Below are 72,089 nucleotides of genomic sequence, written 5' to 3' on the forward strand. Positions count from 1 at the left end.
AGGAGTAGTAGGAAGGTTGTGAAGGAGATAATTTCCATTTAGGACATGTTAAGTTTGAGATACAAAGATAGTGGTAGATGAGTGGGTCTGGGTTAGCCTAGCCAATATCTCTGTTTCTCCCTATCTGTCTCTCTCTTTCTCTATACCTAACCCTATTCTATATCTATACATATTTCTGGATGTTTATATATGTGGTGTGTGTATATATATATATATATATATACATACATGGAAATTATTCATATATACATAATTGGCAATTATGTGAGAGAAAATGAGATTGCCAAACTATGAGTGTAAGAATTGACAGCTAAAAACTCACAAAGAGAACTGAGTAGAAGTGACTATAGGGCTAAAAGTCCAGTTGAGAAGATACATAAATAGAAAATTCATAAAGAGTATATTGTCTCATTAGAGAGTGATTACAAGGTACCATGGAGGCAGACATACTTACAGGAATCTACTCAACATATAAATCAGCTGAGAGGGCATCACAAGAGAAGCAGAATGAGATATTTGTAGCTAGCATTTTAGGGTCTTATTCCCAGTTCTAGTGAGTTCTGTGTAATGAGGAAGTTTTCACTGTGAAGAGCCAAGGACTGAACCAACATGAGAAAGTGGTAAAAAGTGCAAAAGTTTGGGAGTCACACTGGATCCACCTCTGGTGTTGTGGCTCTAAGATTTGACTGACAGGGGACCTGAGGTTAAGTGGAGGTATTAAGTCAGGATTGGGGGTAGACTAACAGGGATTCAGCAATTGAGGGTGAGGGTGAGAAATCTGAGGCATTCTAATGCCTATCATATAGTGATATCATAGGACACTGATATATTGACAGTCATTATCATGATTCATTTGGAAATAGTGGCAAGATAAATGTTATAGATATGGCCCATCGATGAATCTCTCTCTCTTTTTCCTCTTTCTCATCTGACTACAGATCTATCATCTATCTATGTGTGTGTATTTGTGTGTGTGTTTTATATAGTTGAAGGCTATGTAACTAAAAATAATTTTGAAATTAAAATTTTATCACAGTATTCTTACATTTTCTTGTAATCACCATTTTATATTGCTGCTTAATGTTTCATCCAGTTAGCACTTCGTCTTTTCATTTTGCTATGGTATCTTTTGATATTATAAAACAAAAACAAATCAAAGTTTTTTTGTATTTAATGTAATCAGATGTATTTATATTTTCTTCATGCTTTTTTAATCTTTTTATTATGATTCACATTTCCTATACTGACACAATAAATATATTTGATATAATTGATTATTATTTTTTCTAAAAGATTTACTTTTTATATTTAAATCATTTATCTACTTTATGTATCTTTTGTGTTAAGGGATTTGACTGTATGATTTCTATAGGTATAATCAGTTGTCTTAGGATCATTTATTAAATAATCCATCATTTACCCATTGGCCTAGAATGGCATTCAGATATCAACTTCTCATCCAGATATAGCTCTATTTTCAGTGCTTTTATTCTGTTCTACTTGTATATTGACGATCTCTATAATGATATCACACTCCCTTCATAATATGGAAGTGTGCCTTTATGTCTAATTGGAGAAGTCCTTTCTGCTGTTCTTCTTCAGAATTATCTGGGATTGCATGGGCTTTTTCCTCTTCTACATCAATTATGCAATCACTTGTTCAAATACAATGAAAACACCACTGGCTATGGGTTAAAGGTGAGTTAAAGTTGTAGATTAACTTGAGCAGTGTTGATATCCAAGAACATGGTATATGTCTCCATTTATTTAAGTTGATGTTAATGAGTTCAATAAAGTTTTATAATGTTCTTCATCATTTCTAAGTACATTAGCATTTTTGTTCCTCTGGTGCATGGGAGTTTTTTTTTTTTTTCTTTAAAAAAAAAACCAGTATTTTTTATCAGTTTATTGCCAGTATAGCATATACAATTGATACTTGTATATGCAGACTGTTTGAATGATTGTATTAATAGTAATAATGTACTTGTAAATTCTTTTGCATTTTCTATTGAACAATTAACTTGATTGGAATTTTTATGGAATTTTTTCTCTATACTCCTCTTCTGGTTTAGGGCCTCTAGTACAAGATTGAATAAAAGCAATGCTAGTTGCCATCTCATCTCTTTCTTGAGTTTAAAAGCAATGATCTTAATCAGTAACTGTTAAGAATATGTTTGATGTGATTTTTTATTTTAAAAGTTCACTAGCATTTGTAGTTTGCTAAGAGTTTTTACTGTGAATGCATATTGAATATTATCAAATGACTCCACTTTACATTAGCATCTTATTAATTTTATCTTTAAGTTAAATTAGGATTACATCAATAGATTTTTAAATAGTAACCATCCAAACATTCCTACAATGTATCCAACTTGATCATATTTTATTATATTTTTATACATTGCTGGATTTAATTTGCTAATTTTTATTTAAGAATTGTATCTTCTAACCTGTCCTTGCCTGATTTCAGAATTAAGAACATATTAGTAGAGATTTTTGGTTTATGCTGTAAAATAGTGTATAAAAGATTGAGTTTGTGTGCTTTGTAAGTGTCTGATATAATTTGCTTATAAAACTTGCTGGGCCTGAAACTTTGTTATTGGTAGATTTTAATAAATCAATATAATTTTTAAGATAGTAATGACTTCATTCAGATTTTCTATTTCTTCTGATCAAATTTAGTAAGTTAAATTTGTCTAGGAAAATGCCCATATGGTCTAGATTTTGTAATCAATGCCATCAAGTTGTTCATAATGTTCACATATTATTTTAAAATATCTGATATAACTGCTTTGTTGGTTTTGTAATTCCTAATATTCTTTGTGTGTTTTCTCTTTTTTCTTCATAAGACTTGCCAGATGTTTATTTCCAACTTATTATCTACTCAAAAAACAATTGATGACAGAGAACCTCTTTGTTTAACCTTTGCTTTATTTCAATAATGGATGTTTCTTTTCACTATTTCATATTTATTTTTTTTATTTTTTTATTTTTTTTATTTTTTATTTTTTTTTATATATTTCATATATATTTTTTTCTGCTGCTTGTTTTCTGACTTTTTAAATTGGACACCAAAAGTCTAAACTTTCCTCTGACTATAGCTTAGTTTCACACAAAGTAGGTTTTCCCCCCTACTTTGCTTCATAGTATCAAATTCAAATCCTGAGTTATTTAGAATATTTTTTAAATTTCTGAAATAAAGTGTGTTTTTTATTATTTCTATGATTCTTATATCTAATTTTATTACATATTTTTCAGGGAATATGATCTATTTAATATTACTTTTTATTTTTATTTTGATACTTTTTCTGTGGTCAGATTTTATAAACATTCATGAATGATTGACAAGAACACATATTTTTAATTGTTGGATGATAACGTCTGTATATGTATGTTCATTCAATTAGTTTGTTAAATTTTTCCTGCTTCATCTATCAGTTGCAAAAAGATATGCATAAAATATTTTAATAATAGCATTGATTTGTCTTTTTATCGATTTTTGCTCCTTTTTGCCTTATATGTTCAAGTCTATGCCATTAACTCTATGTAAACTTAGAAATTTTACATATTCCTGTTGAATTGTAGCGTTTTCCTATTACATACTTTCCTCGTTCATCTTCATAATGCTTTTTTTCTTGAAGTTCCTTTTATCTAATATTAGCATAGCCCTCTCTTTTGTTTGTGTTGGCTTAGTATATTTTTTTCATTCTTTCACTTTCAAATTTTCTATGATTAGTGTTTCCTCTTTTAAATAGCCTAAAGCAAGATGTTGTTACTATTGTTTTGCTTTAGAAAATTTATCAACTTCTGGATTTTCTCTAAATGACTGTGACATTTATAATGATTACATATATCAATCAGTACATGTCATTGTATTTTGTGATTTGTTTATTCTTTCTTTCCAAATTATTTCTGCGTTCTTTTTACACTTGATCTTAGCCAAAAGGCCGAGAAGCGATATTTCTGCTTTCTTTTTGATCAGTTACTTTCTCTTCTATTTTTTTCTCCACTTTTTTAGCCTTTGCTCTCTTTAAACTAAATATTATATTTATATTATTTTACTTACTAAATTAAAATGTTAACTTGTTTACTGTACTTAAGCTTGAAATTAATATCTACATCTGTCATCTAAATAACATAAGCCTTTAAAATTCTTTAAGAATCACTTCCTCCTTAATTTAAATGTTATTGCTTATTATTACTTTAGTTATTTATCTTAGTTCATGCTTATCAATGTCTATATACTACTTTGCTTACTAGTCTTTTCAGTGTTCCAGTCCTAGTTAAGCATGTAGATTCTGGAGACATACTGCCTGAATCTATTAGCTTATTAGCTGAATGAATGACTTCATGCACATTTCTTATTTCACTGCTTTTTTTGTTTGGACTTTGGTCTTTTTTCTATGGTTTTCAGTTTCTACCTAAATGGAGACTTAGGTTACTGATTTAAAATTTTTCTTCTTTTCTAATATATGCACTTAATATTATATAATTTCCTCTAAGTTCTGCTTTAGTTTCATCCCACAGTTTTGATATGTTGTATTTTCATTTAGCTCAAAAAAATTTCTTTCATAAAGTCTTCTTCTTGGACCTATGGGTTATTTAGGGGTGTTGCTTAATTTCCAACATTAAAGGATTCTTTCTGAGTATCTTTCTATTATTGATTTCTAGTTTAATTCTGTTATGTTTCTAACGCATACTTTGTGTGATTTCTACTCTCTACATGTGTTAAAGTTTATTTTGTGATCCAGAATATTGTCCATCTTGGTGAATATTCCATGTGCACTTGAAAAGAATGTGTTTTCCACTGGGGTTGGATGGAGTATTCAATAAATTCAATTAGGTAGAGTTTGTTGATTGTGTTGTTTAAGTCATCTGTGTTTTATTAAGTTGATGCCCTTTGTTCAACCAATTACAGAGAGAGGAGTGCTGTTGTGGATTTAGCTATTGCTTTATTCAGATTTATGAATTTTACCTTATGTTTTTGGAGATTTTTAAGTGCATATATATTTAAGATTGTTATGTCTTCTTAAGAATGACCCTTTTATTGTTATATAAAGGCCTTCTTTATCCCTGATAATATTCCTTGTTCTGAAGTCTCTTTGTCTGAAATTAATACAGTTTTATTTTACTTAGTAATTGCATAATATACCATTTGTCTTTTTTTTACCCTCTAACCTATTTATGTTGTTATATTTTAAGTAGGTTTCCTGTAGACAGCATATAGTTGTATTTTACTTTCTTTTTTTTTTTTTTTTTTTTGTGGTACGTGGGCCTCTCACTGTTGTGGCCTCTCCTGTTGCGCGGAGCATAGGCTCCGGACGTGCAGGCTCAGTGGCCATGGCTCACAGGCCCAGCCGCTCCGCGGCATGTGGGATCTTCCCGCACCGGGGCGCGAACCCGTGTCCCCTGTATCGGCAGGCAGACTCTCAACCACTGCGCCACCAGGGAAGCCCCTGTATTTTACTTTCTTATTCAATCCAACAATCTCTGTATTATAGCTGGTATGTTTAAGCCATTTGTATTTAAAGTGATTATTGATACAACTGTATTAAAATCTACCATTATTCTAGTTATTTTCTATTTGTTCCATTTATGTTTTGTGTCTTTTTTTTTTCTCTTCCTGTCTTCTCTGTGCTAAATTGGCCATCTTTTATGATTTCATTTTACTTCCTCTATTGGCTTATTTTTCATTCCTCCTTAGACATCAATGTGTCTTTCCATTTTTTTGTTGTTGAATAAATGAATCAATGAGATAATTTAATGTCTCTGGTCTCCTTTTTTGTGAAACATGAAAAGTAATAGTACCTACATTTTATAGTTGTTTGGATAGTTTAAAGACTTAGTAAATAGTATAATAAAATAAATAACAAATAGTATATGTAAAGATATAGTAAGTAGTACAATAATATAATAATCTAGTAATAGTATAATAAGGATTATAATGGTAGTATGATAAATAGTATTAAATATTTGTAATTGATAGATATAAATAAATAGTATAATAGGATAGTAAATAGGGTAATAAACAGCTTAGTAGAGTGCCTGGAATATATAAAGAGCTCAATTAGTACTAGTTATATAAGAAATAGTCAAAGTCAAATTATGTAAGAAACTCCTTCTACCATTATGATTTCAGGACTATCTATTCCTCTAATGGAAGTCACACAAATATAACAGTAGAAGTTTTTAAGTCTTAGTAAATTTTTAAATGATGACTTTACTTTCACTTAGTGCTCTAAATTTGTGTTCCTTTATCCTCTTCTACTGTGTCTTTTTGCTTATTTTGTCTGCCAAATATCTTTTCTTGTTTATTTTTCTGTCTAACAATTTATTTTCCTGTCAAAGTAGCTGACTTTTACAAATAACATAAAGTGAGTCTTTTTAATAAACAGATTGTAATTTAAAAAATATTTTGATAGTATCTTAGATAAATTGTTGTATAAATAATTTGGAACCGGAGTGAAGTACTAACATATGGAATGTTAAATGTAAAGAATGCTGAGTTTGCTTCATTTACATTTACTGTTATCTAACTCTTAAAGTATTATCTCAAGCAGGATGTAATATAAATAAAATATTTTATATATGGATAATTTTCAATGGAAAATAACATAAGAAATAACAGTAAAACATACTCAAATCCAAAAGTATAAATATTTGGTAATGATCAGATCAAATTTTAAAGCTGTTGAAATAACAAATATTTCTTAAGTTGTATAGCTATTAAAATTAACTTTGGAGTTATTAAAATGAACTCTTTTAAAAAAAATGCTATATTTTATAAGCTTCATTTCCATGAAAAATAGATTGATTACCATACAGTTTTACCATATAGTTTTTTTCTACTTGGTATTCATTTTTACTCATTTCATTTTAAACCTGGGTAGAAGATTCTGCCCAGGAATTGCAATTGTTATGCTAGTATATTAGTTCATTAATTAAACAAACTTTTTTTAATGTGCATAATACTACTTGACTGTGGAGATACTGGGGTTATGATGAAGTATATAAGAGGTTGTGTCTATGTAGCTTAGATTATATCAGAATATATTTGTAAGAACATTTATTTTATAATATTTCAATAAATAAAGGTTTAAGTAAATAAATTGAGATTAATCCTTTCTTTATAATATCCAAAAGGCTGAAGCATGTTATCACAGTTGAGCCTTACAATTTTCAAAAAGCATGAACATATTTTCACAATTGATTCTCATTTAAAATATGTTGAATTTTAAATGAGGACACATGACCTAGGTCTACCATACGTAGGTCAAGTTTTCTCAACCTGAGCATTATTAACATTTGACATAGATAATTCTTTGCTGTGAGCAATCACTCTGTTGTTGTAAGATGTTTGCAGCAATCCTGGCCTGTACTCACTGTATATCAGCATCACTGCTGTCTCTAAGTTGTCACAACCGAAAAGGTCTCCAGACATTTGCAAATTTCCACCCTGAGGGGAAATTACCCTTCACTGAGAACCACTGCTATAGCTTGATGATTTTCTTAATATGCCACTTAAATTTTGGTGAAGTGATATTTCATACAAGTTAATATAAAGCTGGAATTATGTCATGCCTATATAATGGAAATACTTTCACTAGAATTTGGTTACTTGTCTTTCAGTATCTTGACAAAGTGAATTGAAGCATACCAGCAAATAGAGGGCATAAGAGAGGAAGCAAAGCCTTTGGAACCAGAAAGGCTTGTTTTGAATCTCAGCTCTCTGTAGATAACACAAAGGAATAGTCCTTGAAGCCACAGGATAATGAATTTCTTCTCCTTCATGCTTTTCCTAGATGCTAATTCGACTTCTAGAATCAAGGCATTTGTACATTATATCTCTATCATTATCACATAAGCTCTCTAAGTAGCCCCCATTGCTGCAATGAAGTCTTTATGTAGAAAAAATTTTAATCCTTTATTTCATTTTCTTCTTTCCTCATTCATACAAACACATTGACCTCCCTGCTAGATGTATGATAAACTAATCGTTCCAATATTTTGGACTATAACAATGAACAATAAATGAAAAAGTGGAGAGTATCTATGTGAGTCTTCTTAGTTTGGGTATGTTGAATGTACCAGGAAGCTGGTATACAGTAGAATGTAAGCATGCGGATGTAATTAGTGAACTATTGCAAATATTTTAGGGTAAAGAGATTCAATGAGTTTTTTTTAAATCTTTCTAAAGTCCATAATAAAAAGAGAGTGTGAAATTTAGTAAAAAAGATTACCAAGACATTTCATTAACACTTAGTTTGGTTATAACTGATCAGAAACAAATAATTCTGTATATTTTTTGTCCCTACTTACATTATTGCAGCAAAGTTTTACTGTATGTGACAAAAATGCATTCCAGAGAGAAAAGGATTAATCAAAAATTGGGGATATAAAATTATATTTTGCAATGGAGTAATCACTGCAATAAAAATTTGGATTCATATTTCTAAATAGTGATAGTAATTTTAAATGCATGAGATTCCAAAGGAAAAGAAAATAGCAGCAAGCTAAAGAATGAACATCTATGAGAAGAATGAGGAAAAATGGGGAGGGTGTCACACAGGTAAAGATGAAATCAGGATTATATAATTTTAAATAAAACCAGTTACTATATTTGGTAAGTCAGAGGTAGATTTCAAGTGAAGCTAATGAAACTTAAATTTCAAGACTCATCAGTTGTCTGAGCCTCTCCTAAGGTCCTGGTTAGGGCAATGTGTTTCTAGTAATTTGTTCCTCTTCAAGAGGCCTCAAAATTGTATAAGCTTCATTTCCATGAAAAATAGATTGGCTACCATACATTTTTACCACACTGGTTTTTTTTCTACTTGGTATTAATTTTTACTCATTTCATTTTGTAAATAGTAGTAACGCTATAAAATTATTCTGATAAGCTCTTAACACTTAAGTAAAACATATTTTTGCATTTTGATACAAATACATATTGAATTTATTTAAATTCTGCATATTCATGGCTTACCTAAACTTTTCCAGAGGTTCATGTTTCCGACCTAAGTTGTCATTCTTTTCTTTTCTTTTCTTTTCTTTTCTCTTTCTTCTGTAACTGAAAAGAGAACAGTTAGAAAAACATGATATCTGTTATAATGTATATACAGTGGATCCTCATTATTCGCAGATTCCATGTTTGTGAATTTGACTACTTGCTAAAATTTATTTCTAACCCCAATATCAATATTTGAAACACTTTTGCAGTGCCGAGTAATGAAAAGTTTGAGTTGCTAGATGATGGCATTCCCAGTTGAGGTCAAATAAGACAACACAGCCTTTTTGTTTCAGCTCTGTTCTGTAAACAAGTGTTCTTTTCACAACATATTTGGTGCCATGTTTCCCTCGTTTTTGTGCTTTTTGTTGGTGATTTTTCTGTTTAAAATGACCCCAAAGGTAGTACTGTCTAGTGTTCCTAATTGCTGAAGGCTATGATTTGCCTTACAGAGAAACTATGTGTGTTAGATAAGCGTCATTCAGGCATAAGTTATAATGTTGTTGACAATGAGTTCAATGGTAATGAATCAACAATATAGATATTAAATAAGGGGTCTTTAAACAGAAACCCACGTAAAACAAGTTTATGAATTGATCCATTGATGACAATGTTGTGACCAGAAGCTCACAGGAAGGTCACCCTGTGTTTCCCCTAGGAGCAAAAGTTCCATATTTGTTAACACAGTGTTTGCAGCAACTTCCTACTGAAATACCTAAAAATAAAGAACAATGTGAATTAAAGCAGGCATCGAGGAATCAGAGACTAAGGAGGGTTTACACCTCTTTCTATCTACCTACATACCAGTAAGTTTGCTGTTTCAAGGTCTAAATGTATAAGACAGTGAATTTCTCAATTCAGCTTTGTGAATCCAATGGAAACACAATGGTTCAATTATCCACCTCTTTATTGAGATATAAATTATTATTATTTTTTTATTGTAAGTTTCATGAGGGCAGGAAATTTCTCTATTTGTTCATGTAGAAATAGTCACTGGAAAAGTACATTACATACAAAATGTACTTCTGTGATCAATATTAATGCTATACTCTGTCAAAGTTAATTATTTGCATATATATTTTATTCACACATTCAATAAGTATCTGTGGAGTGTTTACCATGTGGAAGACACTATTCTAGGCCCTAAAGACATAATAATAAATAGAAAATAGGAAATCTTTGCCTTTCTAGAACTTAGCAGCTTAAAGCAATGGTTTCCCAAATTTTCAGCACTTTGGAATCTCCTAAAGATTTTTAAAAGCACTGATACCTGACTGCCACCACAGACATTCTAATGTAATTGGTATCTGATGCAACTTGGGCCTTGGGATCTTTAAAAGTTCTCCAGATGATTCTAATGTGCAGCAGAATTTGTGAATCACTGACCTAATGTATGTTACACATTAAGCAATTCCAAATTGCTTACTTGATAGTGGTGATAGCTTCTGATACTTTAATTTAGAAACTTAGCACATGGGCAAAAGCCATGACCTTACCTGTGACATTTGGCTCAAATTAAATTAATATTTGTTTGCTATTAATATCATTTTAATCGTCTATATTCTTAATCCAAAAGACATACTTCATTATGGTATTTTCAAAAAACCAACCAATATTGCGTTTTTCAAAAAGAAATTTACATAAATTGTGGTGAAATATTTAACATTTCAGTTGAGTTGACCAAATACCTAACTATATTAAATAGAGATGCAAATCTTAATTAGTTTCATCTAAATCAGTTATCACAGAGACTTCCCTGGTGGCACAGTGGTTAAGAATCCACCTGCCACTGCAGGGGACACGGGTTCGATCCATGGTCCGGGAAGATCCCACATGCTGCGGAGCAACTAAGCCCGTGCACAACAACTACTGAGCCTGCGCTCTAGGACCCGCGTGCCGCAACAACTGAGCCACGTGCTGCAACTACTGAAGCCCGCGCACCTAGAGCCCGTGCTCCACAAGAGAAGCCACCGCAATGAAAAGCCCGTGCACCCCAAAGAAGAGTAGCCCCCGCTTGCCGCAACTAGAGAAAGCCCACACGCAGCAATGAAGACCCAACTCAGCCAAATAAATAAAATAATAAAATAAATCAATTATCACATTATTACATACACAGGGAGAACAACAATTATTTTGTTCTCCCTGTGTATGTAAGAAAGCTTTAAGGAGGAATGTTGAGCTGTTCTTGACGATATGACTGTGTGTATAATCTACTACTACATTTTTAAAATGAAGAAACCATAACTCTTATGTGTGTATGTGTGTATGTATGTATGCATTGGTCTCCCAGATGCAAAAGTTTATGGACATTATAATACATTTATTCAAAATGTTCAAGTCAGTGCACTTAGCATAGTAGAACTGCTGCTATTTTTATTAAACATTATACCACTTTAGAACATATTTGAGATAGGTACTGGCTCAAACTGATAACTTTCTTCCCTTCATTTTGCATAATACAGCATCTTTGGTATCAGAGTGCCACAACAATCTTAAATATTCTGACTAACTTTGCTGAGTTTGCAGTGGCAACAATGATAATACTGATTGTAAAAACCAAATGCAGAAATAGTGACTGTTGAATCCTAACATGTTGCTTATATCCAGACTTTTTTTAATTTTCCTTACCAGTATAATCTATATTCCAGTTAATAATTTAGTACTAATCAGCTCCTTATCTTCTGGAAAGGAGAGTCTGTTTTGAATCACGAGGCAACTGACCTTGAAGGTAGGTTTAATATATGCAGATTTCTCATATCACCTCTAAGCTTTTACTCAGAGTGTTTTCTTGGTTACATTTAGGTCTCAGCTGCACAGTCCTCCTTTTGTCTATCTTAACAGTAACTGATTTAATTATGATACCATTTTCACTCTTCTTTAGTTCAGGGTTTTACACTTATTGTATAACTAGTTTTAAATAACAATCTGATGTTTTAATGAGCATATAGAAAGAAATGAGTAGCTGAGGTAAACCATAAATATTATAAAAAATAGCAGGACTTCCCTGGTGGCGCAGTGGTTGAGAGTCTGCCTGCCGATGCAGGGGACACGGGTTCGTGCCCCGGTCCGGGAGGATCCCACGTGCCGCGGAGCGGCTGGGCCCGTGAGCCATGGCCGCTGATCCTGCGCGTTCGGAGCCTGTGCTCCGCAACGGGAGAGGCCACAACAGTGAGAGGCCCGCGTAACGCAAAAAAAAAAAAAAAAAAAAAAATTAGTAACATTTCTAAACTAATTCAGGTATTTCACAAGATGCTGTGTATCTCTGTCCAATTTATTTATTTAGCATTTTTTAGTAGTGATGTGAGTTGTTTGCATTGATCAGATAAAAGGTGGATCTAAAATAAGGATTTAAAATTGTTTCCTTGGGGTATAGTCATGAATTGAAAGACAATATGAACTGAGCAATAAGCTATGGAATAATTATAATTATTTCAAAGGAATTAGAAAACTTTGTAAGTAAAATTTATGAACGTGCAATTTAATTTTGATTTTTTCCACCAGTTCTAAAATGAGTATATTTCAATAAAAATAATACTGTATATTTTTTAATGTAGGTAATGACTTTAGTTTAAATGACCTAATGAGTTTTGTGGTTCTGCTGGTCATTGCATGATCATCAGCTAGATTGAAGAAGGAAAAAAAGACAAGGAAAAATTATTTTTGTTTACCTAAAAATGATATATAATCCGTGCTTTAAGAAAGAATCTATGAACCACTTTGAAAATAGAATCCTGTCATTAGATCCAATTTCAGACTTCTTTCTTTGCATGTTAGTGATAGCAACTTACTTTGAAGATTAAAATGCCTATTTTGATTTGTTTTAATTTTTAACTATGTTTGTTTTCCCTTATCGAAAGTAGAAAGGATAAGAGACAAGATTTCTATTTCGAAAAACAGCTGATGATTAAGACAGTGGCAGCCAGGAAAATAATGATTTTTTTTAATTGACTCTTTTTTTTTGAGAAATGAAAGGTGGCTTTGCTTTGAATTAATAATCCATTTTATTGGGTGGAGTTCTCCTCTTATTGGTTTCCAGTTTACACTGAAAAATATACTGAGTTGCAGAGATAAACCCATGCAATATGGTCACCTTATCTTTGATAAAGGAGACAAGAATATACAATAGAGAAAAGACAGCCTCTTCAATAAGTGGTGCTGGGAAAACTGGACAGCTACATGTAAAAGAATGAAATTAGAATAATCCCTAACACCATACACAAAAATAAACTCAAAATGGATTAAAGACCTAAATGTAAGGCCAGACACTATCAAACTCTTAGAGGAAAACATAGGCAGAACACTCTATGACATAAATCACAGCAAGATCCTTTTTGACCCAGCTCCTAGAGAAATGGAAATAAAAACAAAAATAAACAAATGGGACCCAATGAAACTTAAAAGCTTTTGCACAGCAAAGGAAACCATAAACAAGATGTAAAGACAACACTCAGAATGGGAGAAAATATTTGCAAATGAAACAACTGACAAAGGATTAATCTCCAAAATTTACAAGCAGCTCATGCAGCTCAATATCAAAAAACCAAACAACCCAATCCAAAAATAGGCAGAAGACCTAAATAGACATTTCTCCAAAGAAGATATACAGATTGCCAACAAACACATGAAAGAATGCTCAACATCATTAATCATTAGAGAAATGCAAATCAAAACTACAATGCGATATCATCTCACACCAGTCAGAATGGCCATCATCAAAAAATCTACAAACAATAAATGCTGGAGAGGATGTGGAGAAAAGGGAACCGTCATACACTGTTGGTAGGAATGTAAATTGATACAGCCACTATGGAGAACAGTATGGAGGTTCCTTAAAGACTAAAAATAGAACTACCATACAACCCAGCAATCCCACTACTGGGCATATACCCCGAGAAACATAATTCAAAAAGAGTCATGTACCACAATGTTCATTGCAGCTCTATTTACAACAGCCAGGACATGGAAGCAACCTAAGTGTCCATTAACAGATGAATGGATAAAGGAGATGTGGCACATATATACAATGGAATATTACTCAGCCATAAAAAGAAATGAAATTGAGTTATTTGTAGTGAGGTAGATGGACCTAGAGTCTGTCATACAGAGTGAAGTAAGTCAGAAAGAGAAAAATACCATATGATAACACATACATATGGAATCTAAAACAAAAGAAAAGAAAATGGTCATGAAGAACCAAGGGTCAAGACGGGAATAAAGACGCAGACCTACTAGAAAATGGACTTGAGGACATGGGGAGGGGGAAGGGTAAGCTGGGACAAAGTGAGAGAGTGGTAGTATATATATGTCCATATATACACTACCAAATGTAAAATAGACAACTAGTGGGAAGCAGCCCCATAGCACAGGGAGATCAGCTCAGTGCTTTTTTACCACTTAGAGGGGTGGGATTGGGTGGGTGGGAGGGAGGGAGATGCAAGAGGGAAGAGATATGGGGATATATGTATATGTATAACTGATTCACTTTGTTATAAAGCAGAAGCTAATACACCATTGTAAAGCAATTATACTCCAATAAAAATGTTAAGAATAAACTTATGTATACTGGGTTGATTTGGATTGCTATTCTTCTTCATCAAACTTTTAGTGGTCACATTTGTGTAATCTTCAGAGTTGAAAAAGTGGAACATGGAAACAAAAGAAACTACTTTTGGGATTAGTATAGTACTTTTGGTAATGAAAAGTAATCTCAAAGGAATACATTTACAGAACAAATTTTGTTAACTAAAACTTTAAAATAAAATGTTTTAATGTTAATATTCCAAATTATTTTCATGAAAATTCTTTTATGAAAATAACATTGGTTTTTACTAGCCTGTTTTCTATTTTGAATCATGCTCTGAAGGAATGATTTAACTAAAGTATAGAACTATTTAACAGGCTTAATAGTCTTACAGATAAGATAGCAATGTTTCTGCTATTATCTTGAATAGTCAGTCAATAGTGAACTGAGTTGTTGTCTTCTTTAAATCCTATGTTGTTTTCATCTCTCATTATGTTGCTCTAAAGAAATTTAAATATCATATTTCACATGCCAGTTTAAGGAACCATTGCTTTAACATTTTTCAAGAACATTAGTTGTGCTATTTAAAACTGACATTTTATCTACAAATAATGTTGTCTTTCTGAGGTATATGATCTGACTAGGAGTAAGAAGGTATATCTTAGCCTACAAACCATGAGATCACACTAAAAAACAGTAACATTTTGTTCAGCGTACAGAACAGATACTGCAAAGTGACCTCTGTTTAAGGAGCTTTCAGTAGATCATAGTTTACGATGTATATTTATGTTTTTGAATGTAGATTAAGTTTATATATCTCTATTTTAGAAAATGTAAGTTAATTATTACAAATTGCTGTGTTAGGAATTAGCATGAATATTTGATGATTCTCCCAATTAAACATTAAGAAGTAAATTTAAAATTACTCATAAGTTTATTATGTTGAAGGTAGGGTTTAATAACATAAGTCCCATTTATTTAAGGACAATAATTTCTATATCACCTAGGCATAAAATTAATACATTTTTTCTTATGACTACTTAAACTTTTAATCTAATGTAGCCTTAATGAATTTATCCGTAAGAAGTACTTGATGAAGCAATTATGAAAAGCTCCCTGGACTTTTCATCTGTCCCTTTACTGGAAATACCTGAATTTTAATATGAAAATATATAAACAAATACCATACCTGTTTTACACATCTACATTTTATACTGTACAATTAAATGGTATAATTTTCTTTTGTTCAATTGTGCCAAGTGACATGTTTCCAAAAATCAGTTACTAAGTTATGAAAATGTCACAATCACTATTGAAAGGGAAAACACAAAACACTAAAGAGTGATACTTGCTTGATTATGATGCATTATTAAAAATCCAAAGTAACCATGACTAAAATTATTTCTCTGTGACATTTTCTTTTTTCGTTATCTCTTTATTTCCTTTCTTTCTCATCCTCCTCATTGTCCTTCCTTACTCCTCTTTAAGCAAACAAAACTATTCTGAATGAAGCCTAATTAATTTTAAAAGTAGAGAGGAGGGATTTGTCTTATGGAGGAATACAAGTTAATTTTAAAAAACAAGTTATCTCATGTTAAAATCAATTCAAGAGAAAAATCTAATCTCTACTTAGCCAGCTCCCTGCATTGACTCAGGTTCTCAACTTCCTTTGTAGAAGATACTAATTTAGTTTCCAGGGTAGGCTACTTTCCTTAAGTAGAAGGCATCTTTTATTTTTTTTAACAACATTGTTTTGTTTTACATTTCTCTGATTACTAATAAGGTTGATAATTTTCCCATACTGTAATTCAGTTCTTCATCATAAATCTTTTGATTTTATTGTGCTAAGAACATCTAACATAAGTGCTGCCTTTTTAATAAATTTTTAAGTTGTGTTATACATTATTGTTGGCTGGTACAATGTTGTATGGCAGATCTTTAGAACTTACTCATCTTGCTTCAATAAAATTTTAAACCTTTTAATTAGTAACTTCCCCTTTCTCCCTCCCCCTGGCCCCTGGCAACCACCATTCCTCTCTTTGAATCTATAAGGATGACTATTTTAGATTTCTCATATTAGTGCAATCTTGCAGTATTTGTATTTCTGTGATGGGCTTATTTTATTTATCATAATGTTTTTAAGGCTCATCCGTGTTGTAGTATGTATCACTAGTTCATTCCTTTTTAAAGCTGAATAGTTTTCCATTATATATCACATTTTTTTAATCCATTCATCCATTATGGACATTTGTATTGTTTCCACCTTGGCTATTGTTAGTAGTGCTGCAGTGTCCTCTGACCATCTCATCAACTGTATATGGTTATCAAGGATCACTTGTATTTTTTACCTAGCATGTTAATGCCATTTATTCTTGTTATTTTACTCTATAATTTAGTTAAATATTGCATAATCTAATGAAATATGAGTGTTAAAAGAAAACAATTTCCCTATAAAAGCCAAGGAAAGTACTTTGGAAATGAATAAAAGCAAGTTGATTAAAATATATTTCAAAAAGTATAAAATTCTAGAAGGCTTCTGTATTCCAGTTGCTTTACAGATACCTTTGACTTTTTTCTCCACTTAAAAAAAAATACAAGAAATCAAAGGTAGTGTATGGGATTTATAAAAAAAAATAATAATAAGAAAGAATCCCCAATGTAAATTGGTGCAGCTGCTATGGAGAGCTATATGGAAGTCCCTTAAAAAACTAAAAATAGTTACCATGTGATCCAGCAATCCTACTCCTGGGCATATATCCAGAGAAAACTCTAATTCAAAAGATACATGCACCCTAATGTTCATAGCAACACTATTTACAATAGCCAAGACATGGAAGAAAATTAAGTGTCCATCGACAGATGAATGGATAAAAAAGATGTGGTACATATATACAATGGAATATTACTCAGCCATAACAAAGAATGAAATAATGCCATTTGCAGCAACATGGATAGACCTAGAGATTATCATACTAGGTGAAGCAAGCCAGACAAATACAAACATCATATGATATCACTTACATATGGAATCTTAAAAAATGATACAAATGAACTTATTTACAAAACAGAAACAGACTCACAGACATAGAAAAAAAATGTATGGTTACCAAAAGGGAAAGCAGGGTGGGGTGGGAAAGGATAACTTAAGAGTTTGGGATTAACAGGTACACACTATTTTATACAACATAGGTAAGTAACAAGGTTCTACTGTATAGCACAGGGAATTATAGTCAATATCTTACAATAACCTATAATGGAAAAGAATCTGAAAAAGAATATATGTATGTATATTCTATATATACTTCAATTTAAAAAGAAAAAATCCATTTATTTGGATTCTTACTCAAATAAAAGGTCTTGGTTATCCAACAAAACAGTAACAATTATACATATTAAGTATAGATATACCATTTTTATGACTCTTTGTTTTAATTATTTTATTTGCTTAACTAGTTCAGTAAATTACCAGTTCTAGAATTTAAGAAAAGAGGACTTCTACTCTACTTTGTAATGTCTTAGAAGATTAAAAACAAAACAAAACAAAAACAAAGAGAATCTTTCCTTCACTAGAGTGAGGCTGAATGAATTCTGTGGGAGTTTCCACATCTGAAGATCATTAAGACAGACTGCCCCCATTGAAGAGATATGCCTGCTATTTCAATCCTCTGTATCTTCTGGAAATTCTCAAGTTTTTACTTGATATAGTGAAGAAAATAATTTACAATAATATGTTTCATCTTGAAAACCAGCTCTAATTGCCAGTGGCTACTTGAGGATCTGTGCTGAGATGAATTTAAAGCTCCTTCCACTTTTGAGTGCAGTGCCCTGATCCATGGTGATGCCACCCATGGACACAGGATGGAGTAGATCAATAAAACTATGACAGCATTGTTCTCCTGATCTATATCCACATTTCTCTTTTTATCACATTTCTCTTAAGTGTTTTGCAATCTTATAAATGAATGGTTCTCGACCTTTTTCTTTGCTTCTTTTCCTTCTGTTGGTACACTCCCATTGGTGACATACCTCAGCATCGGTTCATCACTACGTGCATGTGAAAGACTGTGGGCAATGCACAATGCACTCTTTGTGTTCACACAGGAAACACAACAGGTCTGTGCTACTTCACCACAAATGAGAACCACTTCATGTAAATGAAAACCACAGGATTTTCATGTTGTGCCCTTCAAAAACAACTACTACAGTTAACCTTCTAAACAAAATCAGTCCCTGAAATTTATCCCCCCAATATTATCCTCACAATTAAGAATCCTACAGAATATAAAGGCAAGAGGACTATTCCAGTGATCCCTGTTTGATTTAGTGACGCTGGCTGCTGAAATGACTCTGCTATTTTCTTCACATGGCTTTGAGTTTAAGAGGCCAGTCTTCCCTGATGAAAAATGTAATAATTTCTAAGATACAGTAGTCACAAAGTCTATGGTGTTAAGAAATTGAATAAGAAATATTACTTTGCAGTAATCGTTAACAAATGTGGAAAATGAAATTCTGACTTTATAATGTAAATGTGGCTGGAATTCTTTCTTGGAAGATAAAATCAATAAACATATTCTCAGAAATAAAATATAATCTTTGAATATTATCTTCTAAATTTCCCCACACTCTAAATGCTTCTTGTCACACATACACATAAAAGATATAGTGTGCTTTATAAATGTTATGTATGAGAAAGTTGATGATGGGAATGTGTAAATCTACACATGTTCAGTTTAATGTCTAGAATGTAACTGACATCAGAAGTAAAAATATATGAAACCTTATTCATGTAACATTTATTTATTTATTATTATTTTTGCCTTTTTTGTTGTTTTTATTTTTATTAAAGTTATAAAAGCACGTAGATTTAAGAATTAAATAATTCTACAAAGTTTCTCCCAAGAATTCTACAAAACAAAAAACAAACAAAAAAGGTCAACGGACATCGTTCTCAGAGGCACTTCTTTTAGCCTTCTTTTTTCTTTCTTTTTTTCCCCCCACTATTACCCCATGACTTTAAGTGACATGCTGCTTCTTGTACTTTCGGTTTTAGTGCTCTCCATTGACTCTCCACTATGGAGAATGAGGATTTAGCTTTCTTTCCTACCCTGTCTTCAATGCATACTGGTATTCAGCCTCCTGCACATCTTTTCCAAGGGGCCTCCCTGAAGCAGTTTTTAAGGACTCTCAGGCTGCATGCCATGGCAAGCTTCCCAGCATCTCACCGTGGTTGTCTAACAATTACTTATCGAATGCCTACAAGATACTAGCAACTGCACTGGTTCTGCCCTTGGAACATTTACAGACATGCAAGGGACACTGACTCATAGATTGATTACTAAAGAGAATGTGTTTCAGGCCATATTAGGGCTATGCCCAGGCTTCTACTGGAATATATCATAAATCCCTGTCATTTCAAATTACAAATTTGTTTTTCCTCAACATAAAGTTAGCTAAGGAAACTTGAAATTATTAAGTGCTTATGTTAAGTGTTAGCTTACAGTCTTGACTTACCCTATTTATAACAGTAAAGTGATTCTCATTTTTTTAGAACATGGGGCATGAGATTTCAGCCACTTAAATGGGAGAAATGATGCTATAATGACAGTTCAAAATCAGACGTATTCTCTTTTCTATTTTTAATCCTCTTAATGACATCATTTATTGTCTACTGGAAATCCATTTAGGAAATCATGTTAGTCCACTAAGCACTTCAGATAAGGTGATTTCATGAAGCATTCCAACATTATCACAATGAATTGCTTTCGTACACCATAAAAGAAAAAGAAGTAAGCAGAATATGGCCTGCTGAAGGAGTTTACAGTTTTACAGCTCCTCCCACTGTAGCACATAAGTCACTCAGTTACAGTTAACTTTGGATTATCCCTCACAGATTGAAAGCCCAACAGCCATCACACACTCTGGGCCTGTGGTGCCACTCGTATGTGTGTATCTAAATCAATGATGAGGGTATCGGAACCGATACTGGACATGGAGATGGCAAATTACAGTGAAGTTTTGGACCCAACTTACACAACTTTGGAGTTTGAAACTATGCAGATTCTGTATAATTCAAATGGTGAGTTCTCATCTGCTTGTAGATAAAAAAGAAAAGTAAGTATAATGAGAGCAGGAAAACTGAGCTTCCCAGGTGGTGGTTCCATGTGTTTTATTGCTGGAGAATTCAGGGCTTGTTTTTTAAGGCCACAAATCTGAGGTTTTTGCACTTCATCGCAAAATTTAAATTAATAATGCTATGGCTATCTTATGTTTGAGATGGAAAAAGCTTAGCTATGCATAATAAAGTAACCTCGGAATTCTGTCATGGGCCAGTTAGATAGAAAGAGTAGTTTCAGCAGTTATTTTATTTACTGTAAATCACAGTAATGAGTAATATTGGCAGGTTGGCTGTAAAGTATATTTTCTATGCAACATTTAAAATGACATATGGAAAATTGTCCTTAGAACACTGGAGAGTTTTACTGGTTGCCTTCTTTCATTATTCCAGTTCTCAACTGCTGCTGATGAGAAACTGTATTTAACATTACTATCAAGTTTTTGCATTGAACACAAATATGAAAAGAAATAAGGGTTTATATTATAACTGCACTTGACAAGCTAATGTTTAGCCTCACAAAGCTCTTGGTATTTATATACTGTAACATTTTAACTTTAAATAAGACATGACTTGTTTAGGGCTCATGTCTTTATAGAATACAGTTTACTACTGACTTTGAATTTAGATATTTTTTCATGTAAAAATTTTGTCCAAGATCAGTTATAATTGTTAGAACTCATAAAATCTGCAAATTATGTATGCTTTGGAAAATTCTGTGTGTGTGTGTGTGTGTGTGTGTGTGTGTGTGTGTTTAGCTCAGGACTGAGAATACATCTTGTACTCAGGATATCTTAACGTTCTACTATGCTGTACAATTTCAGTGACTGCTGTAGCTGTAATATTTGCAATAAACAACAGGGAAGATTTCTAAACATTTTCAGAAGATGAATTCTGAAATTTTAGCACAAAGGGGTTAAAATCAATTGACAGTGCCTCTATCAGGAAGTCACTATTTTTAATCCTTATGTTTAGACTTGACTAAGGTATTTAATAAAGTATTTACCTCAATAGACTCATGAATTTTTTAAAGGCTATAGATTACTAAATAGTAGGGACAGATTTATCATAAATATTTACTAAAACAACTGACTTATATGGCTATTTCCAAAGTGTTGTCTAACTTGTTTTCTTGTAATAATATGTAAATTCTTGTTAATAATATGTAAGTAGGACATTAAACTGGAAGCAAGAGTTGAATATTTTTTTTTGTTTCCATATAATCTTCCAGAACACAGTCAATCCTTAACACTTCTGCCATATTTCTAATATCTATTTTGTTTATGTTATCAAAAGAAAAATTACTGGCATTTAAATTCTAAAATGTCACATGATTACCCTTAAGCATATTCTCACTGAAGATTTTTGTAACTTTATGAAGTTATATATGACAATATTTGTCAACTCAGAAGTATTAGTAAGTAGAATACATATATTGTCACAGAATGTAATTTGGACATAACAGTCTTTGATTTTATCCTTTTTATATTGGAAATATAATAATTAATTGTTATATTTACATTATTATATAATTTATTATTAATTAAAGTGTATAATATATTCTTATTTATTTAATATATTTTGAGTACATAGATAATTGTAAAGATGTAGTAAACAATATTAACTAATTTAAGAAATATTTAAGTAAAAATATCGATGTGGATTTTTGAAGCGTCTTTCTTCAAAACAATTACTTCTCACTTTATGGAAGGCGTAGTTCTAAGAGCTGGAAGGCAGAGGGGTGACTAAGACAGATAAATCCTCTGACATCATGAAGTTTTTATTCTATGTGGAAAGATGGGTAATAAATGAACAGACCAAAGCATATTATAATTTTAGAAAATGAGGTGGTTAGTTTAAAATATAAGCAGGGTACTAGGTTCTACTTGAAGGGCAAATGAGAGATGACTCTTTTAGATGTGTGTTTACAGAATGTTTCACAGAAAATGTGACATTTGAGCAGAAACTGGGTAGCCAGCTCATAGAAATTCTTGAGGAAAAGCTTCCCTTCCAGGCAGAAGGGTTAGCAAGTATAAAGGCTCTGAGATGGGAACAGACTTCAAGGAGAAAAAAAAAAAAAAGAGGCAACATTACTAGAGACTAGTGAACAGGATGAAAAGTAGTGCCAGATAATGGGATCAGAGAGATGGAAGGGGAACCTTTTCACTCTGGGCTCTGTAGGCCATGGGAATATGTGTAGGCTTTATTTTGTATCTAAGAGTTGGATGCAGAAGGCTAATGTGATGTGAATTTCTTATGCCAAGAGCACATTGCCGGCTTTCTGATAATAAACAGTAGGGGAACCAGGGTGGAAGTATTCGAGAAATTAGGTAGGAAGCTATTGCAATAATCCAGGGAAAAGATTATGTTCGATTGGATAAGGGTGTGGCCATGGTAAAAGGCTGAAAAGGTGTGGATTCGATATGTATTTTAAATACGACTCGTGGATTGGATGTGAGCAACAAAGGCGAGAATTCAGTAAAGGCCAGATTATTGGCCTTAGGTACCAGATGGTACCACTGACTGACTAGGGAAGACTGAAGGAAGAACAAGTTCTAGGAGAAAAAAAAAAAAAAAAAATCAGAGTTCTATTTTTGATACATTAATTTGAAATTCTTATTAAACTCCAAAGTGAAGTTGTTCAGTAGGTATTTGGGCATTTCAGACTGATACCCATGGGAGACATCGGGCCTAGAAATAAAATGTGGGGATTTTTCATCATACAGATGATATTTAATATCATGGGACCGGATGAGCTTCCCTAGGGAAAGGGTATAGTTGAGGGACTGAGCCCTATGGTATACCAAATTTTAATCCTCCAAAATACGAGTGGGGAGTTTGGAACGGAGACTGGCAGAAACAGCCAGTGGATAAAAGGAGAGCACTGGTGTGGAGCTTCCAAGAAGTTGAGGAAGGGACTATTTCCCTCCCATGAATAATTAGTAGGCCAATTTATGTAAGAAATACTCAGTACTAACTTGCACTCTACCACTTTGTCTTTCTTTAACAGATAGTTCTGTCCCAGAGACAACAAGTATGAATACCACAGATAATGGTGTCAACTGTCTATGTGCTATATGTGGGGACAGAGCGACAGGAAAGCACTACGGCGCCTCCAGCTGTGACGGGTGCAAGGGCTTCTTCAGACGCAGCATCCGCAAGAGTCACGTTTATTCCTGCAGGTACTTGAAATGCTCCTTCCCAGAAGGAGATCTTTAGAGGTGTTTCAAAATGCCATGCAAGAAGTAGAGGAATAAAATTCAGAGCTTTCAAATTTCTGTAACTCTAAGAACAAAATTTATAAGCGACATGAAAAGTGAGGATGTGTGGGTGTGTATACACATGCAGTCACACGGGTGGTTCTTTTTTATGAAACATCTTAGACTTATAAAATGTATATTAAAAAATCCCCATGCTTACCACCCAGTTTAGACCAATATAATTGAAGCCTCCAGTGAACACCTCCCCTGTCACTTTCTCTTCCTCCCCTCTCTCCCAGAGGTAAATACCATCTGAACTTTGGTGTTTGTCTTTTCCTTGTGTTTCTTTATTGTTTCTCCACGTTCATATACCAAGAGCCATATGTAAATCTGTATTTAAATGGTTTCACAATGCGTGTACGTTTCTGCATATTGCTTATCTTTTTAGCGTCATCACGTCCTGAGTCTTGGAACAAAATTATAAAAAGGCAGGTGACTTTGGTAGCTTGTTGATGTTACTGAATAAAATGAAATTTTCAGCTCTAAAGTTTTAGATGTATTTCTTGTGCCACAATTTTGTAATTGAATTTAATGTTTGTCTAAAATGTATTTATATTTTATGTATCACACGTTTCTAGTAGGCTTTTTAAAAAAAAGTCAACATCATAGCATGATTTAGGGTTAGATATTTCCCTTTGAGTGTTCAGAATGACAGTTCTTGAATACAGATTATATCTGTGTTAAATATGGGTTATTAAAAAATGACTGACTTTAACAGAAAAATATCTGTGTGTGCTCTGTCTCTGAAAGTCATGTGTAGGATTGTTAAGGTGTTTTAGGTACAAGTTGGATGTTTGGGAAGAAGTTAACTCTTCCAATATGATGCCATTTGACTTCTAGGGATGTGGGAAAAGTTAAACTAGTGTTCTCTAGTAATTTTTTTAGGAGAGCTTAAAGTAGGTATAAAAATCTAAATCATCCACTTTAAAACCTTCTTGGTAAACAAAAAAGAGTATGTTCTTGCTTTTATATACAGCCAGACTCGAGAGGTGTGAAGTAATCAAGCGGATTTCCTTCATCAAAAGCATTTTCTCTATGATTACATCAAATATTGAGTGCTTCTAAAAGATTAATAACTAAAATACATACAAAATAACATGTAAAAATACTTTTTACAATTTTTAAGTTATGTGTTCTGTTGAAGGAGAAATATATATATATATATATATATGTATATGAAAAATGACCATCCAAGCAACTAAATCCAACAGCAACTTTTTTTTAATTTAATTTTTTACTTTATGTTGGACCATAGTTGATTTACAATGTTGTGTTAGTTTCAGGTGTACAGAAAAGTGAATCAGTTATACATATACATATACCTATTCTTTTTCAGATTCTTTTTCCATAGAGGTTATTACAGAATATTGAGTTGAACACCCCAGCAAGAACTTTTAAGAGTCAGAGAATGTCAGCACACAGAGCTTTCAAGATTTCCACCCTTCCTGTATGAGAAAAGTGGGAAAGAAACGTTCCCATAACAAATTTTGGAAATTTAAAAACTATTCCAACAACATGTATGGCTTTACTCCTCCCACCTTCCCATCATGAATACTGCTGCCAACTTAGCTTTCTTTACATGTATTGGTATTAAGCAAATGCCATAATTTTCCATTTGGAAAATATTATATTGATGTAAGTTTAGGGGCAAAAGGGTTTTTTAAGCTCAGGTTTTGCTGATCTCATAGTCTTTTAGGTATGCTCAGTTAACAACCTGTGACGGCAAGTTTTCCCTATTTTACAATTGTGGGTTAACTTGGAAAGTTAAATAACATTTTCAAGTTCTATAGACAGTGAATGTTGACCTGGGAATCAAGCTCAGGTCTAATTCCAGAGACTGTACATTTTTTTTTCTTTTAGTATGCAATTCATTTTTTTATTATATTCACAGAGTTGTACAATCATCACTACGTTCAATTTAGAATATTTCACCATCCTATAAAGAAACCTCTTAGTACCCTTTAGTAGTCACTCCTCATTCCCCCCAACTCCCTCCCGACCAATATGCGGTAACTACTAATCTACTTTCTGTCTCTATAGATTTGCCTTTTTTTTTTTCTTTTTTTTTGCGGTACGCGGGCCTCTCACCGTTGTGGTCTCTCCCCCGTTGTGGAGCACAGGCTCCGGACGCGCAGGCTCAGCAGCCATGGCTCACGGGCCCAGCCGCTCCGCGGCGTGTGGCATCTTCCCGGACGGTGCACGAACCGGTGTCCCCTGCATCGGCAGGCGGACTCTCAACCACTGCGCCACCAGGGAAGCCCAGATTTGCCTCTTTTGCACATTTGACATAAACGAAATTACACAATATGTGACCTTTTTTTCTGACTTCTTTCGCTTAGAATAGTGTTTTCAAGGTTCATCCATGTTGTAGCATGTATCAGCGCTTCATCCTTATTTATTGCCAGGTGTAATATTCCACTGTGTGGGTACACCACACTTTGTTTATCTGTTCATCAGCTGATGGGCATTTGGGTTGTCCCCACTTTTTGGCTATTATGAATAATGCTGCTATGGACATTTGTGTATAAGTGTTTGTGTGAATATGTTTTCATTTCTCTTGGGTGTATACCTAGGAGTGGAATTGCTGGGTCATTTGGTAACTCTTGTTTAACTTTTTGAAAAACTGCCAAACTGTTTTCCTAAGCAGCCACATCATTTTGTATTATAAATAACAGTGTGTGAGAGGTCCAGTTTTTCCACAACCTCATCATTTGCTGTTGTCTGTTTTTTTCTGATTATAGCCACTGTAGTGGGTGTGAAGTGGTACCTAATTTTTCAGAGACTCTACTCTTTATACTTTATTCAATTGCCTCTTGATATGTAATTTGGAATTTAGAGTAAACTCCAATTGGATATGATGTAAAATTAATAGAAAAATTTTTAAATAGAGAAAAGCATGAAAGTTCAGAGGAGTGAAGTTCCCCGTCACACGGAAATCATTTAGCAGTAAGCATTAGAATTTGTATGCCACAAATTTTAAACTAGGTTTGGCTTTCATGGCTCAAGATAGAAATGATCATGGATACTGGCCAAAAGTGAGATATCATTCAGTTTTGTTTTATTAGAAAGACTGCATGAGAGGTGAGGCTTGTATTTTCATGTTGATCATGAGATTAGAAAAGTCATAGTTACTTGTTCTTATACATTCTTTCTGTTGATCTAAATTTGACTATACTTTTTAAAGTCTGTCTGATTTATTTGATAAGTAACAGTTTTCTGCAAACTAATATTTTTTTTGGCGTTGTAGGTTCAGTCGGCAATGTGTTGTTGACAAAGACAAAAGGAATCAATGTAGATACTGTCGATTAAGAAAGTGCTTTAGAGCAGGAATGAAAAAAGAAGGTAATAATATATAACATAATGATTATTAACATTATTGATGAAAAGTGTTATACACACATGTTCTCATTTAATCACAATAACCTTTACATGAGTTCTGATTATCCTCAGTGAAGAATCTGTGGTTCCTCGAGTTTAAGAATTTACTCGAGGACACTGATACCCACTGGTGAGTGGTAGAGCCTGTCTTTACCTGCTGACCGATTTGACATGTTCTATCCACTACTGCGTAATCCCTGGCAAGAAAATTATTGTCTGAAAAAATATTCCAATGTCTTGTTCAAAAGCTAAATGGTAAACTATATTAATAGGATGCAATTATAAATGAATTTTAAATTTTTCATTCTCAATAACAGTTGAATATCTTTATTAATTTCATAAACATTAACTGAACATTGACTTTTCATGCATTCATTTATTTATTTAACAAATTTATTGAGCACTGCTGCTCTCCAAACACTGTTGTGGGTGCTGAGGTTTCAGTAGTGAACATACTGAACAAAATAATCCCCCTTGTCAGGGAGCTTATATTCTATTCAAAGACAGAGACAATGGACTAGATGCTCTATTTTAGTGTGCACTAATTTCATTTTGAACATATTAAATAATCTAATTATATTATCCTACATTCTAACTATGGTTAATTTAGCAAAACAAATGTGTTTAGCACATTTAAATGTTTGGCAGGGCATAGCTGCTATACAATTTTCTGTTTGTCATTTTGCCACATGCTTATCCCTATCACTATCACATACAAAGAGATATTTTTCAGAACTGTTTCATATATTATTAAAAAATTAAATCAGATATGTGAAAAATATCAAACCGATCTTAAACATAGTTTTATTCTTTGTCACTCAGTATTTTCAAGAGACAAAAATTCCATTCATTTCATTCAGTTGCTAGCCTCAGAAAAGAAGGCAAAATAAAGTTCACAAAGTTAAAGGAAAAACACTTTCATTTCAACATGACTTATTTCTAGTGGCCTATTTGGTAGTTTATGGGATTAATTACATGCTTTGTCAATTATCTTCATTCATTTCTACTTGAACCTCTGCTTCACTCCTACCAATGTAAAAGCAAACCACGATTCTACAATTCCATTAAGAGTTTTACAATCTGCTAAATAAAATTATTTTCAAAAACAGTGAAAGTATATCCTATACTGTTCATAGAATAATGTATTAATTTTTCCTAAATAGATTAGGAAGTAACTTTTAGCTTTCAAAGTAGATATATTTTTCTTATTTACACTAATAGCATAATATTAAGGTTAGTTAGATGGAAACGTATGTCAAAAAAGGTAGCTGCAAGATAATTACAAATGTTCACAATATCTTTTAGCATTTTTCTAAAGATTGGTCATGTAAACCAAATTCATAAAAGCATAACTTACATTTTAATTTTTTTACCTCCATGTATACATTTCCAAATGAGTCAGTTTAGGCTGAAAGTCAATGACAATATTTGCTAAAAAAAGGAGAGAGAGGAAGTAAGCTACCAGTAAATATGATTTAAAAATAAAATATTAATGATTCACTCTAACTAAAGATTACTCACTCTTAAAGGCAAGAAGTTTAATATTTTCTCTTTCAAATTAGTGGAGTTGATAGTTAATACTAAGTTTGGTTAGAGAGCAGATTTTGGCATAGAAATTGGTGAATTTCTTTAATAAAAGAATAATTACAGAAAAAAATTCTGATAGTTTAATGTCTTATCTTTCCAGCAGAATTGGATAGAGCATTAGTGTAAATAATTTAGGGGCTACAGATTTTGTTTCCATTCTTTTTGGTTAAGAGAAGATAATTTTACCTTTTAAGGTTTGAAATCCAACTTTGACATCTGACTTCTATTATTCTATGTATTACAAGTATACAAATTCATACTAACCCTCTCCCTCTTCCTTATTTTTAAAAATTTAGTTTTCAATAAAAAATTTGGGGATACACTTTATTCTTTTTTTTTCCTTTCTGAAACAAAGAGATCTCTTTCTTAGAAGACTTTCATATAAATACTTAATATTTCTTCATTGTTCCAAAATGCTGATATTCTAATCTCAATGTTCTCAAGAGAGACCCCTACATGCTGCAATTTTTGCCTTATTAATGTTTGTAAACTGTCCTGAGGACATTGTTTCATAAGAGAGCATAGGATTGCGATCTGAAAATCACCTTAACTAAAATAAATTTACTTTCCATTTTTGCTAGTGTTTTGAAAGAAAAAGAAAAATGGGAGTTTCAAAATGTATGACTCATATTTTCTGACAGTGAATACACTCTTATCTTTGACCTGGTCAATCTCACAGGTTGTACTCTTCCTCTAGTTATCTTATGGTTTTATTAACTTTGAGAGAATGGAAAACCAACCTCGTAAAAATACAGCATGGCTGAAGTGGCTGACCCAACACTTTCTAACATGAATACCATCATGAAGTCCCAAAAGGCAATATTTTATGAACTGTAGTGACAAGCCTGGCTCTTTCTACTTTAAAAATGGTACAGAATGAAACATACCTTCAGTCATACTTTTCTCCCTGCCTCAAGCACCCCCCTCCAAGGTCTTTTAGAGGCATCCCATTTCTCCTTTTATAGTAACGTTGTTTTTACTTCAAACTGTATATTCTGAGATATATCGAAGAAAACTGAACAGTAAATACTGTGATTTTCTCCCCTAGCTGTGCAAAACGAACGTGATAGAATAAGCACCAGAAGAAGCACATTTGATGGCAGCAACATCCCCTCCATTAACACACTGGCACAAGCAGAAGTTCGGTCTCGCCAGGTACTGCTGCATTACTGCTGCACCAGCATCCAGCCCTGTTTAATAGAATCAGATGTTTATTTAGGCATAATACTAAAATGATTTAAGTTCATTCAAATGTGCTCATTACTATAATAAATTACACCTATGCAAATTGAAGAATTTTACTTTGAAAATATTAGTTGGACTGTTGACTCAATTTTAACTTTTCTTGGGCAAGTTCCTACTTTTTAAATGGAAAAATTAAATGCATTTCAGTCTGAGTGTTAAAAGTTTGTTTGCAAGGTTGATTTAAAATACTTAATGCATAGCACAATGCCCTGGGAGCAGTATCTTGTTTTACTGATTGAATCTGGAAATCAATTATCACAGCTTTGGGGGTGTTTAGTTGAGGCCTATCATTAGAGCTTCCTTCCTTGAAAATGACTTCTAGATTCAAGAACTCACCTTAACATCTGCTTTGGAAACAGGTGTGTTTTTTTTGTTTTTTTTTTTGTGGTGCGCGGGCCTCTCACCGTTGTGGCCTCTCCCGTTGCGGAGCACAGGCTCCAGACGCGCAGGCTCAGCGGCCATGGCTCACGGGCCCAGCCGCTCCGCGGCACGTGGGATCCTCCCGGACCGGGGCACGAACCCGTGTCCCCTGCATCGGCAGGCGGACTCTCAACCACTGCGCCACCAGGGAAGCCCTGGAAACAGGTATTTAAGGGAAGAACCAGAATTTAGAAAACACAGGAACTTTATTATTTGAAATTTCTAGAATGAGGATATCAGTTCTAAAGTTAAAAATATAAGTGATTAGTTATATAAATAAAAGTAAATCACTTAAGAATCAAATAAAGAAACCTTTTGAAGAAAGTTTGTTTTACCATTGCCCGTATTAGAAATGTTAATGGTATTTTTCTATTATAAAGCAAACAACGAAATAGCTATTAATCAGATTCTATAATGAGTCAATGCAACTACTTTCATTTTTGCTAACACAAGGGTAAATGATGAAGTTAACATCACCATTATCATCATCATTATTTGAAGATTACTTGATGGTCCTACAAAGTATTTCGAGACTGGCCTGAAAGGAACTGTGAGGAAATAGACATACACTGCAGAAAGACATGTACACACACACACACATGTTCAAAAATTAAGTTTAGAAGAACTTTTAGAAAGTGATTTTTTTCAGCAGAAAGGCACTTGAACACTACTTATATCTTAGATAGTTCAAAATTATATATCATTTAAAAAATGTATCATTATACATTAAGATTTTCAACTTGCTGAGTCAAAGATTGGTTTCTTAACTTTATTTGGGTGGGCTTCCATTAAATGCAGCAACTTCTCATCTAAATCTTTTCTCCTCAGTTGGTAAACTTTATCCAATGGAAACTTTCCTTCATAAATTACAACAAATTAAAGATGGGCTTTCTTAATGGAACTATCATCTTCAATTAAAAATAAAATCATACAACATAGTTCATGTGGATATTCCATAGCTCTTTGTATAGTCATCTTGAATTATGAAACTCCCTGAAAGTTGTGGTAACTTATTTTACAGGTTTGGCCGGAAAATAAGATAGTACTCCCAGACCATGGTGCTATGCAGCGAATGTTCTCAATTTAACTTGAATTGATAGGTATTTGATTTCTCAATTTTAAATGTTTAGTATATTTCAAGATACTGTGACAATGACAGTGCCCACTTCAATGGGGCTTACTTATTGCAGTTGTAGAAAAAAGAGACATAGTGGTCTTGTGTTATGTTCAGTGATGAATTAATATAATGTTCTTCTTAATGCTAGATCTCAGTCTCAAGCCCTGGTGTGAGCACTGACATAAATATTAAGAAAATTGCCAGTATTGGTGATGTCTGTGAATCCATGAAACAGCAGCTCTTAGTCTTGGTGGAATGGGCTAAATATATTCCTGCCTTTTGTGAGTTACCACTGGATGATCAGGTATAATTTAAAGAGATTATGAATGCTTTAAAAAATGTTTTTTGAACTTTGCTAAGTTTTTTCTTTTAATTATATTTATAGTAGATTTACTATATTGGACAAAGGTTAAATTATCTGAGAGAAAGATTGGTTTTCTTGTTCATTCTCTTTGAAGTTAAACAGTCTATTGAGAAACAGACTGTTTAAATTCTATTTTAGGGGTCTTATAAATTTATTGATAGGATGAGGGTTGATCAAGCCTATGTTCTTCCCTCCTGAGGTTTAAAAAGCTTAAGTAAGGGAGAAAGACAGGTAGTAGATAACTGCCATTGTGAGATAAAGTATTGGAAGAATAAATGTCTGGAAGGCAAATGGTACCCCACTGTGTGTTAGTGTTTACTAAAGGTGCATATAAAATTCTTCAGAAATACCAGGCCACTTCTAGACAGAAACCACACAAGTTGTGTTGGTGTCTTTGTAGGCACTTTTATGCACTTAACATATAAAATTGTGCCTTTCATGTTGTCAGTTTTATTCTAGCATTTACTGTATAAAAAGTATAAATCTGGTAAAAAAAAAAAAGATCTGTAGAATTGTGTTCTGAAATCTACTGAAAATAGAATTCAGATGTAGTGATCTTTTCCTAATATAGACATTTTCATGCTTTGTCATATGTATATTAAGATATTTTAGTTAATAGTTAAAAGTTCACTTTCCAATATGTTTAAAGAAGTAGCTAAGATACTTGTCTCTACCTTTCATGGTTTATGAACTCTAATTTTCCCCAGACTTTCTGCAAGGTTATGCACATTGGAGTTTGTCTGATAAATTAACCTGTAAGCAACCTTCAAGTTTATCTGTTTTATATTTATTATTACATTATTTATTGTAAATGTAAACATACTGGAAAGTACTGCCATTTAATCAGTGTTAACAGGTCTATAAACCTTGACTATTCTAGAGGGAGGGGGAAACTGCTAGTTACCCATAAAAATGACCAGCAGTAGGGGCACTGATGAGACTTAATCTGACTTTTTCTTTGAACCTGCAGAATTGTAACAGAACTTAGTGGCTAAAATACAACTTGAATGTTAAAAAAATTAGCTGATCTCATTTCTCAAGTGACCTTACACTTCAGATTATCAACATACTGTATTCAAATCAGTAAAAAAAAAAAAAAAGTATATCAATATAATATAATGTTTTAATTACTAGCATCAAATATATAAGTTCTCAAAAATTGAGATATTTGATATTTTGAATTATCTCAAGGAGCTTAACTCACCAGCAGTCTAACGTTCTGATGTCTTGAAGTAAATAAAATATTTACGTTCTTTAAAATGAACCAAGGGAAAAGGAATGCTGAACATCTTTGTAAAAAGTTTTTACTTGTATAGTCTTGAAATATTTTTAAAGAGTTCTTACCTGAAATCAATCTCCTTTTTATATTCACTGTTTCTAATAAAGCAATCCACTTTCTTAACAAAAAAAAAAAGTAGTTAAGAAGTTTAATGTTCTAATTAGTCTATAAAGATTAGATTATTAGTTTCAGATTCATTTTTAACTCTTCTAAGTAGTATATAATATTCTGTAGATGTAAATAATTTGAAAATTTCCAGTTCCCCCAGGTTAAATAAAGCATGATATATAATATAACCAGTGTCTATTTTTATACCCTCTGACCAATGCTCTTTATCACTGATAAACAAAGACAAAGAAACAATCAAAGGGAAAAGTACATGATTGTTTAAAAATCAAAAAAGGGCAAAATATTTATATAACCAGAAAATAAGTGATCACAGATAGTTAGCAGTTATATTTCTAGGAGAGCATTTCACCTGGTTACAAAAAGAAAATACTGTGAAATCTGAAATCATTCTTAAAATGTTCTGTAACTCCCTTCCTGGTATGAGTCATGGTTGTGGACATATCGTAAAGATAGCTTGGCTCAGAAGGTTACTTCAGAGTGAATAATGCTAAATTGCTAAAACTTACTTGTCTCACCCCAAGCCATATAAGTAGGGTTATGTTATTTATCAGTTTTATATTTTTATTACCACTCTTTTTTTTAAAAAAGTTGCTGACATGTATTAAGACAATGATTTAAATTTGGGAAATTGAAATCCTGGAACTTGTCAATAATAATTTTCATTTACTAACTGACACTTTAATATAACATTAATAGCCATGGATTGGTGAATGTCTATTATGGATAAGGCACTCGGGCTTCAAATGCATTATATATTACATTATTTTATTTAATACTCTTGGGAGCTCTGTGGCATAAGTTTTATAATCTCTTTAAAAACTTAACAGCTTTTAAAACTGAACCATATATCAGTTAAATTCACTCAGTGTATTCATCAAACAAATATTTCTTATGATTACTGTTCAGTTTTAGGAACTGTGAGTATCCGGCGGTAAAAATACAGATTACACCACTATTCTCATAAAATTTGCATTCTATTTGGGAGAGGCAGACAATAAAAATATACAGATAATGAGTAAGTTAATTCTAGGTGGGGAAGAGTTCTATAAAATGAAATGGGATGAGTTGTTGGAGAATGACTGGGAGTGGAGTGGTAGCAGATCCTTTAAATTGGGGATTAAAGAAGATTTTTCTTGAGACCTGAGTGGCAAGGGGCTAAGCATGTCAAGATCTGAGGAGAAAGCATTCTGGGTACAGGAAATGCAAGTTCAAAGGCTCTGAGGCAGGCAGGCATAGTGTGCCTGGAGAAAAGTGAGCAAAGGATGCTGTAAGATGAAACCAGGGACGTGGGCAGGGGGGCAAAAGCATTGAGCCATAACCTCACGGGAGGCCATGGTTGAGGTTTTTGGGTTTTATTCTAAGGACGGTAAGAAACCAGTGAAGAGTTTTTAGCAGAGGAGTGATATTAAGTGATTATTATTATTACAAGATATCATCGTAGAAGCTCTGGCAAGAAGGACTTAGGATGGAGGAACCAGAAAGGAAGCAGGAATACCTAGTAGCTCTTTGGAGTGTATTTTGGTGGGCCAGGCGAAGAATGACCAAGGCTTGGCCAGGGGCCGTAGCAATGGAGAAGCAACACTAGGATTTGCTGTACAATGAGAGAGGGATCCAAATAGACCCTTGTTTTTGGTGTGAAAAAGCATTTGGATGATGGTGCCATTTACTAAGGAGATGAAGATGTTGGAGAAGCATTACTCTGATGTGTTAAATTTGAAATGCTTCCTAGTCTTCCTACTGGTGCTATTCAGCAGGCAACGGCGCTCCTTTGAGAGCTTAGTGCAGAGTTAAAGGTTCAATCTAGAAAGTGTCAGAACCCAGATCCCCCATACTCATTTCGCTATATCACCAATCTTTGTTTTCCTTTTGTTTATTCAGTTGATTATGTATAAGAGATCTTGTTTTACATATATTTTCTCCTTTAGTCCTCATAGCTACACTTTCAGATTTTTATCACTATGTCCATTTGATAGATGAAAACAAATGAGTCCCAAACATACTGGTGGTCAGCTAACCCAAGGTTAAAGAAAAGTAAGTGGCCAAGCTGGAATTTGAACTCTGGTTTGTTTGACTCTATGCCCAAACATCATTCACTCCCAAACACTAAACTGTTCTGCTTTTCTTTTTCTTTTTTTTTTTGCTGCCATTGTATTGACTTGTTAGTTTTAGAAATTTTGAAAAGTAAAACTCTGTTGATATGCTAAAAGTAGAAAAATGGAAGCCTTAATCATGGCAAGAATCTATGAGTACTGTAGTTGTTAAAACAAAAATAGTCCCAGTCTTAAAGAATACTAAATTAATCAGGCTTATATAATCTTTTAATCATTATATTTTATAATTAATTGTTAAACTTGGAATTTTTCATTAAGGTGGCACTGTTGAGAGCTCACGCAGGGGAACATTTACTGCTTGGAGCTACAAAGAGATCCATGGTGTATAAAGATATTTTGCTTTTGGGTAAGTTTTTTTTTTTTTTAATTTGAGAAAAAATTATGCATGCTTCGTACTTCCATGGGGCCTATTCTGTATGTACCAGGCATTCATAGACACTGCGAAATGGTTCTGTCACTTCACAAATTGGACTTAGTTGGTCAGGTCCTCACTCAAGCCCTGTTTTTCCTTGCCGTTAATTCAGGGAAGTTCAGAGTGGATGTTCAGGGTGCACTAAGATTTAAAAATAAAAGATGTTGCTCAATAAACATAACATTGAGGTATGTTTAAATCATATCAGGACAAAGAGTTAGTGATTTGTGTCACCATCTTATGGAGTCCCAGTGTTGTTTCATATACTCTCAGTGTCTACCTAATAATTATAGTATATATTATTTTATACTCTTCTAAGGAATGTGTTTATCTCCTATGATCTCATTGCCCATGATATGCTACAGAACCCCCAGTTAAAAAAAAATTTTTGTGACAATGTCTGAAAAATTCTGAGAGTTAAAGAGCAGTGCTATAACACACAAAAGTAGGATGGCAGGTGGGATAAGACACAAAGGAAAAGCTTGTGTCTTCATTAAGGAAGTGCCCTGATACCCTACTTAACGTATAAAGTTAGGTTTCCTGTTGGGATGTTTGAGATCCCTCTAATGTTTATAAGCTCTACCTCCCTCTGGCTGTGTGAAATGATGATTAACTTGTCTTATTCCGTTTTTGTGATAGATATTTTGTCCCAAATATAAATAAATTGAGCATAATATCACAATAGCTAATATTTACTGAGGACTTACTATGTACGATGCATTGCTTTAAGTGCTTTACATGTTTATATATACACTCTCTCATTTAATCTTCACAATAACCCTGAGGGATATGTACTATTATTTTCAGCCTGTTTCGTAGGTGAGGAAATGAAGGCCAAGAAAACTTACCTAAGGTCACAAAGCAAGTAAGGGATAGAGCCAGGATTCTAAACCACATGATATGACTGCTTTTAAATTCTGTTAAACTTTCTCTCGCATTTTTAGTTCCCCTGCAATAGTGTTCTCATTATAAATCTGAATACAATATACATAGAAATCAAAACAGTTTTACTACATAGTTCTAAATTGTTTTACCCTAAATAATTAGGTACTTTCACTTTTCATAAGAAGAGCAGGGCTACATTTTTTGAATAATTTTGCACATTATTATTTCTACTGAAGATTGTCTTTGCCTGCAGTGAAAGAAGTCAGAATATTCTGGTTTGTTGACTCTCAACCATTGCGCCACCAGGGAAGCCCTATTCTGTTTTTGATAAAACCAGAAAAAAATTTAGGAGCTATTTTAGGGGCTAAAATAAGCTTCCAATTTTCTAATGTTTTAGAAGCTATAATAATATCATATTATAGCCCCAGACTTTCTAAGGTAGAATGCCTTTAGGGATTAGGTGGTCCAGTTCTCTGTCCAATTTCTGAACTCCTTTGAATACAGCCCTGTAAAGTGATCATCCCGCTTCTACTTAAACAAGTCCAGGAAGAGAGAATTTACTATTTAATGAGGAAACTCATGAGAATATACATGCTAATTTTCAAAAATCAGCCTCGTCTACTTAGGTTTATTAAAATTGTGTCTCAGTAGTTGTTACATGTATATACACCTAGACCACTAAAGGAATGCCATTTTTAGTTCACTGTAAGCAAGAGAGATTCTTTAGGTTTTGTAATATGCTCATTAATGAGTAAAACACTAATAGATAACTGATATTGTGGAAAGCTAATCATTATATCTTGTTTCTCCCTTGTCAATAATTAGCTTGCTATTAGTCTGTACTTTAGTATTATCACAAGTGACCGAGGCTGTTAAAATGCATGTGATCATATTATCAATGTCATTGATCCTGTAAGTGTTCTAAAGTTTTTCTAACATAACTAACAATGTTCTTGAAAGAGGAAGTACTATTCCTGTTTCTTCAAGGGAAGACCATTTAAAATATTGGTTTGTAAAAAATTAAGCAAAGTCTGACAATTTTGTGTGTGTGAGGAGGGTGATTGTTTTTTTATTTTATTTTATTTTTTTACCTAGGAAACAATTACGTTATTCACCGCAACAGCTGTGAAGTTGAGATTAGCCGTGTGGCCAACCGGGTTCTAGACGAGCTGGTCCGACCATTTCAAGAAATTCAGATTGATGACAATGAATATGCTTGTTTGAAGGCAATTGTATTTTTTGATCCAGGTTTGTTTCCAAAGTTCCGTTAAAACTAATTGCAGTGAAAATTAAACTACTTTTTAAATACTGGAATATTTTCTGTTGCACTCTAGTAAGGTTAAGTATTTAGATTGCCCTTTTTATTCCTTTATTAGATGCAAAAGGGCTAAGTGATCCAGTAAAGATTAAGAACATGCGGTTCCAAGTGCAGCTGAGTTTGGAGGACTACATCAACGACAGGCAGTACGACTCCCGGGGCAGGTTTGGGGAGCTGCTTCTACTCCTGCCAACGCTGCAGAGCATCACTTGGCAAATGATTGAGCAGATACAATTCGTTAAACTTTTTGGGATGGTTAAAATCGACAACTTACTTCAGGAGATGTTACTGGGTGGTGAGTATATTTAAGAATTTCTATTTTATTTATTAACATCATACTACAGTACTTTAGAGCAACTTGACCTGTTTACCTTTTGTCCATGATGTAATGAACTCAGTATTTTATATTTAGAAAGTCTGCAAAACACATTGGATGGGAACAGAAATACTTGAACACATTCAAACCTCCCCTCCATTTGTACTCACCTCCACCATCTTTACTCTACCCTGTCCCTCTTTCCTCAATTTTCAGATCCTCCCAAATATGGTAAATAGAACTATATCTCCTATTGTTAGTACTTCTTGGAGTATATTATATTTTTCTATGCCTTGACTCCTCTAAAAGCTCAAGGATATCGGAATTGCAACAAAACCAAAAATATATATATAGTAAATACTTTAGAAATAAACATTGTGCTCCTGAAGTAATTAACTGACACAACACAATGAAAAGGGAAAAACGAGATTTCATTGCTGCAGTAGATGTCAGGAATAACTTAGGAAATCATTTATTTTGTATTCTGATCTAGATTAAATTTCCTTATAAAATCACTTTATTTTAGTTTAGTTTAATTTTAGTTTTCTAGTGCTTAATGTGTTTCTAATGATATCTTTCTGAAATAAAAGTTGTTTATGCTAGTAGGGTGATCCCAAATACTGTAAACTTAAGGTAAGTGATTCTTGGAATTGCCTTAACAACAGGCAGCAAACCTAATGATTCCAGGAAACTGCACAGAAGGTCCATTATTAATATACAACATAATATGACACAACATTAATCTAACCAATGTACAGTGAAAGCTGACATTGTCTTTAACATGGCAGTGGCTCTATTAATTTATTTTTGAATTTCCAAAAAGCACTTTGCAAAAATAGCAATATTCAAGCTGTCAATCAAAACAATTGTTCCAAGGTAAACTTGCTGTTCCTGATTAAATATCACTAATGCAAGCATCTTTTTATCTTCTGTAGGTGCTTCCAGTGAGGCTAACCATCTCCATCATCCAATGCACCCACATTTATCTCAAGATCCATTAACTGGACAAACTATACTTTTGGGTCCAATGTCAACACTGGTTCATACAGACCAGATCTGTAAGTATCTGGGCTACTTTTTTTTTTTTAGCAGTACGCAGACCTCTCACTGTTGCAGCCTCTCCTGTTGCGGAGCACAGGCTCCGGACGCGCAGGCTCAGCGGCCATGGCTCACGGGCCTAGCCGCTCCGCGACATGTGGGATCTTCCGGGACCGGGGCACGAACCCGTGTCCCCTGCATCGGCAGGCGGACTCTCAACCACTGCGCCACCAGGGAAGCCCCCTGGGCTACTTTTGAAACATAGTATTTCTTAAACTTAATTACCTGAGAAAAGGTGGAATTTGGGGAAAGAATCTATTTGTGCCCAGAAATTATAAAAATTGGATCTAATTTCTTCTCCAAGATTTAATTGTGGGAGATTGTGAAGCAAGTCACTTCTTCTTCTTAGGTATGAGTTTTCTCCCTAAAATGGAGATGTGAGTACTAAATCTTTCTTCTTCATAGGTTTAGGAGCACAAAAGAACATACAGGATGTCCTAGCTTTGCCTGGTAGTACAGGACCATAAAAATAACTATACAAGGTGGAACCATGCAAAGGAATCTTAATAATCAACAGGAAAATTATGATTGCTTGTGACCTTTAAATACATTTGTTAAAACATCAAGAACTCTTTTAGCTATAGGTTATAAATGTATAGGGAAACTAAAAAAAATAGTAGTTTTAACTCTCAGTGCACCATAATTTAAAATATTAATAACACTGAGAATTAATATGTTTTATTTTTTTGTAAAAAAATATGAAGAGTAGTTTAAACACTGCTTGCCATGTTCTCTTCTAATGACTTACAAGAGGAAGTGACCATCTTTGATGGATTTTACTCTTTTGGAAGTTTGGGTCAGTTTCCAACATTTTATCCTTTGCATTTTTAATGTCCTAAAATATCTCTGAGAATCCATTTGATGTGAAGTTTTTTGCCAGTTTCACTCCCTCTGGGACCTCTTCAACCTTTTCCGTGCAACTGGTTCCTCATTTCTGTTGACAAGCTTTCCTTCACTAAGTTCTTGGCTGAATTTTTAGGGACTCAAACAATGGTAGTGTCAACATTTCCATCGTCAGCTCTTTCTTCTATTACTCCATTTATGTTCGATTTGAATTTCACTTCCAACATTATCACTTTTTGTTTCTTTACTGCACATTCTCCCCTTTTGGCCAGTTCTCTTTCAGCTGTCCATTTTTGCAAATTGTCATGTGGATTTGTCACTGAGAGGGAGACGAGGAGGCAACACAACTACACAGTTTGTTGTCAGTGTATGAACTGAAGGAAATATGTTCATTGAATAATCATGGACAGAATGAAGGATGTGATGTGATTGGTCACTGATCAAAATGCACGTCTATTATTTTAGGTAATTATTTGTAGACTGAAGAGTTATCAGTGAAGTTTGTAACACAGTGAAGTTTGTGAGTATGCAATACTCACAGTTAATTAGAGTTAGCATGCTAACTGAAATCTGAATCATGTTTTCAAAAGACTGGTGCTATTTAACTAAGCTGTGACAACTGACATTCATGTATATCATAATTGTGCAAAGCGTGGGCTGCTTAGGCTTCCTTTAGTTCTTTGGAACTAAAATGACTATATAAATGCTAGGGATTGCTAGTAGATAGTTAATCTGATATTATTGCAGATTTAACACAAATTTTATTTTTATATGTCACATTGGAGATGAAAAAAATCTCTATTTGACAAAAATATCTAGAATTAATTGCTTCTGAATTCATACTAATTAATTCCAGATTTACTTTTGATCTATTGCCTCTGAACACTAAACCAGCTACCTCACTGAGATGCCTTCAGTTATTGTGATACAATTATTATGGGTACCAGCATTGCGTACTGAATTTACAATTGCCCTTAATAACTAGCTACAATGTTGTTTTACCCAAATGTTCAGTGCAATGCGACAAAATTAAGTGAGTACCATTCCATCTGACTGCTACCTAGTGGTAGGGAGAGTAGAAGCCACAGAAATGCATACTATCACTGCTGTTATTTAGATACACACACTGGTAGATCTATGTGTAAATAGTGTGTGAAACACAAAGTTCTATGAGTATACGCCAGAGGCAGAAATGAAATTATTAGAAAAAAATACAAATGATGTATACTATAGCACATTTAATCTGTGGGTCCCAATGTAGTTGAAAGACATTAATTTGGGAACATTCTCTTTTGTTTTTTCCTTGAAGTACAGTTGATTTATGAGGGTATATTGGTTTCAGGTGTACAACATAGTGATTCAATATTTTTATAGATTATATTCCATTTAAAGTTACTGGTTATATTCCCTGTGTTGTACATCACATCCTTGTATCTTATACCTAGTAGTTTGTGCCTCTCAATCCCCTTCTTGTGTCTTCCCCTTCCCTCTCCCCAACTTCTCACAGGTAACCACTAGTTTGTTCTCTGTATCTATGAGTCTGTTTCTGCTTTGTTATATTTATTCATTTGTTTTATTGTTTAGTTTCCACATATAAGTGAAAACATACAGTATTTGTCTTTCTCTGTTTGACTTATTTCACTATGCATAATACCCTACAGGTCCATCCAAGTTGTTGCAAGTGGCAAAATTCCATTCTTTTTTATGGCTGAGTAATATTCATATATATATAAATGATATATATATATATAATATATAATATTCAATATATATAAATATATCTATATATTTTTTTTTACATCTTCCTTGTCCATTCATCTGTTAATGGACACTTAGGTGGCTTCCATACCTTGGCTATTGTAAATAAAGCTGCTGTGAACATTGAGGTGCATGTATCTTTTCAAATTAGCGCTTCTGTTTTCTTCAGATATATACCCAGGAGTGGAATTGCTGGATACTATGGAAGTTCTGGTTTTAATTTTTTGAGGAACCATACTGGGACCATTCTTGCAAAGCAGATGTTACCACTTTCATTTAATTCATAGTCTAGAGCAGAGAGAGGCAAGCCCAACACCATACCAAAGAGTCTATGAAGTTGTGTCTCTTAGAGATCAGTTATTCATAAACTTGGAAAATAAAACACATTAACAACACATTGAACATTGTAGGTATCAACTGACAAGAAAGCTTAACAATTCTGCTGGTGGTTAAATCCTTTACTTTTTAAATGCTAGCTTTGTAGTATTTTAAAAGCATGTTTGCTGACCCTAATCTTTTTAGAATCACATCATCACACTTTTTATTTATATTTTCCCTCTCTCAACATAATATTTAAGAAATTCATTTGTAAAGGAAAACTTTGCTTTGCTTGTGCTCATTTGGAACAGTTTATATTTTACACAAAGCAGAATATTAAACACAAGCATATACACACATATTTAAGTTCACGCATATTTTCTTGGTCTTTTAGAGCAGACTGCTTGAGTGTTAGATCCATCCTAAATATCCAGGAATAATTTTTAAAGCAAATTTGGTAATTCTTTTGTCAATTAAATTATATCTAAAGACATTGTTTCTAAGTAACTGCTAATTCACACTTAATAATATAAAGTTAATATATTAAAGAAAACTAGGCAAAAAGGGACTGTTCTCATTTTGTATGGAATTTTTAAAAACTGTTTGGGAAAAAAAAATCTAAGAAGTTTGCAATGCCTCAGTCTGATCATTAAACATTTTCTATTTGTTCTGTTAAATATACGGAATAATAATGTGAGTACTAAAATAGTTCAAGCTTTTAAAAATTATAGAATGGCTTCTAGATTATTTTGTAATATGGTTAAAATTTGCCAATAGAAAGAAATACTGTTATCGACAATGAAGTATTCAAACTGTAACTTATTTTTTTAAATTACTCAGTGCTCTTTGCATTGACAGGGAAGGGACTGCCAAGTGTATTTGTAATAGAATAACTTGGAAGTGACAAAACCAGTATTTTTTAGATGCTTTTAACTACAACATAGATTTCAAAGCACTTGAAAAGTTATCTTACCTTAATTTTTTTATGTCATCTAATGTTTGAATTAGTAAAATCTAAACCAAATATGTTTTATTTTATGTGCTTTTTTGATTGCGATTTTGATTTACAATATAAAATTTATATTGTAAGATTTGGGAAAAAACTAATTCTTTTCATTTTAACTTTTTTTCTGCTGGGTTTATGAGAGAATCAGATGGTCATAAATGCTATTAAGAAAGTAAGAAGACACCTTAAAGTGACTGTCAAGATTTTTAAGTATGATTTAGTTTAATGCTAATTGGGGCAGTAAGATGGGAGTGCATCTCCAATAGTATGTCAATGACCTGATAATGTATTATAATCACTACTTTATATATGATCTTTTAAAAACATATCCAAAATAAAGTAATGCATATTGGTGTCATGAAGGACTTAATGGGATGGGCCAAGGTGACTGTCACCATTACATACAATTCTCTGATTCTTTTTTTAGCAACTCCAGAAACCCCACTTCCTTCCCCACCTCAAGGCTCTGGACAAGAACCGTACAAAATAGCTGCAAATCAAGCTTCAGTCATCTCACACCAGCCTCTCTCCAAACAGAAGCAATTGTGAGAATATGTTTACTTCTGAACGGCACTGCATAAATGTGAAAAGTTGTTGGTCTTGAAATATCTCAGGATAGCACTTTTGGCAAACTCTTAGCCAAGGCTTCTTCATGGTGCTGTTATAAGATGGTATCCTGTTTTCTTGTTTATATGCTCATTTTGTTTGTTGTTGCTATTGTTTAAAACCTTTAGAGGCAACCAATGTATATCGGAGCTTCAATATGTTTATATAGTATAAACTTGTACTGTGCATGAACCAGTTGAATCTTATGTACTACTTTCATTTGTTGTCTTATTATTAATTTAAATCTGTAAATAATTGCTTATGGTGATGTGATGAAGAGCTAAGTATTCTTTTTTGACTGCGAACAGTAGATCAGAAATCCCAGATTAATATTAAATGAACCAAGTTTTTAAATAAATTTTAAACTTGCAAATTCAAAAAATAAAGCAGTCAGTGTAGAATAGGGTATATTTCTTTGAAGAAAAATCACTTGTGGGTATCCCGTGACTAAGAAGTATCTTTTTGGCCCACAGTTAAATATGCCTATATAAAGTTTAGAAAATTATAAATAGGCATTCCATAGATGACTGGGTATTCCTTGAAATCTGCCTATATTTGAAGATGTATGTTCAAATAAAACATGTTAGTTTTATCAGTTAGGATACAGGTTAAACTGTAAAAAAGAAACTCTTAAAAGAGTGGCTCAACCAAGACAGACATTTATTTCTCTCTCCTAAAACAATCTAGAAGCAGACATCCATTGACTAGAACTTAGCCCATGCCCCCATCTTGTTCTCGGGGAGGCCGGGAGTGTTAGGTAGAAAACCTTGTGCCAACAAAAACTGTACATCACTGGGCTTCTGCTATCGGGTGACAAAGTAGCCATCTATCACACACGTGTTGCCTCATTTAATCCTCAGAGCAACCCTGTAAGAGAGGTATAATTATCTTTCTCTTGTAAAGGGAAGAAACCTTTAGCTTAGAGGGTTTCAATAATGTAACCAAAGTTCATTAACCTAAAAAGTAGGAGAGCCATATTCAAGTCCAGGTCTGGTTTAAGGAGATTAAATCTTTGGTATAGAATGAAAATGTGAGCTTCTTACTGTGGTTTTTAAATATATGCAATTGAGTGATGATTGAATATTATCCATTGTGTTACCTGTTAACACATATTTACATGTAAATGAGTGTAAATTTGTTGCAACATGAATAAGAAACCACTTTTGTACTTTACGAATCTTCCTCCTAAAAACAAATCAAAAAAAAAAAAAAAAAAACCAAACTTTTGAACGGATTAAAGAAACTAAAATATATAACAGGTAGGTTATGATGAAAGCAAAGACAAATTTAAATCAGTGGCTCAGCACATTTTCAAAAAATCCCGTGGGCTGAGGAATGTAGTTCATTGGAGCCCAAAACTATTTGACAATTTGATATTATCTAAATCTGGAGCTCATTTAAAACAATTGACAGGCTGCCTCAAGAAACAGTGATGCCTCCCTCTCTCTTTCTCATTCTCTCACACACACACACACACACACACACACACACACACACTTCATTTGCTGAAGCAGGGGAAAACTGATTTAGTAATTATTAATGATATAAAAAGGGTTCTCCAAGCTGCAAGAGGCTGAATTAAATGATTTTTACAGAACCTTTCAAAATTTCTATGATTATGATTTCATAGCCCCCCACTTACCCTGCAAATAAAAAGCTTGTGTTAACTGTAACTAACTTATTAACTCTTAAAAAGGAAAAATGATTACTTAGAAGCTATCATTGACTTAATAGAATCAATAAAATTCCTTGCAGAGCTGGTACCTGGAAACTGTAAAATATATCTTTGAGAGAGAGTGAGGACAGAAAAAAAAATTAACTCATTTTTAAAAAAATTTACACTAGTATCTCTATTTCATGAATAAGAATGCTTTTGATTTTTATAAATGGAAATATATTTAGTAGTTTTCTGTTTAATTTTTTGTGTTGTTCTCTCAGAAGACATTAAAAAAATCTTTAGAATGTAAAACATATAATTCATTTTTAGTGAACCTTCTAACTTATCTGCATGTATTTACTAAACAGCCATGTTTTAGAAATTATTGCTAACAAATTTGTTTTAAATACTATGGTCAGGGAATGTGTAATATAATATTTTTGTATACTTAACTGCCAAAAATGCTGGACAAAGGGGAACTGAAGTTTTCAGCATATCTTCAAAATGTCGATAAGCAAAGTTATTGCTTTTATATAGCACAAACCTTTTTTCAGGTAATAAAAAAGAATAATTTATTGTGAAATAATGATTCATTTTATAAATGTAAAATTATTTTTATAAATTTCATTGTTGAAAATCAAAAATTACTAGTTTTTTTAATGTTAAATTATAGTGAGATTAAAATATTTCTAAACTGTGATACCATATTGTTTCACTGAACTTTCTAAATAAAAATTGAGAAAAAAAAAAAACCCTAAAATGTGGTCCTTCCTTAGGGTTCAAAAATGATTTCATAATTTTAGAGATACTGATGGTGTCTTTTATATTGTCACTTAAATTTACATAGAGTGTGCAAAATACTGGTCTTTAGAGGCAAGAGCAAAATTAATTAGCACATCTTCAAATAATTGTAGAGTGGGACACTGATTGAAGGAAGAGCCTCATATTTGCACTTTAATTATGTAGTTTTGCTTGAAAGTTTTGTCCCAATAATTAAAACAGATGCCCTAGGCTGACTTAAACACCGTACATAAATTTGGCATGTAATTTTTTTACTTTTTTATTTCGGTATGCGGGCCTCTCACTGTTGTGGCCTCTCCCGTTGCGGAGCACAGGCTCCGGACGCGCAGGCTAAGCGGCCATGGCTCACGGGCCCAGCCGCTCCGCGGCATGTGGGATCTTCCCGGACCGGGGCACGAACCCGTGTCCCCCGTATCGGCAGGCGGACTCTCAACCACTGCACCACCAGGGAAGCCCTGGCATGTAAATTTTTAACCTAAATGTTTTAATTCCTGGTATCCTTCGTTCACATTTAAAGCTTCTTTGTACCATTTCTTATATTATTAAGACCAGTGATTTTATTTTTATAGAATTCTACTAGGTTTTATTTTATTTTCACTCTTATCAGGGTAACATGTATACATCATTTAAAACACAAATTATACTTAAGGTGTAAAATGAAAACCTGCCGTCTTCCATCCCATCACTCGCCTGCTCTGCATGTACTGCTCTTTAGTAACTTTATTCAATTATTGCAGCTATTTTCGCTGATATTTTTCCCCAAGATTTGAAAGCACATGTTTTTTTTAATCATATTTTGCACTTTTTTTTCATTTTTAGAGTTTCTTTGTATACAGACACTTCATCCTCACCACATTCTCCCGATTTCTTAAAAAAAATCAATATTTTTACTTAGTAGTCACAATTTAAATAATTTTCAAACCATCATTTAAAATATGAAACAGGTAATTTTTATATCTCTGTGGAGCATAGAAGATATATACCCTAATCTTATAGCAGAAGTAAGAATAGTCCTAGCTCCAGTTCACAGAATGAATGACTTAGAAAAAAGAAAACACATCAAATATATTAATAGTGAAGTTTATCATAACCCCATGTTTGAGTGTGACATGACATCCATTTCAGCTTGATTATTTGAGATGATTTTTTTTAACTTATGTCTCTTCTTTCCCTCCAATCCCACTGAATTGCCCAGAGAAACACTTCTCAAAAATAAGAAAAATCTATACAGGTACTGAATCTTAAAAAAATTTTTTTCTTGAAAAATATGGGGTGATGACATCAGAGTAAAGGAAATGTAGACCAGTCTATGATTAAGCACAAGCATAATGGTGCTTCTGGGAAAGTAATGTGAAATTCCGCAAATAGAGACCTCAGAATCTTCAATGATTTAACACTAGAGGCTGAGACCAAGGAAGAGCATGCAGTAGTCAATGAAGGTCAAATCAAAGAACATAAGGGGCTATGGCAGTGACCCAGTATAGAGGGCTCCTAGTGAGATTCATCTGATTTCCCTTGAGGCAGAAATGTTGATCAATGAAGGAGAGTCAGGGCCACAGCAATTTCCAAGTGAGAGGAGTTGCATTCAGTCACAGAAGGGATGGAGAAATCTTAACTTCAGAGTACTATAATAGTCCGGCAGACAGAGAAGGTTTAAGCCATGCCCACAATTTGGTCAAAAGCGTAAGCAGAGTTCCCAGAGAGGTTAAATTCTCAAACGAGGCAAGTCAGCTACACCAGGGTAAGGACCCTGATTGGGAAAAATGGGACCTTGAAATTGAGATAGGAACTTCTATAGAAAATTTTGAATTCCCAAATACTCTGGAACTCTTTGCAGAAATGCCTTACTCTTGCTGTTAAGGGTAAGACTCTAGGGCTTCCCTGGTGGCGCAGTGGTTGAGAGTCCGCCTGCCGATGCAGGGGATACGGGTTCGTGCCCCGGTCCGGGAAGATGCCACATGCCGCGGAGCGGTTGGGCCCGTGAGCCATGGCCGCTGAGCCTGCGCGTCCGGAGACGCGCAGCCTGGGCTCCGCAACGGGAGAAGCCACAACAGTGAGAGGCCCACGTACCGCAAAAAAAAAAAAAGAGTAAGACTCTTTCTGGTAAGGAGAACTCACTGCTTGAGGACAAGCAAAGGCCTTTTCTTCAGACAAGACATATGCCCCTCAGGACATATCCCCTCCTCCTCTCCTGTTGACTAAACCAATATTGAGGGTTAAGTCACAACATTGCCGGGTCTTGGAAATGCTAGGCTTGCTGAGAGAATAGGGGGAATTATATCTCCAACATAATGAGATATAATGCCAGCAGTTAGGAAGTTGGTTCTGTTAGAACTGGATTCCAGGGAGTAGGATCCAGGAGGGACATAACAAAAAGCTGAATAAGGGAGATTATATTAATATGGAAACAACCTACTAGGATACAGAGTTTAGCCTCCTGGCAAGAACCCTAAAATCATGGAGGCTGAGTGGTGATGCAGACAAGCACAAGCATTTTAATGAGCACCAAGTTTACAGTAGTACCTAAAGGGGCTTGATCTGCAAAGAGCTATGGAGATGGTGGCTAGACCCAAAGAGACCATAGCGGTAACAAGATAAATAGCCAACAAGGGTATTTTTCAATCTATGCAACCGAAAAGAAAGAATGAAGGAACAGAGGAAGGCAGGGTGAGAGGGAGGGAAGGAGGGAGGGAGGGAAGGAAAGAAAGGAGAGAAGGAAGAGAAAAATGAGACAGAAAGAAGGAGGAAGGAAGGAAGAAACAAGGATGATGAGCTGAGGGTTGCCAAACAAAATTTTTAAATTGCAGTATCTTGCCAAGTTCCCAGACTTAGGTCTATTTTCTAACCCAGAATTCATTGACTGAAAAAGAGCCCCCAGGACAGACAGGCCCTATATCTCTATAGCAGGTATATATTTTAAGGATTCCCCCAGTCCTTTTCCAAACAGACCTATGGCCATTTACTCAGATAAACATTCCCTGGAGGAAGGAAAATAAACATTTTGGAATTGTTGCAAGAGGTTCTTGCTTGACACTGATACCTGGAAACCTGAAGCATCTTCATGGACCCCTGTTAGAATGGTAGCATAAGGAAGCTGGATAATAAATAGAGCCATGGCCTAGGATTGGCCCACAATGAGTGTGGTGGATTTGTTTCAAAATAACTAACTGAAATTATGTTACAAAAATTCCTTTCCCTGAATTTCTGGGTTAGTTCAGGCCACAAGAGAAAATTTGTTTGTGTGAATTGGGAAAGCGTAAGTGAAGCAGCAATCATGTCCTTCTATGCTCAGAAGATTAGTACGAGGTACCAGGTGCATTTGCAGCTCATACATCTGTCACTTAATTGCTGGCTGCCCTTGTTTGTGTGGGGAAGTAGTCATTTTCACTTCCCTCAGTTCTGGCTGATTTTGCTGCCATTGTTTCTCTGACTCCCAGGCCATGAGCAAGGTTAGCTCCTTGAGAAATGACACGAGATCCTCAGGCACGTCATTCACTTGATAGCAGTTGGATTCTTAGAGGCAAGGAGTCATCAGTAAGAGTTCTGATGTGCCCTTGTGGATTCCAACTCATCTTCACACACTCCAGTCTGTCCTTGCTTTTACCCATTATGTCCGTATTTCCTTTCCAACTAACACCTTGTTGACTTCAGGCCACAGAACTATTTACAGAAGCAGCAATTTTATGTAGAGTATTAAACCAGCCCTAAAACTATGTAATATCAAAGTCTTAAAATAAGTTCATAATTGTATATAACTTCTTGTGTTTCTGTTTCTATGATTGAATCTTAACTGATACAGTGATTTTGCTGAGTCCAAAAGTCAATCTGATAATCATTTCTCTAGTACCTCAGTGGGTTGGACATACTTTGAGGTTGTCGGAATCCAACCATCTGTTCCTTGTCCTGCTGGATAAAAACTATCTTACTGGGGAAAGCCAAGAGGAAGCTTAGAAAAGTGTTCCCACTCTCCAGAAAACGTCAGTAACTAAAAGGATATCATATTTGAAGCTCGTGTGGGAGAGGGGGAGGAAACAAATATTATCCCTTAAAAACCTATAGAATGAAAGAATAGTAGTCTCTGTTATATCTCAATTTAATTCATCAAAATGGATCCTAAAAAGACAGAGAAATCCTGGAGAATAAGAGTAGACTGCCACAAACTTCAACCAAGTAGAGTAGTAGCCTTAATTGCAGTGGATTAACATGGCTTACAGGTATGAGGTATGTGGCTACTGATCTAATGAATGCATTCTTTTTCATTCTGGTCAAAAATGGATCAGGGGGGCTTCCCTGGTGGCGCAGTGGTTGAGAGTCCGCCTGCCGATGCAGGGGACACGGGTTCCTGCCCCGGTCCGGGAAGATCCCACATGCCGCGGAGCGGCTGGGCCCGTGAGCCATGGCCGCTGAGCCTGCGCGTCCGGAGCCTGTGCTCCGCAACGGGAAGGAAGGAGGTGGTGCTGCAGTCCCTGGTCCGAGGGACTGTGTGTCTGTCCACCTGCCAGGCCCCGCCCTGCCCCCGGGGCAGCTTGGCTACAAGCTGCAGCAGGATGCCGGATCAGAAACTGTTTAGTCCTATCATTTGGAACAGCCAACGATCTACATTGACAGAGTTGATCCAAGGCTATGTTGACTTTCCTCCCGTTTGCCATAATATAGTCAGAAGATATCTCGATCAGCCTGATATCTTATCAAACCTGATATTGGTTCCTATTCAGCCAGAAACTGTTGAGTTTATGGAGAGAAGAAATGGCTTCTTGAATATCCATCAGAGGAAACAGCTTGCATATAATAAATGCTGAGGATAGGAGTCTATCCTTCAGGACACATTACATGTTCTAACTGTATCCCCAGAAAGTAAAATAATTAGATCTGGAAATCAAATGGTAGAAAAATGATTCCCAGCCCATTTGGGGAATCTGTGCTCTCTGTGCCCATAACTCTGGGCTCTCAGTGATTAGAAGTATTGGCTCTAAAGAGGTAATTCTGAAGAAGACTTCCATTTACAAATATTTTCTATTTATATGATTTCCAAGAGACCAGGACACTAAAAGAAGAATCACTATCTGAGCAGGGGTAGTTGCCCCTGATTATCAGGAAGTAGAGTTGCTGCTACACAGTGGGAGCAGAGAGCAGGTGATCCTTTGGGCATCTCTTGGTGCCCCGTTGCCCATCTGTGAAGGAAAATGGACAAGTTCCGCAGCCAGTGCCTGAGAAGAGTTTGGTAATTAGAGACTCAGATCCCTGAGATGAAGGTCTGGATCACGCCAGCCATGCAAGCCACTGAGACTACAGAGGTTCGGCCAAAGGTGAGGAGACTCTAGGTAGTAGAAGAAGGGGGCATAATGATCAGCTGCAGCCTTAAGGACATCTTCATTGGTGGGTTATTGAAGCTGAATCTGGCATCTGTAATCCAACACCGAATTAATTCTCAGAGACAGAGTTTTGGGTGAATTGGAAAATAGCTTTATTGCTTTGCCAGGCATGAGGGAACCATAGCAGGTTTATGCCCTCACAAGTATGTGTCCTGACCTGGAAGGGGTAGCGAGGAGTTTTACAGTAATGGTTCAAAGAAGAGGGCATTATCAGCTCATGGACATTTTTCTGAGTGGTTGGTGGTGAGGTATGTGGGAGTCGGCATCATCAACCTTCTGGTTCCAACTGGTCTACGCGCTCCAGCAGGTGGACAACACACTGTTAACTTCTCCCACCAGGTGGGAGTTTCAGTATCTGCAAAACAGCTCAAAGGTATTGTTACGTGTATCCCTTGAGGGGGAACCGGGACCCTGCCCCAAGGCTGTACTATTGTTTCTTCTGACTGTTCCTCCCTTGTCTCACATCCCCTCCCTTCCCTAATCAGCAAATGTTTGAACCTGCTCTTTGGAACTCAGGGAAGGTCATGGAGGCGGAATGAAACCTATTTCCTGTAATGAAGAAATGGGGGACACAGAAAGACTTTTGTGCCCAGGACCCCCAGAAGGTCCTGCTTGGTATCGTTATCAAATCTACTCCACTTACCTTTCTTTCTTAATTTCCCCCCAGAAAAGGGGCTCTCCAGAATCACAGAGGAGCTGCTAACTAAATTTAGAGGAAGATATGCACCAGAGAGGCACAAGGTACACCGTAGACTGAAGGACGTATTTTGCCAGTTGCTGGAATGCAGCTGGCTAAGAACAATCAGTGGGCAGAGATCTCTGAAAATTACGAAAAGTCACCTCATTCATCACCATACCTTCTTCCTCGAGAGCAGCCTGCATCCAAGGATTGGTCAGTGCAGGGGCATAGAAGCCTAGCCCTCCTCCCCCAACTTAGGAAAACTCTGGACAGCTGTCCAGTTTCAGAGCTCATTATGGGATTGACTGAGGTCTTTTTTGAGTCTGCATCACAGCTTCTTCTTTCCCAAAGTTTGCCTCTATCCTTTTTTTTTTTTTTTTTTAATAATGGTACATGGCCTCTCATTGCTGAGCACAGGCTCTGGACGCGCAGGCCCAGCGGCCATGGCCCACGGGCCCAGCCGCTCTGTGGCGCGTGGGATCCTCCCGGACTGGGGTGTGAACCCGCGTCCCCTGCATCGCCAGGCGGATTCTCAACCACTGCGCCACCAGGGAAGCCCACCTCTATCCTCTTTAAGAGTGTAGATCTGAAACCCCACAACTCAGGGGACTTGAACCCACTGTCTTTTAATTTAGATCACACCCCTGGTCTGAGGATTTAATGAAGCTCAGGTTCTTTATGTCTCATCGCAGAAAGAATTCAGTGAGAGAAAAAGTGATAGGTTAAGAAGTGGATTTATTTAGAGAGATGCACATTCCATAGACAGAATGTGGTCTGTCTCAAAAGGTGAGAACAGCCTTGAGAGAAATACACTCCAGAGAGTGTGGGCCATCTCAGAAGGTGAGAGGCCCTGAAATATGATGTGGTTAGTTTTTATGGGCTGGGTAATTTCTTAGGCTAATGAGTGGGAGGATTATTCCAACTATTTCGGGGAAGAGGTGGAGATTTCCAGGAATTGGGCCACCTCCCACTTTTTGACCTTTTATGATTGGCCTCAGAACTATCCTGGCACCTGTGGGTGTGTCATTTAGCATATGCTAATGTATTACAATGAGTGTATAATGAGGCTCAAGGTCCACTGGAAGTCGAATCTTCCGCCATCTTGGACCTAATTGGTTCTAACCATCTTTTCTCATGTCCTGTGGCTACGTCATTCTTTGAAAGGTTGTGCCCTGTCCCCTTTCCTCCTGTTTCAGATCCTGAAAGCCTTCCCTAATAAATATACTACATGCTAAATTCAGAGTCTGATCCCTAGGGAACCCAATCTGAAACAACATAGAGAATTAATTCATATTTATATACTATCATAGGTAATGGTAAAATAAAATTAATTAACCATATAAATTAAATATTATCATTAAAAATAAAATTTGTAAAAATCAGATTTGTAAAAATCAATATAAATTACATCAGAAATCAAATTTATAAAATAATCTAATGAAAAATGTTTGCACTGAAACACTGAAAACTATGAAACATTTCTGAGAGTTTATTCTATTTTCAGATAAATTAAGGCATCAAAAACTAATGCAAAATCATGATCTAATGGAAATATTAGATATTTGTTTTAAGTATATTTTGACATTGACATAGACCTTCCCTTAGTTTCTTAGAATATATTTTGGAGGAATTTATCTTTAAAATATCATTTTAAAAAACAATGAGGTTCTTTGTCAGGCTATTTATGATAAGTCATCTTAATAATTCTATTAGAACATAGGTGAATAATCCATTTTTTTAACCAATTAAATAAACACTCAGGTTATATTCCTCCTTTAAAAAGTGATCCACATAATCTTGTACTGATCATAACTTGAATATATACAGGAATTTTAAAATATATTGAGTATTCTTTTATAAGTCACTCTAATGTGACAATGCTATGTTCTAGTAAAGCATTGCAATAGAGAGTTATGTAAAATACCCAAGGACCTACTGACCAACATTTTATCAACATGACTACAAACACTATCATTATTGAACTATGAAAAAAAGCCCAACAAATATATGTATATGTAGTAGCAAAAAGCTTTTTGAATTTATAAATAATAATTTAAAAAGGATATACAATATCTACTTTAATACATATTTTTATTATAATATAAGAAATGCCTGGCTGGAAAGAGAATGGTGAACATGCAAGGAAGTGGTTAATTCTTATCCAGGAATTGATGGTGCACCTGAACCAGGTATCTAGAATGACCCCAAGGACATAGCCCAGAAGTTCAAGTTTTATGTGGCAATACAGCCTGATCTAGACAGCCTGACTGCCAGTCTGTGCTCTTGTTCCTCTGTGTGTCATAAATAATTACACAGGTGCAATTGCAAGAGTGCTATAAATGAGAATCACTCTAAGTTAATTCCTATAGGTTGAGAATTTTCTGTAATTACAGAAAGCTCAAAGTGCTAGTCACACATGGATTTTGAGATCCAGCCAAGTATTCACAGCAGTTCATTCTGGGGCCAAGACTGTCTCCTGACTCCCAGGTGGATTCAGATAAGATCAGACACAAAAACAAGCTTTCCCTAGAAAACCCTTTGAAAAACTACAAAACAATTTCTTCAACTTATGCATTTTTAACAGCTAAAAAATAATAAAATTTTAGTAGCAATAAATATAAAAAGGAAGTTATTTACTTAAAGGTATATTTTAATAAATGAAATTACAATTAATACACATGAAAATATTTTGGTTTGTTCAAAAATATCTTTTGAAAGGGGTAGCCATTTTTTTTCTCTGATAATCTAGCACAGAAAGATGCCTTGGTAAATTGTAAAATCGAATGTTAGGCTAAATGAGAAAGGCATTATGTTGGAAGTTCGGATTTGTGTGCCATAATTAAACATAAATAATCATGGCAGTACCCCTCTGAAACCTCTAATGGTTTCCCACTACTCTTTGAGTAAAATTTCAATTCCATGCCATGCCCCCACCAAGCTCTAGATAATTTACACACCCTATCTCTTCGACATAATCATTTCCCATTCAATCCTCTTCACTTAGTACACTGGACTTGCATCATCATCATTATTATTTATTTTAGTGTAATTTAGGGCTTTTTTTTCTATTCAGAATACTCTTCATATGGTTAATACATTGTTAACAGTTCGTGTTTCAGCTCATATGTTACCTCTTCAGAGAATCTTTACTCTGTCCCCTGAGGTATCGTTTTCCTCATTACCATAATGAATGCCTTTAAACATGTATCTCAACGAACAATCATTTTATTATGTTGTTTGTTCATTTGCCTACTCTTTCTCCCCCCACCAGCCCATTTAGAATTTAAGCTATTGGGATAAGAAATCATGTTGAATTTATTTATCCTTGTACTCCTAGTAGAATAACATAGAATGTAGCTTACATAACAAATATTTGTTTAATTAATTAATTAAAAGACAGAGACATTCAACTTCAGAGACAAAGTTGTAGACCTAGTTTGCAAGACATGTTAAAAGAAGTTATTTAGAAAGAGGGAAAATGAATATAGGTCAGAAACTCAGATCTACATAAAGGATGAGCATCAGAGAAGTAATAAATGAAGGTAAAATAAAAACTTTTATTCTTTTCTTAATTGATATAATACTTAATCATTTGTTCAAAATAGTAGTAACAACACAGTATTCCCTGAGTGTACCTAAATGATAAGTTAAATGAATTGAGAGCAATGATATGAGACAGGAGAGAGGGATTAGGAATTTTTTGGTTACTACAAGGTACTTGTACTACTTGTGCAATGGTATAGTGTTACTTGAGAGTTGACTTAGATTGGTTTTAAATGCATACTGAAAACACTAAGGCAACCTCTGAAAAAAAGTAAATGAAATTATAACTAATATGCTAAGATAGTAAAGAAAATGGAATCACATAAATTGCTCATTAAAACCACAAAATGCAGGAAAAAAGACAACCAAATCCAATTATATCAATAGCCACTTTAAATGTCAATGATCTAAATAACGCCAATTAAAAGACAGAAGTCGTCAAAGTAGATCAAAAAGCAAAACTCACCTATATGTTGTCTTCAAGAAAACTATGTTAAATATAAAGTCTCACATAGATCAAAAGTAAAGGGATGGAGAAAGATATACTAATCAAAATAAAGCAAGAATAGCTATATTAATTTCAGACAGAGTATGTATACTACAGAGCAAGGGAAATTATAAGCCATAAATAGGGGCACTACATAATGATAAAGGGGGCAATTCTCCAAGAACATATAACAATCCTTAATGTGTATTTACCTAACTACAGAGCATCAAAATGCATATGGTAAAAACCTCTAGAACTGCAAGGGGAAATAGATGAATGCACTGTTGTATTGGAGACTTCAATACTCCCCTATCAGATGTGGACAGATCCAGCAGGCAGAAAATAAGTAAGGACATAATTGAACTCAACAACATCATTGATCAACTGGATATAATTGATATCTATAGAGCACTTCATCCAATAACAGTAGAATACACACTTTTCTCAAGCTCACATAGAACATTCACCAAGACAGCCCACATTCTGGGCCAACGCAATACAGTGTATTGAAAGAGAAAAACAAAAAGTTGGAGGAACGACACTACCCAACTTAAAGACTTGCTGCAAAGCTACAGTAATCAAGAGAGTGTCATGTTGGTGAAAGAACTGACAGATCAGGGAAAAGTAATAGAGATTCCAGAAATAGACCCACTTAAATATAGTCAGCTGGTCTTTGACAAAGGTCCCAAAGCCAATACAATGGAGAAAAAATAATCTTTTCAACCAACGATGCTGGAACAACTGGACATCCACATGTGAAAATATGAATTTAGACACAGATCTCACACCCTTCACAAAAATCAATTCAAAATGGATCATAGACCTATATGTAAAACTCAAAACTATAAATTTTGAGATGATAATGTTGGAGAAAATCTAGATGACTTTGGGTATGTTAATGACTTTTTGAATACAAAACAAATAGCATAATCCATGGCAGCAATAATTGATAAGCTAGATTTAATTAAATTTTTAAAACTTTTGTGCAAGATACTGTCAAGAGAATAGAAAGACAAGTTACAGACTAGGAAAAAATATTTGTAAAACATAGTGATAAAGGACCCATCAAAAATAGAGACAAAGATTCTTAAAATGCAACACTTCCCCCCAGTAACCCAATTAAAAATGAACAACAGTCCTGGAGAGATACCTCACCAAAGAAAATATGTGAATGATAAATAAGCATATGGTGATGATAAGCAATGATAAACATATGGCGCCTTTCCCTAACGATATACCTTTCATGTGTCATCAGGGAAAGGCGTTTCAAAACAACAGTTAAATATCACGATATACCTATTAAAGTGTCCAAAATCTGGAACACTGACAATACCAAATACTGACAAGGATGTAAAGCAAAGGGAACTCTCATTCATTGTGGTAGTATATACACTTACACAGCCAGTTTTAAAAACAGGTTGGCAGTTTCTTACAAAACCAAACATACTCTTACCATGTGATCCAGCAATCATGCTCTTTGGTATTTACTCAAAGGAGTTGAAAATTTTTGTCCACACAGCCATCTGCACACAGATGTTCACAGCAGCTTTATTCATAATTTTCCAAAATTTGGAAGCAACCAAGATGTCCTTCAAGTAGGCAAATGAATGAACTTTGGTACATCCAAGCAGTGGGATATTATTCAGCGCTAGGAAGAAATGAACTATCAAGCTATGAAAGGACACAGAGGAATTTTAAATGCACATTACTAAGTGAAAGAAACCAATATGAAACGGCTACATACTGTACATTTCCAACTATATGACATTCTGGAAAAGGCAAAATGTACTATGGAAACAGAAAAAAGATGAGTGGTTGCCAGGGGTTGGTAGGAGAAAGGGATGAATAGGCAAAGCACGAAGGATTTCAGAGCAGGGAGGATTTTTAGGGCATTGAAACTATTCTGTATGATACTATGATTATGGAGACATTTCATTCCACATTTGTGAAAACCCACAGAATACACCAAGAGTGATCCCTAATGTAAAATATGGACTTTGGGTGATAATGATGTATCAACATAGGTTCATTGATTGTACCAAATCAATGAACTATTGCAGTGGGAGACATTAAAAAGGGATGGGGGTTTTTCAGAGTGGGGGTAAGGGGTATATGGGAACTCTCTGTACTTTCTGTTCCACCTTTCTGTGAATCTAATATTGCACTAAAAAATAAAGATTTAATCCTGCTTTAAAATACAATAAAATAAAAACTTTTGAAAAATGTATAATGATGGAGGTTTCCACGATGGAAACATGCAGGTAAAAAAGCAAATAATAATTGGCTAATTTTCTGCCAGTGTGCTTCCAGTAACTCAGTTCAAGACCATAGTAAGACAATATCTTCATTCCCACCGTACTCCAGCTGTGGTTTGATTTGAGTTCATATATTGTGTGTCATCATTGACCAGCTATTTTTAAAGAAAATCAACTGAAATGAACACGTAAAATCTTGTTCAGTTTTGTGGTCTACATCACTTACAGTAATGCTTATGATAAAAATGTTAATTGTAAAAGCTGATTTGTTGACATTGTCTTTTAAAATGTCATTTTGTAATTTTTATCAATAAATACTACTTTCCAATAGGTGAAAACATAAAAACGTGACATTGTGGATCACTTCCTCTTTCTGGTATCTATTTTTATGTAAATACTAAAGGTATTGTCATTCAATTGCCATTAATTTTAAAAATACACTGATTTTGATTGTTTTATTACAGCATATACACACCAACAGGAAGTCTTGTTAGTTTAAGAGTGAAATTTTTGGAAACTTCTTAAATAAAGCTGATGAAACAGATATTGAAAATCAGATTCACATTCTATGATTCTTTGATCTTTTATTAATTATAGGAAAAAGTACTCTAAGGAATTTGGGAATACTAGTAAATTTAAGTTTAAATTTCCAGGAATTGCATTAATAGTTACTCATTCCTTTACTGGCACAGAACTGTATTTCTCAATTTGATGAACATATTTTAAAGAAACATAATGCTCCAAATAATATATCAGATCATCTTCCACCTTGAGTAATTTCATCCCATGTAAGCAATGTGCTCATAACACTATTTTAGTGTTGGCAGCCATGGAAGTTGTAACAAGACTCTTGGATGTACACACTCAAAACTATGAAGGTATTTAACAAATCACAATAAAACTGGCTCTCAAGCATTAAGGAGAAAAAAAAAGTAGTCTTTGAATTTGGCAGTCTTTCATCTTGGAAGTGTTTTGATACTTCCAAGTTCAGTGTGAATTTTACTGAATGGCAGTGGTTATAAATTGAAATTAGGAAACAATGAAATCATAATGGCTTGAAGTAACTCCAAATGTTAAACCATATCTCACTGGAAAAACTAGGGATGTACAATTAAGAAAGAAAATTTATTCTTGTTAGCATTCTAAAAAATAATTCCTGAAGTTATTGACTAGCAGTAGTTCTTTTTTTAGCTAATTAAGAATTTGTGAAATGTTATCCTTTTGTTTTTCCAAGCCTATATCTTAAATCTATAATTTTCTCTCTTTTACTATTATCCAGCTTTCACTTTCAGATGTATCTTGTATTTTCATCATTGAATGAAGTAAAGAGTCATACACTCATATCCAACTGACAGTTAAAGTACACTCTAGGTCTTCTGTAGCTCCAGTAAGATGTTTTCAAGCTCTTTATACCTATATATAAATCTTCTCCTTTTTTGAACTTTAGGCTAAACATTTCATACCAATATTCTGATCAAGAGAGTTATCAATGTTTGTTCTTATAATACTGTATGCTGAAAGAATCTCTGTTAGTATCTAATTCCCAGTAGGAGATTTTCTAATTTGGAGAGTAAAAGATAACAGAAACCAAGAACAGGAAGGGAAGTGATCTGAAATGGGTGAAAGGGACTCTGTAGAGTCGAAACTGGATGTCTAATTAGGTAAAACTATTAGAAAACCTAGATAATCACTGCAGCAATTCAACCTTGTAATTGCCTTTATTGAAAATAGCTACACAAATAAATCAAAAGCATTTTCCTTTATTAATCAGATGCTTGCTTTAGTTTAATGTATAGACATAATAATTTTAAGCAGTGAATTTACAATTTTTGAATAAAAATAGAAGGACTAATTGGTTTAAAAATAGCCTTCTGACAATATTACTTGGTATTCAGTTGTGACTCACTTGTCAGATTTGGACTTTGGGCTTGGGAGTGCCCAGTCCTGAAAACTTTGGGTTGCGTAGTGTTCAATTAAGTTAAGGTTTTATATATGATACTAAATATCTGAGATATCTATAAGCCATATATATGATTATATATATTATTTTATTTATACAATTTTATAAATATAATTATATATTATACATTTATTATGATCATTTACATAATAACTGTATAGATGATCTTCCCAATAATGAGGTAATATGCATACATGAAAAGCAAAATAAAAAAGAGAATTGAAGTTAGGGCCTGGATAGGGTGGAGTAAAGGGAAAAGTTTAAGGAGTAGAAGTGATCTCCAAATAGACTTGGATTTTTCAAATTCAACTTTGAAACATTTTGAACATTTTCTTCCATAACAAGTGTTAGGCATTTAGATCCCACTAATAAAATCCTGCAACATAGTTAATCTTTAAGCTTTGTACCAGTGTTCTTCATAATTCTGTTACCTGGAATTATATTAGGGGGAAGAATGACTGAAAGCCAAATATGCAAAAGCAGTTGCATATTAATCACAGTTTCAAAATCACTGTGTGACAAAATCTATTTTATTTTGCGCACTGACGTAGGCTGTTACAACTTTGTGAGATTCCTCAACCCTATGATAATATACATGCCCTTTTTTTGGCCTCCTAACAAGTACTTCAACAAGCTTTTAATTTTACATCCTTCAAGCAAAATTGACAAAAATGAACAAGGCTGCTAGCTTGAAACCACACAATGAATTCCAAAATAACATTAATCCAATAATAGATGAAGGCCAATTGAAAAGTAGTCTAGTTACCCTTGTGGCTGGAGTGAATAAACTTCAAGGTCTCAGTCGAACTCCTAGAGTATTTTCCTGGACCCCTCTTGCTTGTAGGGCCCTGAACTCAATTTTCAGTCTCCACTGTCTGTGAATCTAACAAAAATTCTGCTTAGCTTCTCAGCTTCTCAGCCACCACCTCTGGAATTAGTAATTACCTGGAGGGAAAAGGTGGTCCCTCTTTGGCTTCCCTTCCCTCTTAGCTTGTAGTCATACAATTCCTCACTATTTTAATGCCTTAAAATAAATTTTTTTAAATGTTTTTTTTTCCCCTCTCTTTTTTCTAGTGTTGTTAGTGGAAGATTTGGTTTGCAAATATCTAGTGCACTATTGCCAAAAATAGACACTCTAGGTACATATGTTTTTTTAATAAATTTATTTGTTATTTATTTATTTATTTTCGTCTGCGTTGGATCTTCGGTGCTGCGTGGGCTTTCTCTAGTTGCGGAGAGCAGAGGCTACTCTTCGCTGTGGTGCGCGGGCTTCTCATTGTGATGGCTTCTCTTGTTGTGGAGCACATGTTCTAGGTGTGCGGGCTTCAGTAGTTGCGGCACATGGCCTTCGTTGGTCCATGGCATGTGGGATCTTCCCAGACCAGGGTTCAAACCCGTGTCTCCTGCATTGACAGGCAGATTTTTAACCACTGCCCCACCAGGGAAGTCCTAGGTGCAAATTTTTAGCCCAATTTCAAATGAGGAAACTGATGCTTGGTAGAATAATTTGTCTCAAGTCACTCACTTATTAAGTGGAGAAACAGGACTTGAATCTAGATTGTCTGAAACAGAAATCCATTTTATGTTTATTTCACCCAATAAAACTATCTTACAGCAAGATTGAAAACACAAGAAGGAGGACTTTAAGTTTCATCTCATACATAAAGAGAGTTTAGGGACTTCCCTGGTGGTCCAGTGATAAAGAATCTGCTGTTCAATGCATTGGGATGTGGGTTCAATCCCTGGTAGGGGAACTAAGATCCCACATGACGCAGGGCAATGAAGCCTGTGCGCCGCAACTACTGAGCCCGCATGCCTCAACTAGCGTGCCTGCATGCCACAAACTATAGAGCCCACGCACTCTGGAGCCCGTGAAACACAATTAGAGAGAGAAAAATCCGCACACCACAACTAGAGAGAAGCCCGCACACTACAAAAAAGAGCCTGCGTGCCACAACGAAAGATCCTGTAATGCTGCAGTCAAGATCCACTTGCTGCAACGAAGACCCAATGTAGCCAAAAAATTTTAAAAATAAATTAATTAATTAATTACATTAAAAAGAGTTTGGAAGTCATCACTCCCATCCTTACAACAAGAAAAAAGCTGAACAAACAATATCAACAGCTTTTCTTGGAGAGGAAGGAGGTACAGAAAACTGACACCATAAAATCGGAGAGACAGGTTCATAAAGAGACACGTAGCATGTAAAATTGATTTATATGGAACAGAAGATGCTACAGTCATAAACGGGTAGGACTATCAAAAGTAGAATTTTGATGAGTTGCTGGAGGCTGATTATGGATTAGCACAAAAGTGAGAAACTCCTGGAGACCATGGTTTTAGAGAGGGCCCCATACTTTTCTGGGTTTTCCCTCTAGAACACTCTGAGGTTCTCATAGAACCTCAAGAAATATTCCTTTATAACTCTGTCGAATCTTGAAGGAAAAAAAATTACCTCTATAAGAAAAAGGTTGAGAAGTATAGAAGAATTCTGGCTAAAAATCATGCAGGCTCCACCAACCTAGAATTCTATAGCCAGTGAAATTATGTTCCAAAAGTGATAGAAAAGTAGACATTCTCAGACAAACAAAAATTCAGGAAATTTATTGCCAATAGACTTTTTCTATAAAAAATGATAAAAGAAGTTCTTCTGGTGGAAGAAAATTGGTAACTTGAATCAGAAATTTGGATTTACATAAAGAAAAGAAGAGCATTAGAGAAGAAATAAAGGTGAAGTGTTTTATTTTCCTTATTTTAAATTGATCTAAAAGATAACTGTTTAAAGCAACAATAGTAACAATATAATGGATGATTATAGCACGTGAATAAGTGAAGTGAATGACAACAATGTCACAAGGAATGAGAGGGAGGAATTGGGAATATTCAAAGTTACCTGCACTACGTGTACAGCAGTATAGTATGTGAAGATTTAATTTACACATTATTTTGAAATATACTTTGTAAACTCTAGAGTAACCAGTAAAATGTTTTTTAAAAGAAGTATAAATGATATGAGAAGAAGCAATAAAATTGAATCATTAAGTCAGCAATGTGGCTGCATGAGATGTTCCATTTGTCTCTCCCCTTCAATCTACAACCAGCTAAACATCCATAACTCAACAAAGGTTTCTCTGCCCAACATTCCAGGATGCCACAGAGTCCCACTCATCTGTACAACTAAAGGTGGGTGGACTGGATCACACAGAGGAGGCATAACCCTGGAAACAGTGGAGGTGGTGCCTGTGATCCTAGCCCCCTGACTGCTATGGCTGAGCCTGCAGCCCCAGAGCACGTGGTTGAAGCAGGAGAGGTGATACACACAAATTTAGCCTCCCAGCTACAGCAGTGCCCGCAGCCACAAGGAGTCGGGCAGCAGCCACAGTGGAACCTGTGACCCCGCCTCTCCAGCCATGGAGGAACCTGCAACTGTGGCATCACCACTTGCAGTGGCAGCACCTGCAAATCCAACAACCTCAGATACAGCAGAAACGCCCACGGCCCTGGCTCCCCTGCCCTCTGTGGAAGCAGAGCCCGAAACTCAGGCGACACTGGAAATGGCAGATGTACCCACCATCCCAGTGCCCGGTGACTATGCCAGCAGCAACAGTGACACCGTCAGCAGCAAGGCACCAGCGACCCATAAACAGCGACCACAAGAGCATTGGACAGTACCTCTGGCAGAGGCTGTGGAAGCTGCAAAGTGCTGATTCTCCAAGATAACCAGAGGCAGCGTAGGTAAGAGAACCCAAAACTTGTGCTATAGCACCACCTACTGAAAAACAAAAGAAAGTAATTACTAACCTGTTGAGCTGTTCGTTAATTTTATTCCTGAGCTCATTGAACTGCGTTTCTAAGTTTTCTTGTAGTAGTACATGGTTTTTTATTGTGACAGCTATTTTGAATTCTCTATCAGTTAGATCACAATATTCTGTGTCGTTAAGCTTGGTTTCTGGAGAATTCTCATTTTCTTTTGTGATACCATGTTGTCATGTTTTTTTATGGTGCTTGATGTGTTGTTGTTTCATTGCTGGCACAACTGAAGTAGTGAACACCTTTCTTCTGTAGGTAAAGATTTTTTTTTTAACCTGATTTCAACAATTCAGCAGGTCCATAATCAGCCTCCAGCAATTCATCAAAATTATATTTTTGATACTTCTACCAGTTTATTGCTCCAGCAGCTTCTGTTCCATGTAAGTCAATCTCAGTTGCTATATCTTTCTGGATGAACCTGTCTCTCCAGATTTTATGAACAGAAGGAATACTTTATTAAAAAGATTGAAACTCTAAAAATGAACAAACAAATTCTGGAGCTGAAGAACTCAATAAATGAGATGAAGAATGCATTAGAAAGCATTAGAAATAGAACAGACAATATGGAAGACAGAATATGTGAATTCAAAGATAGGAGTCTAGAAATAATACAGGTAGAAGAGAAGAGAGAAATAAGATCTAAAAAAAATGAAGAAATTCTATGAGAACTATCTGACACCCTTAGGAAAGGCAACATAAGTGTAATGGGTATCACAGAAGGAGAAGAGAAGGAGAAGAAACCGAGAGTTTATTTAAAGAAATAATAGCTGAGAACTTCCCAAATCTGGGGAATAAACTGGATATACAAGTCCTTTAAGCTAAGAGAACACTTAATTACCTCAATGCAAAAAGACCTTCTTCAAGACGCATTATATCAAAACTGTCAAAAAATCGATGACAAAGAAAGAATTTTAAAGGCAGTCAGGGAAAAAAAAGATGGCAACCTACAAAGGACCTCCCATCAGGCTATCAGCAGATTTCTCAGCAGAAACTCTACAGGCCAGGAGAGAGTGGAGTGACATACTCAAAATTTTGAAAGATGAAAACTGTCAGGCAAGAATCCAGCAAAGTTATCCTTCAGATACGAAGAATAAGTAAAGGCTTTCCCCAACAAACAAAAGCTGAGGGAGTTCATCACCACTACACCTGTCTTACAAAAATTGTTAAAAGGAGGTCTTCTACCTGAAGCAAAAAAGTGAAAGTACACAGAACTTGAGTAGGGTAATAAATAGAATCAGAAGATTGCATCTCTATATCAGAATAAGTTGTTACACAATTAAAGCAAAGGTTAAAGGGAAAAAGTTATAAAAATAACTATAGCTAGTTATTGTTGTTCAATTTGGTAATAAACTCACAAAATTAAAAGAGATTTCTGCTTCTTGTTATGAGGAGTCAATGAGAAAGGACTTACTCTCTCACTGTAAAGAACATAAATAGAAAACTGGACAGAATAAATGAAACCACTGTTTTTAGTCATTTCTCTGGAGAGTTGAAAGTGCAGGACTGTGATCCCTTTGAAAAGAAGCAATGATATGAGCCCTACAGTCAACTTGGCTCTTTGTATGGGGGAAGAGTCTAGCTTTGGAGACCATGATGTGGCGAGAAGAATCCATACAGCAGGGAGAGTGGTCTCACTGAGGTGAGGAGACCAGGAGACAGAGATCAGAGCTCACGATGGCTGAGGTGGCTGAAATTTGCTAATTAGTCTATCGTATTTTCCCATACCTCTGAGAAAAAACAAAAACTTGACTTTTTTAGATGACCTCATTCACACTCAAATTATTCTAGCTGATCCAATATAGGAAAATTATATTTAATAATGATCGGTAGTTTTATCAAACTATAAATAAAATAATTTAATATGGAATTTAATTTTTGAATCTACCTGGATTTAAAAGGGAGCATCTTTTAAGGTATCTAAAACTGGCAATTAAATATATTAAGGTTTTTCTTTTTAGGTCCCAAAGCACATAGACCAGACAAACAATCCTCCCACTCCCATACTCCCCACATACAGTGGGCGTTAGAATGCAGTGGCTTTTCTCTTAATCTGAAGGGATCAGCATCACCTGTAACATATAAATTAGCTGAGCCTCTGAGAGATCCTATATTGACCTCAGTCATTTTGTTCAGCAATTCTTCAACAACAGGCCAGGGGCTCACTGGTGAACATGTTTGCAATACTGATGTTTGTGCTGCAGAAAATTTTTGGAAGGGAATTCTATTTCCCTGAACAAGTTTCCAAGCACTAAGCTCTCTTTCAAATAATAAAAGAGGTTAGAGACTAACTTAGGGAACCGATTCAATTTTTCATTGTGGTGCTAATAGGGGCAAAGCAAAGAGACAGATTGCATTGACAAGGAAACAAAAATGGGTAATGGATTTAATGGCTTGAGCGCTAATGGAAAAAAAGAACATTCTCTATGAGACTGTCATATTTTTAAAAAATGTGGCTACCATTATTAGTTCTTACCTGAACCAAAAAAAAAAAAAAAAAGTTTATATGGTGTTGTATAAATCATTAATAAGTTTTCAGCAAAATTAAGGTGAAAAATATTTAGGTTTCCTTTTGTTTATTGTCTTCTACATTATTTATATCCTCAGGAATTTCTTATGTACTCAATATCATTGATAGTAAGATTTGCTGCATTGAATATTCACTTGTGATTTTTAACTTCTTAAAACAAAAAGAAATACCAATAAGAAGCTAATTTCCATGTTAGAATAATAATTTGTGGGATTATTTCGGTAGAGGTATATGATGAAAATTGTTAGAATCAGTGTATGATCAGATGGCTAATCAAGGGACATTTCAGTCCAAAATTTTTTTATTTGTCCCTGTCTCTTATGTAAGATATTCATAAAAGACTATAAAAATTTTGAAAATCCCATGATTGATGGACCCATAGTAATATATATATGACCATAACCCCAAATTTTGTCTATAAACTAGGTGATAAAAAGAAATTTGAAAATATTAGATAAAAAACACTTGATTTAAGCTATAAAGTAATAATTAAGTAACTAGAGGGAATGATAACAATGGGATCAAAGGTAGAGTTAATATTTTATTTGATCAAAATGCAAAGAGAACATACCTTTAGTATGACAATTTATCCTAGCAGAGAAAAAAGCATGAGGACTCAAAGGGATAGGAGATAAATTCAGTTTTGTCAAGGTATAAATGGTAATTATGATTATTGTATGAAAGAGAGAGAGAGAGAAAGAGAGAGAGCTTGACAAAGGGAAGGGAAGCAAAAAAGTAATGTTAAAATGCCTAATAAGAAGAAACAGACAACAGAAAATTACAAATTAGAAAATTATTTTCAATCCTACTTTATCCAACATTTATTCGGGTACCTGATGAGCTATGTATCAACTCTGTAGAATGGTCTATAAGCTGGTTTCAATGATTTTGTCACAGTGTTACTGTCCTTCAAAAACAATTAAGTAAATTAATGAGCATATCAATAAAAATAAGTGTGACAAGTCAAACATAAGAAATAAGAGAGAAAAAACACCTCAGGTGTTAACTCTGTCTCAGTCTTAATAGGTGAGTGTTACTGTATCTAATTTGAATTTTCCATTATAGGGATTTATGTCAGTTTGTGATCATTAGATCGTATTAAACATCCCTTGAAGAGCTACAAGGTGCAAAGCACTAATCAAAGAAATGTTTTAAATTTTTAGAACTTTATTTTTAGACTACTCTTTGAGAAACAAATAAAGAACATTTAAAATTAGTCATAGAAATCTTTTACATCTTAATGTAACATGTACTTCAGGGAGATATATTTTTCAAGAAATCTTGGAAGCGTATATGCTGTTTTTCATAATAGCTTGCAAAAATTGGTACCTGTCTCCCTAAACATACCTCAGAGATGTTTCCAAACTTTGCTGGAAAAAAACAGTTTTAGAAATAAAAGCAAACAGTAGCTGCATTTCTATAGAGGAATAAATGTGCTAAGAATATTAAATGGCTTATTGAGAGTGTAACAAACTTGTGGAAGGAAACACAAAACCAGTAAGAAGAAAAGTGAAGCTAATTTGGATGTTAGGATAATTTTTGTGTGTGTTATTTTGTTGTCAGGGCATATATGATGAATTTCTTTAGATGAAGCATGTGATCAATTGGCTAACCGAGGGATATTTCAGTAATGTTTTTAATTGTCTCTGCCAGTTATGTAAGCTATTCATAAAACATCAACTAGCAAAAAGATTTCATTTAATGACTAAATTTATCCCAATCGTTGCTATTTAAAAAAAATATGTATATATAAAGATAATGTTTTCTTTACTCTGAAGCCCTGTGCCCAGTCATATTTTAGCATATGACGTCATAAAATATAGCTGTAAATTGCTAGTCATCTCTGTTCTCTCATTGCTTTAGTTGGAATTGTTACTCAGATATAGTTTTTTTTTTTTTTTTAGCTTTATTGGGGTATAATTGACAAACAAAATTGTATATATTTAAAGTGTACAATGTGATAATTTTTTTTTTTTTTTGCCGTACGCAGGCTTCTCACTGTTGTGGCCTCTCCCGTTGCGGAGCACAGGCTCCGGACGCGCAGGCTCAGCGACCATGGCTCACGGGCCCAGCCGCTCCGCGGCATGTGGGATCTTCCCAGACCGGAGCACAAACCCGCGTCCCCTGCATCGGCAGGAGGACTCTCAACGACTGCGCCACCAGGGAAGCCCTACAATGTGATAATTTTATGTATATGTGTGTGTGTGTGTGTGTGTGTGTGTGTGTGTATATATATTTACCACAATCTGGTTAATTAACACATTTATCAACCTTTTGTATTTATCTTTCTTGTGTGTGTGGTGAGAAGGCTTAAGTTCTACTATCTTAACAAATTTCAAGTATACAACACACTGTTATTAACTATAGTTACTGTACTGTACATTAGAACCCCAGAGTTTCTTCATTTTATAGTTGAAGACTTGACCCTTTGACCAGCATCTCCCCATCTCCCCCACCCTTCCCTCAGGCCCTGATAACCACCAATGTACTCTCTGTTGCTATGAGTTCTAATTATTTTTTAAAGTTCCGTGTATAAGTGAAGTCATATGGTTATGTCTTTCTCTGTCTGGTTAATTTCACTTAGCATAGTGTTTCCTAAATTTATTGATGTTGTTGCAAATGGAAGATTTCCTTCTTTTTCATGGTTGAAAAATATTCCATTATATATATATATATATATATATATACACACATATGTATAATGGAATGCATGTATAAAAAGATATGATATATAAATTTATGTATACATATATAGTATATGTACATTTATATGTCACATCTTCTTAATCCATTTATGCATGAATGAAAACTTAAGTTGTTTCCATATCTGGTTATTGTGAATAATGCTGCAAAGGACTTGGAAGTGCAAATACATCTTCAAGATACTGATTTTGTTTCCTTTGGATATATACTTAGAAGAGGATTGCTGGCTTTATGGTAGTTCTACTTTAAGTTTTTGAGAAATCATAATACCGTTTTCCATAATGGCTGCTCCCTTTTACATTACCACCAACAATATGCAAAGTTTCTCTTTTTTCAAAATTCTTGCCAGCACTTGTTATCTGTTGTTATTTTGATGAAGTCCATCCTAATGGGTGCTAGGTGATGTCTCATTGTAGTTGTGCTTTGCATTTCCCTGATGATTTATGATGTTGAGCACCTTTTGATGTACCTGTTGGTCCTTTGTATGTCTTCTTTGGGAAAATGTCTATTCAGGTCCTTTGTCCATTATAAAAAGGGATTATTTGGGTTTTTGCTCTTATGTTGTATAATTTCCACATATATTTCATATATTAACCCCTTATCAGATATATGGTTTGCAAATATTTTCTCCCATTCCATAGGTTGTATTTTCATTTTGTTGCTTGTTTCCTTTGTTTTGCAGAAGCTTTTTAGTTTGATGTACTCCTACTAGCTTTTTTGTTTGTTTGTTTGTTTGCTTCCTGTGCTTTTGTGTCATATCCAAAAAAATCATTTCCAAGAGCAATACTGAGGAGCTTTTTCTTTCCTATGTTTTCTTCTAGGAGTTTTATGATTTCAAGTCTCACATTTAAGTCTTTAATGCATTTCAAATTTATTTTTGTGATTGATATAAGAGTTCAATTTCATTCTTTTGCATGTGGATATCCAGTTTTCCCAATACCATTTATTGAAGGGACTATTCTTTCCCTATTTTTCTTAGCACTTTGGTCAAAAATTTGTTGACCATATCCATTTGGGTTTATATCTGGGCTCTCTACTCTGTTCTATTGGTCTATGTGTCTGTTTTTATGCCAGTACCATACTGTTTTGGTTACTAAAGATTTGTAATGTAGTTTATATCCTGCAACTTTACAGAATTAATTTCTTAGTTTCAACCGTTTTTTTTTGTGGAGTCTTTCAGGTTTTCTATGTGTATATAAGATTATGTCATATGCAAACAGAGACAGTTTTACTTCTTCCTTTCCAACTTAGATATCTTTTTTTTTCTTTTTCTTGCCTAATTTAAGAAGCCTGAATAGACTTCCAGTACCATGTTGAATAAAAGTGGTGAAAGTGGGCATTCTTATTTAGTTCCTGATGTTAGTATGATGTTAGCTATGACCTTGTTATATATGCCTTTTTTACATTGAGATACATTTCTTCTACACCCAATTTGTTGAGAGTTTTACCATGAAAGGATGTTGAATTCTGTCAAATGCATTTCTGAATCCATTGAGATAATCATATGATTTTTATCTTTTGTTCTATTAATGTGGTGTGGCTTAATCATTGATTTGTATATATTGAGCTGAACTTACATCCCAGGGATAAATCCTACCTAAATTTCGACTTGGTCATGGTGTATGATCATTTTACTATGCTGTTGAATTCTGTTTGCTAGTAATTAGTTGAGAGTTTTTTCATCTATATTTATTAGGGATATTGGCTAGTAATTTTATTTTCTTGTAGTGTCTTTGTATGACTTTGGTATAGGGGTAATGTTGGCTTTATAAAATGAGTTTGGTATTGTTTTCTTCTCTTCAAATTTTTGAAAACTTTTAGAATGATTGGCATTATTTCTTCTTTAAATGTTTGGTAGAATTTACCAGTAAAACAATCAGATCCTGGATTTTTCTTTGTTGGGAGGTTTCAGATTACTGATTCAAACTCCTTACTCATTTTTTGTCTGTTCAGGCTTTCTATTTTTTCATGATTCTGTCTTCGGAGATTTTAAGTTTCTAGCAACTTATCCATTTCTTCTAGGTTATCCAATTTTTTCATAGTATTTTCTTATATCCTTTGTATTTTCATTATCAGTTATAATGTCTCCTCTTTAATGTCTTATTTTATTCAGTCTTCTTTTTCTTAGTTAGTCTAGTAACTAACTAAGACAAATCTAGTAAAAATTTTTCAATTTTATAAAAATGTTTTCAGAAAGCCAGCTTTTA

General features: G+C 34.4%; 1 protein-coding gene across 1 annotated transcript; it reads left to right on the forward strand.

Moving 5' to 3' along the window:
* Positions 1–20,465: 20,465 nt before the first annotated feature.
* On the forward strand, positions 20,466–44,231 carry HNF4G (hepatocyte nuclear factor 4 gamma). The gene is made up of 10 exons (XM_030859813.2): positions 20,466–20,601; positions 23,648–23,819; positions 27,145–27,239; positions 29,911–30,017; positions 31,793–31,948; positions 35,786–35,873; positions 37,920–38,072; positions 38,201–38,437; positions 39,394–39,516; positions 43,909–44,231. The coding sequence occupies exons 1-10, from the start codon at positions 20,466–20,468 to the stop codon at positions 44,028–44,030; spliced, it is 1,389 nt and encodes a 462-aa protein (XP_030715673.1). The 3' UTR covers positions 44,031–44,231.
* Positions 44,232–72,089: the final 27,858 nt, after the last annotated feature.

Source organism: Globicephala melas, chromosome 17, assembly GCF_963455315.2.
Source record: "Globicephala melas chromosome 17, mGloMel1.2, whole genome shotgun sequence".
Classification (NCBI taxonomy): Eukaryota; Metazoa; Chordata; class Mammalia; order Artiodactyla; family Delphinidae; genus Globicephala; species Globicephala melas.

Bases quoted from the DNA above. Each gene is read 5' to 3' on its own strand.
- HNF4G (XM_030859813.2), top strand. From the start codon at position 20,466: ATGTGTGTATCTAAATCAATGATGAGGGTATCGGAACCGATACTGGAC. The intron at 27,240-29,910 runs GTAATAATATAT...TTTCTCCCCTAG, and splicing joins AGCAGGAATGAAAAAAGAAG to CTGTGCAAAACGAACGTGAT. The intron at 35,874-37,919 runs GTAAGTTTTTTT...TTTTTTACCTAG, and splicing joins TAAAGATATTTTGCTTTTGG to GAAACAATTACGTTATTCAC.